At 45.6% G+C, this 72,089-nt stretch overlaps 1 protein-coding gene across 1 annotated transcript; it reads right to left on the reverse strand.

The window, feature by feature from the left end:
• Window positions 1–7,273: 7,273 nt before the first annotated feature.
• On the reverse strand, window positions 7,274–45,381 carry MARCO (macrophage receptor with collagenous structure). Its single transcript, XM_041739330.1, has 16 exons — window positions 45,239–45,381; window positions 32,494–32,595; window positions 31,410–31,631; window positions 30,288–30,323; window positions 25,433–25,477; window positions 25,116–25,160; window positions 24,715–24,822; window positions 21,291–21,389; window positions 21,158–21,193; window positions 20,366–20,464; window positions 20,211–20,273; window positions 12,038–12,082; window positions 10,970–11,068; window positions 10,009–10,053; window positions 9,286–9,462; window positions 7,274–7,544 (listed from the first exon to the last, which is right to left on the reverse strand). The coding sequence occupies exons 1-16, from the start codon at window positions 45,345–45,347 to the stop codon at window positions 7,414–7,416; spliced, it is 1,461 nt and encodes a 486-aa protein (XP_041595264.1). The 5' UTR covers window positions 45,348–45,381; the 3' UTR covers window positions 7,274–7,413.
• Window positions 45,382–72,089: the final 26,708 nt, after the last annotated feature.

Raw genomic sequence — 72,089 nt, forward strand, 5'->3', positions numbered from 1 at the left:
CAGGCACCTGGCAGGCTGAGCACGGCCTGCAGCGCCCCCGCGTGCCCGCAGTGAGAAGGCAACCCCCCAAACCACCACCAGGTCTACAGATACAAACCTCCAGGCCTTGTGCCCTGAAGGGAAAGCAGGGTGCAGCCAGCAGGCCTGGAGCTAGGGGCAGCCAGGTTCTGTTTGAGGCAAGTGAGAGGCCTGAAGCCCACCCCTTTCCAGACTGTTCCTCAACAGCAGTCCTGCCACCACCTGCAATGAGCAGTCACTGCCTGGTGTCTACCAGATTCTCACTGGGAGACTAACGGCCTGTACGCATCAAGCACCTACTCTACTCCTGCTCTAGTCTTCCCAGTCCCAACCAAAAGGACCAGAGAGCCAGAGGAGAGCTTTCAACAGCTTATCAAAGCACCGCAATAAGAAAATCCAGAGGAAAAAAAATGCCATTTTAATGTGTATCTTAACAAACTTGTAAATGTCTTGTGTTACCTTTTATATGATTTTGAGTGTAGTTAGTGGGGGGACACCATAGGGGTGTTTCATGTGTGTTCATTAAGGTTTTACTGTATAGATTTGGGGAGTGGGACCGAAGGAAGGAATCCCAACTGGACCCTGGGCCTGATGGAGGTTCAGAGCAAAGATCCCCACATTCACAGGCCAGCCCAGCCCATCACACTGTAAGGAGAATATATTCACTTGTGGTTTCCCCTGCGGACCCTGGCTGTAGGGAATAGGAACTAGGTCGTTAAGCTTTGTGTCGGTGACTCCCTCATAGAAGGCACAGGTGAATTTCTGGCAAACTGCAGGGGAAAATGCAAATGTGAGCTGGTGACGTTGGGATCAGGGTGGTGGCAAGTGGAAAGGCAAACAGAGGTACAGCTCAGTATTAAGTACAGAGGGGGCCTCGTCAAAAACACCTCTGAACTCTCCTGGTAGGACATTAAAGCTTTGGTAGTCATGGATATACAAGAGCCCCCAGATTTGCTGGTTTCTCAGGAAACAGGACTTGACTGGGAGGTGAGCGGTGGCATGAGGTGGTGCCCAGCTGGGCAGAATGGGAGGCAGGGCATGAGGCTCAGCAAAGCCATCTTCAGCAGGTACGTGGAGGACCACTTATCTCTGTCATCAGACATGCCTGGGGTCAAATCCACCCTCTGCCTCTACTGACTGTGTAACCTTGGACACATAGCTCCTTATCTGGATGACAGTTTCAGGAATCTTTATCTTGCATTTTTTTTTTTTTAATTGAAGTGTGGTTGACACACAATGTCCCATTAGTTTCAGGCATACAAACGTAATGATTCGACAAGTCTGTAACACTAAGCTATGTTCACAAGCACAGCTACCATCTGTCACCATACAACACCATCACAGTACGTGGACCACGTTCCCTATGCTGTGCCATTCATCTCCATGACTTCAGCATTCTCTAAGCGGAAGCCTGTACCTCCTACTCCCCTTCACCCATTTTGTCCGTCCCCTCCCACTCAGATAACCATCAATTTGTTTTGTGTATTTAGGGTCTGTCTCTTGCAGATTGTTTTGAAGATCAAATGAGAGAATGGGTGTGCCTGGCACAGGGTCAGCCCTCAGTGGATGGCTGCCTGACTACTCCCAGTATTTCCAGTAAAGGTACCAATGTGGCCCCTCCCTCCCCACTGTAGCATCAAAGTCTTCTCCCTTGGCCCTCCAGCATCCATTCCTCCCCCACCTACAGCTTAGTTGCTGATCTTGGCTCCTGCCCTTTTGAGCGCACAGGAGTAATCCAGTGAGAACTCCACCGGTCCTTCATCTTCCCACCACCAAATGCACTGGCTTTTACATATTCATATTTTTGTCTTTCTTCCTGCCACCATGGAAGAACTATCTTGGTTCTACCAATTGTTCAGAACCCCTCTGACCCCTAGCCCTTGTAAGGACTCAGCTGCTGAAATTATGCCCTCTCTCCTGATTGACTAATTTCTCCCTCACTACTGGGTCTTTCTCATGAACATACAAACAGAACTGACTATGTCTTGTTATAAAATATAAAGTCATCCCCTGCACCGCCCCCCACGCAGCATAGATGTTTTCTGGACGCCAGGCCTCTCATACTCCAAGGAGCCTGAGCTCCAGAACACATAGCAACACACGGCAGCACACAGTGGGGCCAGAATTGAAAGTCTGAGACCAGGACAGGGAAGATTCTGGATTCTTTGATGATGCATATTGTACTTGTATTGTTTACTTTAAATAGTGATCTATTTTCTGCCTTATAAATATATACTCATGGTAGACAACCCCTAACTTATGGAAAAGTATTTAAAAAAAAATAAAGGCCCATGAGAAAATAAAAATAATATGAAATCAATCATAATCCTGTAAAAGAGAGACATTTTGGTGTGTTTCTTTCCAATTTCTCCCCCAGGTATATACATTTTAAAAGTTATTTATTATATATATCTACATCTTACATACACATACATGATATATATACACTGTGTGCCATCCACGGTTTTAAATAATAGGAGTACACCAAGACAAACACCGTTCCTGCCCACAGAGCGAACAGAGGCAAGGAACTGTTCTAAATTTTGCTGAGCACCATCTTGCCAGGTGGATCCAGGCATGTAGGGCTCAGGGAAAATGTGGTGGGAGGAAAGGCAGAGGGGACAGAGGGGTGAATGGCCATAGCTGTTCTGACCAACAGCAAGGATTTTTTTTTTTTTTTAAATTGCCAATTTGACATGCAAATAAGTGATCTCACTTTCGGGACGCCTGGGTGGCTCAGCACTGGAACGCCTGCCTTCGGCTCAGAGCGTGATCCTGGGGTCCTGGGATCGAGTCCCACGTCGGGCTCCCTGCATGGAGCCTGCTTCTCCCTCTGCCTGTGTCTCTGCCTCTCTCTGTGCGCCTCTCATGAATAAATAAAACCTTTTAAAAAAAATGATCTCTCTCTCTCTCTTTTTTTTTTTTTTTTGCATTTCTTTCATTGAAGGTAAGGATGAACTTAAAAAAAAATGTTTATTGGCCTATGGTGTCTCTTTTGTGAATTGATGGTTTATATTCCTGGACTTGATCTCATTCGCCTCTGATTACTCTGCCACAGAGGGGAAGGGACGAGTGTTGAAATGAACAAACTCCTGCAGTTATGATCCCCTCCTGAGCCCCAAAGACTTAGAACATCCCCACCAAGGGACGTTGTTTGCATATGATTTAATGCAGGTTCCTGTGTTGCGACAATGTACGTTTTCTGAAAGCTTCTTGGGTCCAGGGTGGTGCAAAGGAAAATGTATTCGGAACCAGAAGACCTGGCGATGAGTCTTAATGACCAAAGAAAAGTCATTTTACTTCTCTCGGCCTAGTTTTCCACCTGTAAATTGGAAATCCTAAGGACCCATTCCATCCGGGGTTGCAGTGAAGAACGAGTAAGATCGTGGCTAACCAGCACAAAAACAGAATGTCTCCAGCACGGTGCGCAGCCCGGCCGGCCCTCAGATCTGGGGTTCTGACTTGTCCTTTCTTCCGTGGATGGGCTGCCGGGAGCGGCAGGGAGCGAGGACTCCTCCGCACTGAGCACCGCCAGGAAAGGCGTCCGGAAGGAAGCGGCACGTGAGCCGGGCCGTGAGGCGGGAAAGGCGTCCGGCGCAGCTGCGGGCGGGCACGCGGTAGGGAGGGGGGCCCGACCCCGACCCCGACGCCGACGCCGACCCCGACCCGCCGTTCTGGCCCGGCCGACGGCGCAGCAGTGAGTCCGCGCGAGCCGAGCCGTGTATTACCTCCGTTTGTGTCTCATCATGACTCCCCGCTCTACAGACCGGGAAGCGCGAGCTCTGAGGCTGTGCGACTTCCCCAAAGCCACACCCCTGGGCATCGGTGTCGGCATTCGAACCTGATCCCAAATCCCATAGTCCTTCCCCCAAACCGTCTCCAGCGGGCACAGAGGGCCTCGTGGGTCTCCGCCTTCAAGACAGAAGCCGCCCTCTGGTGGCCGCCGGGGCCCAGCTTCCGCTTCCGGGTCTTCCTCCGCTTCCGGCCAAGGCCGAGCACTTCCGGGGCAGCGGCCGCGAGCAGCCGGCAGCGGAGGCGCGGGCCAGGCCGTGGGCCTGCGGGCGGGGGAGGGCGACCCGCCCCATCCTGGCCCTCCTGCCTGCGTAGTCACAGGCCTGGCCCGCAGCACCGCAGCCACGGCCCGCTCCGTCTGCGCGGCCCCGAGGGCCTGGGTGGCTCAGCAGCTGAGCATCTGCCCTGGGCTCCGAGCATGACCCCGGGGCCCCGGGATCGAGTCCCGCATCGGGCTCCCCGCATGGAGCCTGCTTCTCCCGCTGCTTGAGTCTCTGCCTCTCTCTCTCCCTCTCTCTCTGTGTCTCTCATAAATAAATAAATAACATCTTTTTTAAAAAATAAAAATTTCTTAAAAAAAAAAAAAAAACAAAGAACCCAGGGCCAACAGAGTCAGCCCCTCGATGGCCCAGATAGAAGCCTGATCCGGGGCACATGGGATGCCCCCGCCCGCCGGCCCCAGGACCCGCGGTCCCCGCCCCCCCCCCCCCCCCCCCCCGCGTGTCCAGGGCTGCCCGGAAGCTCTGGGCTGGCCCCGCGCTGCAGAAGTGATGGGGGCTCTGCGCAGAGGGCTCCCCCAGGGCCTGCCGCCTCCGCCCTGCCGGCCTGCCCCGTGCAGGTGCCCGTCCCCAGGGCCTCGGCAGGGCCACCCCGGCTGCGGGAGGGGGAGCAGGAAGGAGGACAACCCTCTCAAGCCAGCAGCAGTGTCTGGCGGAGGTCGGGAGGTCATGCCCAGCGCTCAGCGCCCGCCCCAGTCTGCTCTCTGGCCTTGAGGGTGCTGTCCTGCTAATTTTACCCAGTTCCTCTTCAGCCCCACCATCGGCCACAAAACCAGCGTGCCCACACTGCAGCCACGAGCTGTGCCCACCCCCTTCCGCCTGTGGTTCTGGAGCTTTCTCTGCTTAGCTTGGCCTGAGAGCTTAGGACAGGAGCTGCAGGTGGAGGTATGGGCACGGGCAAGTCTCCTTTGTCTCTTAATCTTACTGGTGTCAGACAGACCTGGGTTCAAATCCCTCTCTGCCTCTTAATACCTGTGTGTCCTCTTTGTTTTATTTTATTTATTCATGAGAGACACACAGAGAGGCAGAGACATAGGGAGAGGGAGAAGCAATTCCCCGTGGGGAGCCGGATGCAGGACCCCATCCCAGGACTCCAGGATCACCACTCGGGCCCAAGGCGGACGCTCAACCACGGAGCCACCCAGGGGCCCCTAGCTGTGTGTCCCTAGTTAAGTTAATTTTATTAGGTGGTTACTGCTATATAACAAACCACACTGAAGTCTTGTTGGCTTTAAGCCACAACCAACAGTGATTGCTCATGAGTTTATGGGTGGGTTAGACAGTTAGTTCCTTCTATGTGGGCCAGGCTTGATGAGCCTTGGCTGAACTCCCAACTGTGACTGTGGCCAGCTATAGGCTGGGTGATGAAGGGTGGTCTCAGTTGGGGTGACTGGACCCTGCTCCACATGCCCACTTGTCCCCCTCTGGGCTAGCACGGGCTCATTTTCATCACGTGATAGGAATTCCCAGAGAGTGAAAGAGCAGCAGCCCTAGCTGCTGACGATGAGCTGCAAAATCATGCTGGAAAGGCCATGGACATGAGGGTGATGGATTAGAGCCACGTACCGCATCACTTAACCTCTACAACTCTGGTCATTTATAGGATGGGAATAACATCACGTATCCTGTGATGCTTTAGTGTTCCCTGTCCTTTTAGAGGATGGTCACTCAGGAGCTACCACAAGAGGGGGCACAGGAGAGGTGCAGGGAAACAAAGCTTATTAAACTCACAGGTCCTAGAGAGATCACTGTAGGCTGAGAGGGGGCTACATGGGAAGGGCACCAAGGGACCAGGCTCAGCTATGCAGGTAGGGAGCCAAGAGACAGCAAGGACCCATGGCTAAGGGCCTTTACTGGGGGCCGGGGTGCACAGGCAAAGGGCATGAGGGGATTTCACTGATGCCCTTTGGTGTTTGACTAGCACTGGGTCACAGTCACAGGAGCTAGGAAGGGGAACTGGTGGCAGAGGCCCACCTTACCGCACTGGGACACCTGGTTCCCTGGACTGGGTGCTTGCAGCGTGTTTGTGGGGATGCTGAGGCAGCAAGAAGATAGGAACTTTTAAACTTTACAATACACCTAGTAAACCAGGGGCTTCATGAATTTGTTTTGAAACCTAACTTTATAAAATATAAAAGACCAAGGATCAGATTCACCTTTGGAGAAAACCATATATTTGTATCCGGGAAACTGTTTGAGTGGGGTGTCCTCAGTCACAAAAATTAGAGTATGATACACCAGGACCTGCCCTCTAGCTGCAAGGAAACTTTGAAGCAATCCCAGTGCAGAAAAGCAGAGCACTCTTCTCAGCATTCTTTCCTTCCTTCCTTCATTTATTCAGAGAGTCCATCAGAAAACAGCAAGAATCTAGCATGCTGTGTAGGTAACACAGAGAGGAAACAAAAAGCATCAAGGGGGGACTTTGTAGGCTCCATTGTCAGGGGCACTTCCTGGTAAGTCCGGTGCTGAGTGTGGCCTACTGCCTGGGGGAACAAACCACTGAAGGCTTTAGTCAGGGCCTAAAGCGTGGTGGTTTCTTTGTCATTTCTAAAGATATCTCAGGCTGCCGCCTGGAGAATGAAAAGGTGGTTGGTGGAGTGCGGTGCAGGGAAGAGACTAATTAGAAGATGTTCAGAGAGGGAGAGAGAGAAAAAGAGAGAGAGAGCGAGAGCACAAGAGATTGTACTTGGAAAGTTTAGAGCCCTGGAAAAGCCTGAAAAGGGAGGTGGGAGCTGAGTTTCTCGGAACATCAGCTGCTCTACCTTCTTGGTTTAGTTCAGTCGCTCATTCAATATATGCTTACTGAGCCCCCACATGGGTGAATAAAACAGACAACAGTCCATTTATGGAGCTCACACCTTACGAAAACTAATTTTCATGCTTAAAGGCACAATTCCTATTTATCATGCAACCCAGTGTCAACTACACACCTACCTCCTCATTTGCTGGTGAACAGCTCCCTTGCTGGAGCTCAAAGGGAAGGGATGGTCCTGCCTCATTTTGACTACAGGTGCTCTGCACTTTCCACAGGGCATTTTGATGCCCCTCTCGCCCACCCTCCCCCTGGCTCTAAGCTGAGACTTCACTGTCTCCTGTGAGAGCTCAGTGAAATATGTGGGTCAGGTAGGGCTCATTAGTACAAGATGGGAGGCACGAACTAGTGATTTCAGCCACAGCCAATGACGTTACCAGGTCGGGCTTTGAGCTTTATTGCTGACCCTACCCCAGAGTGACCCCTCCGAGAGGGTTGGCCTCCTGCCAGGTGAGCTGAGCATCCATGTGTGCAGACGCTTCGGGTGCAGTGTGGTGGACGGGCTGCAGGGGTTCAGCTACACTCCACGCCAGCATCCTCACTGTGGTTACAGTTATGAGAGCCCCAGCTGTTCTTGTTGCAACTCCATAGGGACCCCTCTGTCCCCTGACATGCCACGTTATCCAGCCAGATCTCCCCAGTGCCTGGATATGGGGAAAGCAGGGAAAAAGAGGAGAGCAGGATTAGAGCCAAACTTCCATTTGGGATAGACTGTCCGTTCCCCTCACACCCACTCGGGCCCAAGATGCTGATGGCGGGTTTACTCTCTTATAATGACTCTGCCTCCCTCCTGCTTTCTACCCCTTGACAAAAGTCTCATCCAAAGGTTAGATGAAATAGATTAAGTTATTTAATCTATTACTGATTACTAATACTTAATCTCTGCACTGTTTGGTATTTCCTCCTGGGGTCTCCCAGTGTTTGTCTCTTCCTGTTTATTCCCTGCAACTGTACCCACTTTCCTCAAATGCCCTTTTAACCAGGCTGTTCTCTGGCTCAACAGCATTCACACATTCCTCCAAACCGCCTCCTTCTGATATAAGTGATTTCAGATCAAGAGCACAGAGGAAAACAGCAGGATGACAGATAGACCCGACTTAACGATGGTTTGATTTACGGGTTCCAACTTTATGGTGGTGTAAGAGGGATACACATCCAGTAGAAATCATACTTGGAATTTTGAATTGTGATCCTTTCCCAGGCTAGGGATATGCAGGACGATGCTCACTTGTGATGCTGGGCAGCAGAAGCTTCCAGTCAGCCAGACGATCAAGAGAGCAAACCACCGACACACTTACAACCATCCTGTCCCCAGGCCACCAATCTGCTTGTCACTTTCACTACAGTATTCAATCAATTACGTGGGCTAGTCGGCACTTTATAATAAGTAGGATTTGTGTTAGATGATTTTGCCTAACTGTGGACTAAATGTAGGTGTTCTGAGCACCCCTGAGGTAGACGAGGTTAAGCTATGACACTTGGTAGGTGAGGTGGATCAGATGCATTTTTGACACAATGTTTTCAAATTATGCTGGGTTTATTGAGATGTCACCCCATTTGTAAATTGAGGAAGATCTGCACCTGATTACAGGAGTATACACTTTTACACACGATATACAGCATGGCAAGCTACATAAGTGTAATCTATGTGAGGAAAACATATACTTTAAAGGAGTTTTACAATCCAACTGGAACTCAGATTAAAAAGCATGTAGGCCCTTCAGGGTGGTGCAATATGGGCAGAGAGCATCTGGGGATGAGGGCAGGAGAAGCCGGCCTAGTGCCCCTGCAAGGTCAACGCTTGTGTCCAAAGAAATGGTCTCAGTCTGGGGACTTAACTCTTTGGTTGAAATTTTGAACCTTTTGCTGAACGATACAGGCTGAGTCTCTAGCATCCCAGACGTCTTTCCAAAACTGATTTTAGGAAGTCCCTGCTCTGACTTGTTTTCTCTTTCCTTTGCCCCTTCTCCTTAAAGGTGATCACAGCATGGCCCATCCTGGCTTCTGGTTTCCAGATAGCTGAGATGAACACATGTGTTTGCCGACCCTGCCACTTCCCTGTTCTCCCGGAGCCAGCAGCTCAGCTGTCCTTCAGAGAGCCATTGGCTTGCAAACACCCCTGGCCATGGAGCAGTCGGCTTCTGGAGAGCCGCAGGCAGTGACCCAAGCTGGGTCAGCAAGAGCCCCAGCCAGCCAAGCCCTGGCTGTCCAGGTCTCCTTTGTCCTGGGGTGGCCAACCTGGAAGGATGGCAGACAGGGCCACTGGACAGCAGGACCTCTCAGCTGCTTCAACCAATCCTTTTCTTTTAACTCCGACTCACTGAGTCACTTGCAACCAAAGGGAAAGCCTTCAGGGAAGAGGCTCCTGGAGGACGACCCACTCACCAGGTGGCATTGAGAAAAGGGCTGTCCCCCGGGAGTAGCCCAGCATGCGGCAGAAGACGGTGGCATCTGAATTGTCCCAGTCATCATCGCAAATTGTCCCCCAGGCACCGTTGTAGTAAACTTCAGCCCGGCCCCGTGTCCTAGTGCCCACGATCCTCACGTCCACCAGGGATTCACCTGGATGAAAGACAGAAGGGGAAGAGGTGAGGAGAGCAGCCTGGGGCTTTGTGTGGGTGACGGCTCTGCCTTTTCATTGTTGACAATTCTGTCATGGGGCGGGGGGGAATCCCCAGGCTCGGCTGTCACCGGAGCCCAGAATGTTCCATTCACCGCACCAACGCAACCCGGCGAGCGGCCTCTGTGCACCTGCTGCTGGACTCACACATCCAGCCGGCCGCATCCTGCCTTGACTTGTGGTGACAAGGAAAGGAAAAGTGGAGGGGGAAATGGAAGGAGGGAAAGAAGGGGGGAGGGGATGGAGAGAGGGAAGAAGACAGAAAGAGAAGCAGGGGGAGGGAGGAGAGGGTGGGACATCTCTGGGCCCTTAGTCCAAGGCCAAGCCTGGTAGCTCTTTCCCCAAATGAGGAATCTCTCTGAGAGTCGGCGTCTCTCCCCTACCTCACCTATGGTTTTCTTTCTTTTTTTTTTTTTTTTCCATCTCCGGTTTTCAAGTGCAGAGTTCCCTCGAAGACACAAATTAAAGAGAATAGAAATACTAATTACCTTTTTGACCTTTCTGGCCCTGTGTTCCTTGCTGTCCAGGAGATCCTGTCACAAAGGAAAAAAACAAAACCCATGCAATTTATTTTTTTAAAAATATTTTATTTATTTATTTGAGAGTGAGCGAGCAAGAAGAAGCTGGGGGTGGGGAGGAGTGGGGAGGGCAAAGAGAGAGGGACTCGATGTGGGACTCTATCCCAGGACTCTGAGATCATGACCTCAGCCCAGCCGAAGTTAAGCAGACGCTTAACTGCCTGAGACACCCAGGCATCCCAACCCCACACAATTTAAAGGAAATCAAGCCAGGATCCTTTCACCCTTCTTTGCCAGCGATGGGGAGGAGGATGGGGTTTGGGGAGGTCTGATTCTCTCCTCCAGCTGTGCCAGTGACCTGGCATCCTGGGGACTGGATGTACCATGAGAACCAGTGGTAGAGCAAGATGAAACAGGCCTGAGGTACCGCAGGAAGAATTTAAGCCAGATCAGTGAGGAGCACTTAGCAGGTAAAAGACAGGGAGTGGGAAGCATCTCCTTTGTAGAAAGATCTGGTGGCCAGGGCAAGGCTGGGCATTGCATCTACCCCTCTGAATGCCCAGGCTGTGCCTTGCTCACTTCTGTGTGCTCAGGGCCGAGGTCAATCTCAGCACGGAACTCATCCAGGGAGCCAATAAACCTCTACACCTCTGGTTCTGAAGACCCCCAAACCCCTTACAACAGGGCCTCTCCTTAGAACCCACAAATCAGGGATCCCTGGGTGGCGCAGCAGTTTGGCGCCTGCCTTTGGCCCGGGGCGCGATCCTGGAGACCCGGGATCGAATCCCACGTCGGGCTCCCTGTATGGAGCCTGCTTCTCCCTCTGCCTGTGTCTCTGCCTCTCTCTCTCTCTGTGTGTGACTATCATGAAAAAAAAAAAAAAAAAAAAAAAAAAAAAAAAGAACCCACAAATCACAGACTGAGGCCTTACCTTTCATTCCTGGTTCTCCTTTTTGACCTTTCAGGCCAGATGCACCCCTGGGGCCTTCCAGGCCTGGGCTTCCCATTTCTCCCTTCATGCCTGCAGGGCCTGGTAAGGAGAGAGACCACTTCGGTCAGAGGCCCTGCTCTGCTTTCCAAGGGGGACCAAGGGCCTTGGTCTTTAATGACCGAACTTTCCCACCATCATGAAGGGGCTTTTTGGATGTTCAGCCTGTGTCTTTGGTCCACCTGGGAGGGGTGGTGAGGGCGGGTGGGTAGGAGGTGGGTATTGCTCTGATCTCTTTACTGACTCTCATGTGGATGCTGGTTGAGAGCACACAGGTAAAAACAGCTGACAGGATTCCCCAGACCTTGTTGGTCTTCCTCAGACCACCTAATTGGGTAGAAGTTCTAGCCATTCTGGGAGAACCTGCTAGAATGTTTCCGGACCTTGAGATCTCCTTTAGTATAAAGTTCAAATAGGAACTGAATACCCAGCTCATGAGGGAGAAAGACTGTTCGGGAAATGCATCTGAGATGTTTCGCGTTGGCATTCATGAGGGCAGGGCTGTGGAGAAGACTAGAAGTGCTAGGTGGGAAGTGTGCTCAGTGACTGACCACAGGCGAGGGCTTGGAAAACTGAGGCGATCCTAAGATGCCAGTGGCAAGCAGCAGGAGGAGGACAGAAGGAGCTTGAGGAGCCCAAGGCAAGACAGAGATGGACCAACCAGCTATGGGGTAGCAGATAGAGGCCTTGCAGCCAACCTGGCACCTGCAGCAGAAGATTGCCCAGCTCCGTGGAGGCTGCATGGCCTGAGGCCACCAGCTGACCACCGGCTTTTGTGGTCACCCTTTCTCTACCCTCAGCTCGGCCTCTCTCTCTACTGCCTCCAGTCACTGAGTTTTGTTGCTCTTTGGGTTTTCCAGGGGAAGAATCTGAGGCCTGAGGGACAGAGTGGGCCCAGGCCACTTGAGGGTAAGGTGACAGGAGCACGCTCAAAGTCAGCAAGACCTCTTCTCTGAGCACGAGCCTTTCCAGACATTGTTTGGAAAAATTAAAATGAAGCCGGTCCTTTACCTGGAACTCCTGATTCTCCTTTTGTTCCTTTTTGTCCTTGAAGTCCTAAGATGGAAATACAGGAAAGGGGGGGGGGGAGGAAGATAATAAAACTTAGATATTAGACACTTTTAATCTTAGACAACCTCTACCTTTTGTCTGATTAATGCAGATGGAAAGATACATCGGTTCTCCACAATTGTTTAAAGCCTCCTTAGCAGAGCATAAAAGGAGACAGACCGCAGATAAATGGGGACACGTGTTTAGGGTGAAGTAGAAATGTAGTGGATAAAAGTCGGAGGCAGACAGACATACGGACTCCAGATTTATGGGCTGGCCTTCTTTGTCCGATTATAGCTTGACTCGGCGTATCAATCCAATCCCATTCCTCCCTGCTGCGTGTTATTGGAAAAGAAGCAAGAGATGTTTTGCAAATAAAATCATCTTTATTTTCAGAAGACTGTGGAGGGGACTCCCTGGCCATCAGGAGTGTTGGCGGCCCCTTGGCCACAGCCGATGTTCCATAGCATTTGCTGGTTCATTTCACTGTGGCCCCAGTATGGCTAAAGATTTGTTTGGCCAAAGGGTCTCGTGTCCAGAAAGTAGAAAAATAATCACCACAATCATCGGCGATGATCCTATTTGTGGTTCTAATATGAAAACTCCTTCCCTCCTCTCTCCTTCTCTCCCTCCTACTCTTTCTTCCATCCTTCTACCCACTCATCCCCTTATTCACTGACCTACACGGAAGGCCCCATTCCCAGCACCGTGCTGGGTCACAGTGAGGTAATATACTTTGTTGGTTTGGCAACATCGTGGCTTCTTAATTTTAAGTGCCAAGACTGATTTTATTTCAGAGAAACAAGACTCTCCAAGACACACAAACTGGGGGAAAGGAAAGCTCGGTACTGACTGTGAAATACCAGTTAGGAGAGGGCAGCCAGGGGAGCCCTGTGCTCACTACCACACCCTTGACTGGTGTGCTTCCCATGGTGCCAGACCCCCTGAGGGGGTCCACCTTGCCCCCTGCCTGGGGGAAGTTCCTACCCGAGCAAATTCCTGCCTCCCAGTTCAATTCCTGACTTTCCTAAGCACCTACTGTGTGCTGGTCAATGGAGGGCAGGCGAGGGGCCTGGGGGGCCTCTTCGGGACCCCTTTCTGAAATAATAAGCAAGGGAATCTCTGGCTGCCAGCAGCCCTTCTGATGACTCTCCTTCCAGGCCAGGAGCTGCCTGGAAGTAGGCCAGAAGCCCCAGGAGCTCAGGGTTACTACTGTAGACCTTGGCACCAGAAAACCAGGAAGCACTGGAACAATCTGAGAGGATACCTAGTTCAGCCCCTCATGTGAGGAAGGGGACAGCATGAGGCTCAGCAAACTTCTTCTAAATGCTGGCGGAAACTCAGAGGTCAGACCCTAGCAGGCAGGCCCCAGCTTACACAGGCCATTTGCACACGCTCCAGTGCCTCTTTTTAGAATGCCTCCCGGCTTCTGTCCCCTGGAGACCTCAGATCAAGTCTATAAAACCTGCTAAGTTGGCTGATGTCATGTGACTGCGAAGCCCTCTCTGGGCTCACCTGTGGATGGTGTACTTTCTCCCAAGACAGCAAAGTGGCCAGAGTCAGGCAGCAAGGGCTGGCGTCTGCCTCTATGACCTTGAGCAAGGTGCTGCCCTCTGGGAGCCTCACTTTTCTGCTCTAGGTCCCCTGGCTGCCTCAGAAGTGGTCATGAGACTGAAATGAAGTCGTCTGTGCCACGTGCTAAGCCTCGTGTCTGGTTAAGTGCTCAGTAAATGCTGTCACGGGGACCCATGAACCCTGCATCTGTCTCTACTCTGCGGCAAGGGGGTTGGGGGGCCCGCCTCAGACCCTGGCCCACATGAGCTCTGGGCTTAATGCCCAACAAACCCCATCGTTGTTTGCTGTGACCTGAGGTGGCCCAGCAGAGGTAGCACCTGTTTCCTCCACTCATCAGCATCTGAATTGCACACGTCAAGATTAGAGAGGAGAAGCCACACTCAGAAATCTGTCTTCAGCTGTGAGTAAATAGTAAAAACAATCTATACCTTGACCCTTGGCCCTCTGTCTGCGTCCTAGAGATTTCGGGAAACTCTACCTTAAGAGTCTATCCCTGGAAGCATGGCTCAGGGACCCCAGGCCCTGTGACCTCCTTTTATTGTCCCCTCCCAAACAAGTGCCCATCTGCAGCTGTCCCCAAAGCACCAAATAACAAACATACTTTGTACAGAGGGAAATCATAGAGACTCACCTATTCACTAGGCCCGTGGTCCCCATGGACTGACACTCCCCCACCTCATTTCATAGCCTCCTTCCCAACTCCGCACCAACCTGGGACCCAGCACCTGCTGCTCCCTGCACTGTGCCAGGCACCCTGCCAGGGACTTTATATACACCCTCGTTCCACCTTTCACCTGCCCTGCAAGGTAGGGCCATTTTCCTTTATACAGAAGAGGAGGAAGTCCACAGTCACAGATGCTAGGTCATTTATTCAAGGTCACACAGGGAGGGAGCGGTGAGGTTGGGTTGTCACCCCGGTTTGGCCTCCCACTGGATGCTATAGCTCCCTGTGTCCCATTAGCATGGCTTCACACCTTCCTGGAGTTTCACTCGGGCTGTCCCAAGATACTCCCAGCCCACCCTAAGCCATCCATTTCCTCTAAATGAGGGGTGCGTCAGAATTATCTACACTGGGCTTGTGAAACAAATGGGCTTGTCAGGCTCCACCTGAGTTGCTGATTCGGTGGATAAGGGATAGAGATCTGAGACTCTGCATTTGTAACAAGTTCCCAGGTGATGTTGATGCAGCTGGCCCCGGGGACCGCATTTCGAGGGGTACCACCCTAAACAAACCTCACAGGCACTTTAAGGACCCACTCCCAGCCCACCTACTTGGAGCAGCCTTCCTGTCTTAGAAGCAAACAAATGCTGATTTCTCCTCTTAACCACAGCTAACTGGGTTTTCCTGGGTATCACACACGTATCAAGCTGAGAGGACCCAAACAATTATTTGTGAGGTGTTTATTTAGAGAAATGACTTTCTTCTGAGAAAATCATTTAGTTAGAAAGCACACATCTCCGAGGTTCCTGGGTGGCTCAATGGTTGAGCGTCTGCCTTCGGCTCAGGGCATGATTCCTGGGTCCTGAGATCAAGTCCTGCATCCGGGTTCCCTAGAGGAAGCCTTCTCCCTCTGCCTATGTCCCTGCCTCTCTTTGTGTGTGTCTTTCATGAATAAATAAATAAAAATCTTTAAAAAGAAAGAAAGCACAGTTTTCTTTTTTCTTTTTTTTTTTTTTAAGCACAGTTTTCCTTATTGGTTAGTGTTGAGCTGGTGTTTTGCCTAAAATCTTAGAACGTTCTTGCTCTGAGGGGAAATTGCCAATTTCAAACCCAGAGTGCTGTCAAGCTAGCAAGGACCTGGATATTATTCTAGACTATTCCTCATATCCTACAGGGGAGGAAACTCCAGCCCAGGGCAAGTTGAAGAGCTAGTCTTCCAACTCTGATTTAATGTAGAAATTTCCAGTACATTAGGAAACTCTTTAAATACCATCTTGACATACAGGCTAAGTGCAGACTCGCAAATTGAGGATGAGTTTAATAACTGCCAGATTAAGCTATGGGGCAAAAAGTAAGATGGTGAGCTAGAGACCAAAAATGGTATGCCTGTAGACTTTTGCAGGTATCTCTGAGAAATTTAGAGGAAAATGAGAACAGGTTTTATAAGTGACAACTTAGTAATGGAAATTGGTAGAATTTAATAAATTGTGGAAGTAACTCAGTACTTAGATACGGGGACTGGAACGAACTGAGAAATTATATTCACAATATAGGGCTCAATTGCTATTATGAATTATGCTTTGTTGCTTACCTTCAAAGTAAAATGTCTTAAAATACAGGTGAGAAAATGGACTTCAGGTTATTTTCATTTTGGCTTTGCCTCAAGAGGAAAATAAAAGGACATAGAAAATTCCGATTCCTGTTAGGTTTTAGATATGAAGGCTGTTGAAATGCAGAAATTCTGATCTGGTGTTTTGAAATGTAAGAGTTTGGCAGCTTCTAATGTCATTTCATGAGATGGGATGGTAGAAAGAGAAATGCCAAGATTACAAGAGGAAGTGAGACCTTCCTCATTTACAAACAAACTTTGAGATGGCTAAGGGATTCAGAGATAAAATTAATTTTTTGTGGTTTTTTTTGCAATCTTCCTCCCTCCCAAATCAAAGGATTTCATAATCCTTTGAAAAAACCAAAGGTTATAAAAAACTAAATTTGGGGGGGACAGGGTTGGTAAAATGTTGTTTTGTGAATGGTGAAGGAAATGACCATTGGAGAAAGCTCTACTGAGTGGTAATATCCTATGTAATAAACTGCGGTTTGTCTTCCCGACAGAATGAAAAAAAATTTCTTTTTCACCATCTTTAATCTGAGATGGCTCCTTTCCCTCAAGGGGTGTCAACACAGTGAAATATTGTACCAGAATGGATTGGGGTGCAGTAAGTGACCGTTCACAATAATAGGAGGGTGTGGTGGCTGAGCCAAGATTTACCCATCTGCTGTGGAATAAGAACTGGAGGCGATTCCAACTTCTCAGGAGTCCTACATTCTATGTTATTCACACAATCTGGAAAAGCACCACTTTGGAATCTGACTTTGGGGTTAACTCCTAGATTCAGAGTATATTAACTGTGAAACTCCCAAAGGGAGGGTTCACCCTCCGGGAGTGTTTGCTCCCTCAGCTGTAAGATCGTGATGATGAAACTCAGGGGTGTGAGCAGATGAATTCAGATCATGGGAATAAATTCCAAGCACAGTGCCTGGCCAAGGGGCATTGTTACTCTAAACAGATTGATCTTTTTTTTTTTTTTTTTTTAATAATGAATGCTCAATAATGGGATCTGGCTGTTACCCAGGTCAAGTGAAGGCACTGTAATTTCTCTGTTTTCATCCAGTGAGGCTGGATATTCTCTTGAGAGATTAATGACTTTATTTACAAAATGGGAAGTACATTGGATTGAAAAACTGATTTGATATAACCTAAATTGGACAAACATCATAGTACCTCTAGTTTGGGGAATACCAATGTCCTGACATTGAAAAGTATGTATTATCTTCCATGATGAGAAGGTCTGACTCTCACCACCCATCCTTCCTTTTCTCACTTGAGAAATCTAACCTTTCCAAATAAATAAATAAATAAATAAATAAATAAATAAATAAAAGGAGGGCGCCTGGGTGCCTCAGTGGTTGAGCATCTGCCTTCGGCTCAGGGCATGATCCTGGGATCCAGAACCAAGTCCCACATCGGGCTCCCTGCATGGAGCCTGCTTCTCCCTCTGCCTGTGTCTCTGCCTCTCTCTCTGTGTCTCTCATAAATAAATAAATAAATAAATAAATAAATAAATTTAAAAAACCAACAAAGCCTGTTGAGTGAATAAATAAATAAAATCTTTTTTAGAAAATTAAATAAATAAATAAGAAATCTAACCTCTCCAAGGGTTCATTAACCTCTGACTTTGGGATGATATATAGACCTGCCTATGTGCAGCCAGATTATGGACCTATGGGAATTCTTTCTTGAGATGTCCATGTGAGTCATTAGCTACTAGATCAAGACAAGCCTGTGAGCTTGTGTGGAAAACCTATGCAATTTTACATAAGTCGTAATCATCACATGCTCCAAATTGAAAATGTGATCACCATATTTACTTGGGTAGACAGTAAGGAATAACCCTTAGAATTTGCCTGGTTGGTATTCACTGCTAGGCCTGATTGATGGAGATCCCCCCCAAAACTCAACACATATACAGGAACTTGATAATGGATTTAAAATGATCCCCAGGCTGTGGGCCAAAGGTATCTGTGCTATAAGGGAGGTGGGTTTTGGGATAAATAACAAAGAGCCATAGCAGGGCCTGAGAACATCATGTTTCTGTCTCAGGATGAAGGATTAGAGCTGTAGCCTCAGCTCTAATTCTTCCTGGACTGGGATGGAGAGAAAAGGGGTCTCTCATCAGAGTGCCTGATGGGGGTAGGGTGCACTTTCAGGCTGCCTGGGAAGGAAGAGAGCATGACAGAGGGTAATGGATAAGGCCCCCAGCTTTGGGTCAGCCAGGCTTGGATTCCAACTCTGGCTGTACCACCTCCTGGTTCCTCAAGTCCCGGGCAAGTCACTGTGAAATAGCACTAACAAGAGTGCTTATCTCACTGGGTTGTCATGGAAATGCTCATTATCAGGAGCAGCGGGCTCTTGCTGTGCAAACCCTCCCAGGATGTGGAGTGGAGGGCAAAATCCCCTACCCTCACACAGTGGGAGACACAGGCTGAGGGCCTGGGGAGTGGACACAGTGTCCCTTGTGGGTAAAATCATGTTTTACTCCTAATGTCCTTTACTTAGTTAAGAACCATTAGTCTGGGAGTGGGGGGAGGCTGGGGAAAGGTGGAGAGAGAGACTCACTGTCTATAACTGAGGGACAAAAGCCATCATCACTATGAAGCCAAGCAGAAAACATGGGGGTAGGGCAGCCTCAGGCCCTAAGTCAGACCCCAGATTTTATCTGGGACCAAGGAAGGCAAAAACATTTAAGACCAGGAAGTGGCCAACAAGTCAGGGCCATGTGACCACCACACCCAGAATGTGAAACCTTGCTGGCTGCCTTCAGGTGGAGTCTACATGGCATCAGGTAGTAGATTCCTGGCTCACGCTGACACACAGTCCATGAGAAAGAAATCAGCTCTGAAGCTGGATGGACTGGAAGGACAGAGGGTACTAGAGCTGCCTGTGCCTTGGCGCCCGGTAATTTTGGGGGAAAACCACAATGGTTGAGCCCAGAGTCCAGGGTCATCCAGGAGGTGGCCCCACCCACCCCTCTGACCAGAGTTCTGACCCTCTCTCACATCCCAACCCCAGACGCCAGGGACAGCAGGCTGCAGAGCCCTCCCACATTCCTCTGTTGACTTTGCCTGCTCAGTTCCCTCTCTCTCTAGATTTCCCTTCCCCTCCTCCACATGGCCAGGCTCCACTCATTCTATAAGACTCAAGCATCACTCCGGAGCTGCTCTGCCTTTGCCCAGCCCTACCAGACAGGAGACACTGTGAAACTGAAGCATTTAGCTGAATTAAGTCACATTTGTTTAAGGAATCAATCCATCCATCAGTCAACTGCTTGATCAATGAGCACTGAGTGGACCTGCCCCTGGTGTGGGTCTGCACACAGCCCTGCGTGGGCCATCAGGTTGTCTAACACACACAACCTTCTGCTCTGGCAGAGGAGGGGCTGCAGCAGATGGTCCACAGCCATCCTAGGCAGCTGCACAGCCCTTGAGCTCGACCTTGCACTGCTAAGACACCTCCGGGCTGCACTTGACTTTCTAAAGGGCATTCTGCACTTCTCCACGCAAAAGCCCACAACAGAGTGTGCCAGACACAGTCTGGCAAGTCTGCCTGCCTGTCTCCTGCACCGACCTGTATGCATGAGGGCCGGCAGTGGGTCTAATGCATCATGGTGTCCCAACACCCACACAGTGGCTCAGACTTTCTAGACCACTGTAGGTGCTCAGACTAGACAAAATAGGCATAGAGGTTTATAAAGTCTAGACAAAATAGGCATAGAGGTTTATAAAGTCGACCACATTGGTCTGATGGTTTACAACCTAAACTAAGTTGGCACAATGGTTTGTAATGTAGATTAAGTTGGCATGAAGGTTTATACAGTAGTCACTGTGAGTTTGGTTACTGTGGGTCACTCCTCTCAGCCTGAGCCCCTTTGGGAGAATATGCAAGAAGGGGTTTCTTGACCTCCCTGCCCAAATCTCCAGAGCCCTGACCCTTGGGGCCCCATTGCAAGTCAGCTGGAGAGAATGGAAACTGTGAACACAGCTGGAAGGCAGGCCAGGAGACAATATGGGGCAGCTGCCCTTCTCTTCTCTTTAATGGTAGAAGTTTGATCATGGCATTGGGGCCTTTCAGGGACCTTGGCAAGGAGAGGACAGCCCTAGGGCTTTGAGCTCAAAGGGCCCTGGCAGAAGAAAGCATTCTCCTTAACCAGGGTACCTCAGGGGCCAGAGCACAAGCGACGCTCTGCCTCCTTCTGGTGGGCCCACTGGGAGGCAGCCCTCCTCCCTGTCCTTCCCTGACACCCAGCACCACACCCAGCGCCTACCCACACCCTCTGTTACCTGGCTCCCCCTTGCTTCCATTCATGCCGTTGGTTCCAGGACTCCCGGGTCTCCCTGGTGGTCCTGTACAACAGAAGCCCGGAGCAGATGAGGGCCAGGCTCCGTGGATCTTCAGACATCCCTCCCCACGCCCACCACAGGCCCGAGGACCTCACCTGCTAGGCCAGGGGAGCCAGCAGTGCCAGGCTCACCCTTGGCACCTGGGGATCCTGCCGTGCCGGGGGACCCGGGAAGACCCTTCTCTCCAGGTTGTCCTGCAAGTGACAGCTACAAGGTTGGTGTGGTCGCCAGAGAGCCTGGTGCCCACCCCTCAACACGTCCCTCTTCTCAGCAGTGGCACAGGTACCTCCCACCACCTGATATGTTCCCTGGGGCAGCTTTAACCAACTCCCTTAGAAGCCATGAAATAGTCCAGTCAGCAGGAGAAAAGTTACAGCCTAAGCAGTTTGTTCATCTCTGCCACCACTCCGCAGTGTCAGGACCCACCAGGCACCCCAGGTTGTGAATGTCCGCTCCACACCCCTGGGTGACAAAATGTGGCGAAGCTCTGAGACAGAACACCAATCAAGCCTGTTCCTCAGGGCACCTGGGTGGCTCAGTGGTTGAGCATCTGCCTTTGGCTCAGGTTGTGATCCCGGGGTCCTGGGATCAAGTCCCACATAGGGCTCCCCACAGGGAGCCTGCTTCTCCCTCTGCCTGTGTCTCTGCCTCCCTCTCTGGGTCTCTCATTAATAAACAAACAAACAAACAAACAAACAAACAAACAAATAATCTTAAGAAAAAAAAAAACAAAGCCTATTCCTCTCAGGCAGGGCCAGGTTTTAAGAGGCCCCAAGGACTCTGGGCTAACGGTGCAATGAAATAAAAGACAGTGGAGTCATGTCCTGGGTTTGATTGTGCCCAGCAGCAGCAGCAGCCCAAATGATCCCTGGATTCTGAGTTCTCACCTTGATCTCCTTTTGTTCCAGGAAAACCAGCCACACCTACAAGGAAGAAGGACTTTCAGGGATCTTGTTCCCCTGCAGCTCAGTCTGCCAGGGGACAAGAAAATGCCCAACAGGTCAATGGACAGCCTCTTACCTGGGGGGCCTGGCTTCCCTGAGTCACCTTTACTCCCCTGTGCTCCGGGGGGTCCCATGACCCCTGTGTCTCCTTTCATGCCCCTGTCTCCCTTGCTTCCTGAAAAATCAAGGAGTCGTGGTCAGGACAGGAAAAGGGCAAACTCCCCTCCCAGATCCTACTGACACTTGTCGTCCCACCCAAATTCCAAACTCAAACTCCTTGAGCTCCTCCTACCTGGGGCCCAGAAGTTGAAGATACAATAGCTGCCCTCAAGGAGCATACCACCTTGCCCCAGAGACAAGATGTGAACTCTTGGAGAAATGGCCAAGGTCCCCTGGCCTGGCTGATGAGCAGTGGCAGGTGGGAGAAGCCAGACTTTCAGCTCCTTCCTCAGCATGCTGCCCTGGGGAGGGACCACAGCCCAGGCTTAGCCAACGCTGCCCCCATCATTTTCATGTGTGCATTTGGGGGATTATTTTTCAAGCCCCCACCCTGAACCAGAATCCGAATATTCCAGAAAGTCGATTCCAAATGCTGAGAGTAGAGACTCAAAGGCACGGGTGGAAGAAGAACATTACAGCAGCTCGGATTCCTGCCAGTGCTTCAGTCACGGCCTCTCCTGGTGCTAGAGGTTTCAAATTTTCCACTTGTTATCAGCATTCGAGGCTCGTCCCAGCCTGTCCTCTCTTCGGTCCTCCATTGCTCCCTCTTCCTTTCTGCCACTGCTCCTCGCATATCAATCCAGGGAACCTCCTCACAGAGCAGCATCTGGCCACCCCTTCCCAATCCACAGGTTTGACTTCAGAGCCAGCTGCAAGCCCCTGCTGGGTCTGCTCATCAGCAACCCACTGGCTTGGCTGGTGTTCTGGGAGCTAGAGTCAAAGTCTCACCCCGAGCAGCTCCCTCTACCCTGGGACAGGCTTAGTGGGATGCAATTTGGTTAAAAGGCTCCATTCCATTATTTTCGTGATAACAGAGCTGGGAGGACTCAGAGGGATACCAGCCTTCTCTCCAGCGAATCAGGAAAGGAGACAAAATGGTCTGAAGCAGGGGATCCTGGGGTGGCTCAGCGATTTAGTGCCTGCCTTCAGCCCAGGCTGTGATCCTGGAGACCCAGGATCAAGTCCCACATCGGGCTCCTTGCGTGGAGCCTACTTCTCCCTCTGCCTGTGTCTCTGCCTCTGTGTGTGTGTGTGTGTGTGTGTGTGTGTGTGTGTCTTTCATGAATGAATAAATAAAATCTTTTTAAAAAATGATCTGAAGCAGAGGGAAAGATGCAAAGCTTTCTGGGTCTAAGCTTAGGGTGATGTTAAGGGCAAGGTTTGGGACATAGGTTCTTTCAGGTGGTTTAGATACTGGAAGGATGATTATTTCCTTGATAGGAAACAAAACAACCAGAGAGAACTTGGTCACAGATGAGATCTCTGAGAGCCAGCCTCAGAGGCAAGCACCAGTGAAGTCAGGTCTTGGTCATTCAGGGTGTCCGCTTTCGCCGAAGAGACAAATAGCATTTGTTAGGACCAGGAATGACTTTCCTAGAGGAATCTGTTGGTGCCAGATGGCTCTAGGCTGGCCAGAACCATCATATTATGGGAATTGCTTGGCTGCATGAAGATTCTGGAGCGTGGTCTGGGCCGGAGTCTGTGGGCTCACAGGGCCACCTTGAGAAAGTCTGGGCTTCCTTTTCCTGCTGCAGAGGAACTGCAGACTGGCGCCGTTGGAGGCCCCCTGGGAGGTCAACTGTCTCACCATCTGCCTGGTGCAAACGTGCCCCTCAATTCTGCCAAGGGGAATCCCGCAGCCCCGTCCCCTGCTGGCAAATGCCCCTGACACCTGCGCATGTGAGCCCTTTTCCTCGAAGGGCCACCCTAAGTCCCGATGCCCTTCTTCCTCTCTTATCTCCACACAGCTGGCTCTCTTGAAACTCTAGGTCATTGCTCCTTGTTCCATTGCTGGGCATCCCCGAGTCTGTTTTCTCTTCCACAAGTGCTTTTCTAATGTTGGAGCGTGGCTGACACATCCCCCTAAGGGCCCTCTTCTCGAAGCACCCTAGTCTCTTATAACATAAATATTCCTATTCGCAGGTACCTCACCATCCATCTCATGTCTTATATTCCTGTTTTAACTAATCCTTATTAGAGGTTACTCTTATTATGCCCCTTTTCTATGTGAGTAAATTGAGGGTCAGGGAGGTTGAATCATTTGCCCCAGGTCACACAGCTAGTGAGACATATCAGGATCCAGACTGATATGATCTTAGAACTGAAATCCTTCCCTTTCTGTGTTAAAGGATCACTAATATCACCAATACTAACGGTTATCCTTTATTTAGTGTTTAACCATGCGGCAGGTGGTTTGAAAACATGATCTCTAGCCCTCCTAAGTGTCCTACAAGGTATGCATGCTTTAATTATTGGTATTTTAATTGCCGTTCTTTTCTGAAATGAAGGCACCAAATCTCAGCTGGTTGAGAAATGTGCCTAGAGACACAAGGGGACAGGTGCACAGTAGGGATCACAAACAAGCCTACGGAACTGGGGTGCCTGAGGGGCGCAGTTGGTTGAGCATGAGACTCTTGGTTTCAGCTCAGGTTGTAATCTTAGGGTCCTGAAATTGAGCCCTGCGTTGAGCTTTGTGCCCAGTGGGGAGTCTGCTTGATGTTCTCTCTCCCTCTCTCTCTTTCTGCCTCTCCCCAACCCCACTCATGCTCTTTCTCTAAAATAAATAAATAAATAAATCTCAAAAAAAAAAAAAAAAACCAAACAAGCCCACTAACTGCACAGTCCTCATTCTCCCTACCACACCCCAGAGCCACCTGACGGGTCCTCAAGAGGCCAAGGGACAAGGGGCATGAAGGTGCTCAGTCATGACCAGAGCCCCTGGGGCTGTCCTCCTCAGAGCGCGCCCCCTGGACTGCCGGTGTTCAGAAGCATCCAGGCCTTTGAAACACAGACTCTTGGACTTTGAACAAGTGCCCCAAATGGTTCTAAGGTAGCATCTGCTTCAGGGATCAACCTTTACCCTCCCTTTACCCTCCCTGCCTGTCAGACTCCCCTCATCCCCGGTGCCCATGTCAGGTCCCACTGCTGTCCCTTGCCTTCTTCTCCTCTGAGCTCCTTGCATGGCCTTGTCATCACAGGTCATGCCTGGCTTGAGATTGTGGCTCCCCACCCCCACCCTGCACATACACACACACTCTCTCTCTCTCTCTCTCACACACACACACACACACACACACACACACACACACACTGTGCTCAGTTTTCACGTTCCTGGCCTCTGCTGGTCTGGATAGAAGGGACCTCATGTGTGCTCTCGGGAGGCTGGTAGGCAGAGCACAGCCTTGCCCTCAGTGGGACAGAACAGACACTCTTCCAAAGGGTTGGGGCCCAGCCCTCAGGCCCCCCCCCCACAAGCACCAATGCCCCCCCAGGGCGCTTACCTGGGAGGCCCAGGTCTCCTTTGTCTCCCTTAGCTCCAGGTTCCCCTTTCGGGCCAACGAGACCCCCATCACCTTTGCTGCCCTTCTCTCCCCGCTGTCCTGGTGTGCCTGGGCAGAGAATGGCCAGCGAGGTAGGCTCCCACTGTCCTCCTGGGATGGACTCCTGGGCAACGGGGCAGGGGGCATCCGGGGAGAAAGGGGCCCCCAGAGGAAGCCAGGGGGATGTTAGGTCATCTCTCAGGTGTCTTGATGAGGCACAGTAAGACTCCAGAGCAGAGGACTGTGGGACAGCACCGACCCTCTGGGTCTGCATGTGGGGCCACATGGAGGGGGGACTGAGCGACTGGCTCAGCACCTTAGTCGAGGCATAGCTGAGCCCAGGCAGAGGAAGAACGCATTACCAGGGGATCCTTGTTTCCCGGGAGCACCGTTGGGTCCTTGGAGGCCTGAGAAGGAAAGAAGAACCAGTCACAGTGCTCCTGGCTCCTGGGTCAGCTGATATTCTAGAGCCCTGTAGGAGGACAAGGCACCTGGCACGAGGAGAGGGGCCTCTCTCTTTCTCGTCTCACCCCCCCATACACACGCACTGACAGGGACATTTCACTCTTCATAACAACAAAAAAGAGAGAAAATAAAATGCTGAGTTTCTTAGGCTTAGAGCTGAGGCCCCTGCCTCCTGACCCTGTGCCCAGTGTGCATGCGTCCAGCCCCTACTCACCTGCCTCTCCCTTGATTCCAGGTGGGCCTTGGAGTCCTGGAGGGCCTGGAAAGGAAGAGAGATTCAGAACAAAGCCTGAACAAGAAGGAGAAAAAGGACTGCAGGGCCAGTAGACAAGTGCCAGTATCTGTGCCTCCGTGGCATGCCTCGGCCCCCTGGCCCCCTTCTCAGATGGTGGCCTTGGCAGACAGGGGATGCCAGGCATGCCCTGGGCCTCTTTTTTTAAGATTTTTAAAAAAGATTTTATTTATTCACTTGAGAGAGGGAGAACGAAATGGGAGAGAGGCAGAGAGAGAGGCAGAGGGAGAAGCAGACTCCCAGATGAGCAAGGAACAGGATGCGGAGCTCAATCCCAGGACCCAGAGATCATGACTTGGGCTGAAGGCAGACACTAACCATCCGCTTCTTTTTAAAATTTTTATTTATTTATTTATTTGAGAGAGAGAGAGAGATAGCACACATGAGAGAGCACAAGCAGGATGGAAGGGTGGAGGGAGAGAGAGAAGCAGGCTCCCCACTGAGCAGGGGGCTCAAGGACCTAGGCCTGGATCCCCAGAGATCCCAGGACGCTGAGATCATGACCTGAGCCGTAGGCACACACTTCACCGACTGAGCCACCCAGGGAGTCCCGACCTGGGTCCCTTTTGACCTGAAAGACCTGAAGAAGACGAGCTACCTATCACGCTTACCACACCATTATTTATTCAACAAACTGTCACTGAGCCCCAGAATGAGCCAAACTGTGTGGAAGGTGGGAAAGAAAGAAAAAGCAGAGCCCCTTCCTACAGAAGGCTCATGGCCTAACAGGTGAGCCACAGATGCATAGGTGATGTGTTCTGAGGGAGGCTGTGTCGGGCAGACCTGGGTTCAAGGAGCAGCCTTACCCCTTCAGCAGGGTGACCTGGGGCAAATTACTTCGTTTTGAGCCTCAGCTTCCTCGTCAGTAAAATGGGGCCATTTTACCTAGTGGCTGACTCTGGATACATGGCACCTGGTTTTGCTGTCACTTACATCTAGCTCTCTCCCTTCCCGAGGGCTGCTGTGCAGACTGAGACTCAACAACCCTGGAGGGCAGGACAGGGCTCCTCTGCCTTAGTCCATTGGGGCTGCTATAACAAACCACCACACAGCAGGTGGCTTAGAAACAACAGATTCATTTCTCACAGCTCTGGAGGCTGGAGTTCAAGATCCGGGTGCTAGTGTGGTCAAGTTCTTCTGGGTTGCAGACCTCTGACTCCTTGCTGTGTCCTCACGCGGAGAAGAGGTGGGGTGAGGGAGCTCATTGGAGTCCCTTTTCTAAGGGCACTAATCCCTTGCAAGAGGGCCCTAGTCTGGTGGCCGAATCACCTCCTAATATAGTCACCTTGGGGGTTAGATTTGCAGCATAGGAACTGGGGGAAGACCATAGTGTGTTCCCCCACATGGCCATGGAGGAGAGCGACTTTCCAAGGGGTATGGCTTTGCCTGAGGTCACTCATTTGGAGAGTCCAGGTCTCCCAGTGACAAAGCCTGTACCCATGTCAGGACACTATGATGACAAAGCCCGTGACAAGCTTTCTATTTCAGAGTAGAACCCCAGTCCAACCTGTGGAATTCATGATGTCATATGAATCCTGTGTGCACAGGACTGGGGTCCAGAGGGATGGAAGCAGGATGGGTAACTAGAGTCCCTCTCAGACAAGCCTCAGGAAAAGGCATTGCTGAGAATCAGTTCAGGGTTTGACAGCTAGGCCCCACTCACCAGCTGTGCGGCCTGTATGAGAGCCTTCCCTTGGCCCAGCCCATTTCCTGTGTAGCATGGGAACAGCAACACCTGCCACACAGGGACCTCGGACCACATGGGGTCATGGGACACAGTAGAAACCCAGGGAAAGTACGCTCTGGCTGCCTGCATTAGCCAGAGGGAAGAGGCAAGAACCCCAGAGACCCCCAGGTGCAGGGGTCAAGGTCAGAGACTCCTGCCCCTGGCCCTTCAGGAGTAGTGCCTCACTGTTGACAGAAGCAGTCCAGTCCCTCGGAGGGGTTTTCAGGGTGAGCCCCTAAGATCGCATGGCTCCCTCCCACCGAGGCTGCTGTGGTGGCCTGGCCCCGGGCCAAGGAGGGGACTCAGGCTGCCTCCAGAGTCTGACTCTGCTCCTCCAGCCTTGCTTGAGTTACCTTGAGCAAGTCAGCATCCCCCTGAGGCTGTTTCTTCATCTGTGAAATTATCTGGGGATAATAGCAGCCACTTGGGTGTAGGGTAAGGAGTCAACAAGGCATGGATAAAAGTGCCTTGCATGGAGATTGGGGCAGCGCCTTCATGTCCCCCGATCCAGGGCTGCCTCGTCCCTGCCGCTCCCAGCCTGTCTCCCAGCTCCGCTCCTCTCATGCTTGTACTCCAGCACGTGAGTTTTCCTTCTTTGCCTTCCTGGGTTCACCCTTCCTACCTCAGGGCCTTTGCATGTGTGGGTCTCTGCCTGGAATCCATATTCCCTAGCACCTTCCACTCACACTCACGTCAAGGCTGAAAGGTCTCTCCAGGAGCCTTCCCTGGCACATGAGGGGGTTAGGTCTCCCCCACGCTCTCCTTACCAAGGGAGCTGCCCCCATCTCTCAGAGCAGAAGCCAGGGCTGTCACCAAATCATGTCACCAAATCATGCTTCCCTGAGGGCAAGGGTTCTGTTTGCCTTCTTAAGTCTGCATTCCCAGTGTTTGAGGGGGGTGGGAGACGGGGCGGATTCTTGATCCTTGAGTGGCTTTCAGTAAATATTTGTTGAGAAGCCCAGAACCCACAGAGGAGGAACAGAGAGGTATGGCTGGATTCCACATTACCCTCTCCCAAAACCTGACTTAGGCACAAAGTCCCCCCTCCCCCTCCAATGTTCTGGAAGCCTAGGCCAGCACAGCAGGTTGCCTGGGGCCAAACCACTCACCTCGGGGACCCACCTACTGGTCTCCAGGGGCCTGTGCAGGAAAATGTGCCTCTGGGGAGCCCTGACCAGGGAAGGCAGGCCATGGTCCAGAGGGAGAGAGATTGAGACCTCCCCTGGGCAGGCCAGGGTGATGGGGGAAACTGGGACGGTGTTGGGGGGTTGCTGAGCCCCTGCTGCTAGAATCAGTTTCCTGCCTCTGGTTTCTAGGCTCTAAGAATGAGAGAGAGAAAGAGAGACAGAGAGACAGAGGGACAGAGAGAGAAGGACAAAGGCAGTCAGAGACAGAGAGAGATGGAGAGAGACACAGAGATGGAGCTAGAGATTATATATATACCCTCCACACAGATCTTCCTCGACTTACCACGGGGTTACATACTGTTAATTAAACACACAGAAATCAAAGATATTTTAAGTCGAAAATGTATTTAATGCATCTTACCTACCACACGTCATAGCTCAGGCTCACCTACCTTAAATATGCTCGGAACCCTGGCATCAGCCTACAGGTGAGCAAACTCATGTAACACAAACCCTGTTTTGTGATTCGGTGGTGACTGTCATGTAACTTACTGACCCCCGTACTGAAGGTGAGAGCAGAGTGGCTGTCGGGGGACAGAGTGCTTGTCAGTGTATCACAGTTCCCTGGTCTGGCGATTGCCTGGCTGACCCCGAGCTACCCTGCCCAGCATCACGAGAGCATCGTCCCCGGCAAGTCTCTAGCCTGGGAAAAGATCCAAATTCAAAACCTCAAGTACAGCATCTGCTAAACGGGTATCACTTCCACAGCATTTTAAGGTCGAAAAACCACAAATGGAGCTGCTGTAAGTCGGGGACCGTGTACCTTCACACACACACACACACACACACACACACACACACACATACACACACAGAAAAACAGACAGAGAGAGGGAGACCTCAGGGAGGTTGCTCCCCACCCAGGGCTGAGCTGGGCTCTGTGTCTGGTCCTGGAGCACTAGGCCCTGGGGCAGGCACTGGAGCAGACTTTAAATGTCACCTACAGGACGCCTGGGTGGCTCAGCAGTTTGGCACCTGCCTTCAGCCCAGGGCGTGATCCTGGGGTACCGGGACTGAGTCCCACATCAGGTTCCCTGCATTTAGCCTGCTTCCCCCTCTGCCTGTGTCTCTGCCTCTCTCTCTGTGTCTCTCATGAATAAATAAATAAAATCTTTAAAAAGAATAAAAAAATAAACGTCAGCTAGGTGGGTGATGGGTACTAAAGAGGGCACTTGTGGGATGCCTGGGTGGCTCAGTGGTTGAGTGTCTGCCTTCGGCTCAGGTCATGATCCTGGGGTCCTGGGATCGAGTCCCACATCGAGCTCCCTGCAGGGAGCCTGCTTCTCCCTCTACCTGTGTCTCTGCCTCTCTCTCTGTGTCTCTCATGAGTAAATAAATTAAAAAATTTAAAAGAAAAGAAAAAGAACTCAGGTCATAGAGGCTGCCCCTCCCATTACGTGCTCTAGGAGACATAAACAATGCACCCCTGGACATGATCACAGCCAGGTGGGGTGACCAGCTAGGTATTGGGTAAGAGGCATCTGGAAACAGTGCTTAGGGCAGACAGTCCTACACTTGGGATGCCAGGGGGAGAGAGCACCTGAGGGGGATGCCCTTGGGCTGGCCTTGGAAGGTGGTTTAGATTTGGCTGCTGGGGATGAGTGTGTGTGTGTGTGGCAGGGGAGGATGGGGAAGCTATTTCCCACTTCAGGTGAGGAGCAGGGTAAAGGCCCAGAAGCCAGGACTTCCAACATGGTCAGGGAACAGAGAGCAGGCCCAACTGAGGACCAGTGAGTTTGTGGGGAGTTGTGGGGTACCACGGAAGGTGAGCTGGGGTCGAGGCCCAGAAAGGCACAAGCCCAGGAGCCCATGGAGGAAGGCTGTAGGCAGTGGGCGGCATGGGTCAGAGTGGAAATGAACGTACCTGTACTGCCTTTCTCCCCCTTGATCCGGAACAGCTCTGCAAGGGGAGAAGAGAGGGTTGTAGGCTGGTGTGAGCACATGCATCTAGAGCACCCGGCTCTGAGTCCGAAGGCTGTGTCCTCCGGGCTGAAGAGCAAGAGCCTCAGGCAGTTGGGGGATTAATGGGAGACAGACACCTAGATGTTTTCCAGGAATGAGTTTTTAGAAAAAGCCAGATGTTTAGTTGCATCTCTGGTCTACACCGGAGGCTGCAGATCCCTGGGAGCCAAACCCATTAAGGAAGAGCCTCGGGTTAAGGGCAAGGCCCCTCCTGCGGATCACAGCCAGCTCCTTCACATCTCAAGGAAGGGAGGGATGGTCTCTGTGTCTGAGCCTGGACCCTGCCCCTCTGCCACAGCCATCACCTCTTTCACCCACATGGTGGCTCAGCCTTCATCTGTGGTCACTGGGAAGACCACAGCCTCTGGGGGATTTGCCCACCTGGACCTTGTTCTCATTCAGCACTTGGTCCCATGGGCAGAGAACCACGGTCATGGAATCACCCCTTAACTCCTAGCTCACCCCAGCGATTGGGGCTGGAGCTCCATGTGACAGTGTGAACTCTGCAACAATGAGGTCGCACCTCAGAGCTGCTTTGGACCAGTCAGCCCTTCCTGTTCAGACAGACCGAGAGAGTAGTGGGGGTAGTGGTAGGACAATCTCACGTGACCCAGCCTCAAGGCTCTGAGAAGACCCAGGGAAGGAGGGGCCCTGGCATATCCACCTTTGGCTCTGTTTTCTCCTGCCTGTGGCCGCATCTTCCAAGTTGCCGTGCTTCCCCAGCAGGAGCCCCCTCCCACCAGGGTCTCCCCGTGGCCTGCCATTTCTGTCTCCCCAGCCATGGGCCAGCATTAGTCGGCAGCATGGGAGTGGTCCTAGGACTCGACCCATCCTCCCAAACATTCTAGATCCATCTCATGCCTACTCCATATGGTTCTCACCCCTTTCCTTGCACCCCAGCGTTCTGGAATGTTCTCCTTGCCAGAGAAGGGGATTCAGGCCCAAGGATCCCCTTGCCCGTGAACCAGCAGCTTCTACTTCCTATCCCCTGAGAAATCCTGGTGCAGAGGGGAGGGGGCCAAACCTGGACTCCGAGTGAAGTTATCCACCTTCCGTAGCAGGTGCTCCTGCTTGGTGCGGACCTGGATGATCTGGGCCTGCAGGACTTGCAGCCCCAAGGTGCCCCCAGTGAGATGCGGGATGGGCATTGACTGGAGCAAAGAGAAAGACGGGCTGTCCTCGGCAGCCAGCGTTCCATTGGTGAAGTGAATCTCTATGGCCCAGAGCCGCTCCTGCAGATTCAGAACTGGACACCCCACCCCCACCCAAAGCATTGTTTTAGGAACCTCATTAGAGCCCCAGGCATTTGAGCATATCCCCAACACTCTTGTGTCATATGTGGATAACTTCTGTGGGTCCTGAATACTGGACGCAACATTTCATGTGCTGTGAGGACCTAGCATGAGCACAGAGCTCTTCCTGTATCTTGCACGTGTAAACCCTGCACTTAGGCATGACGTTATATGTTCATAGACTGTTCCTTCATGGCCTAGGGATGCACCCACAGCATCATGATCAATCTTCAACCTTCCTGCATGCTCTGGGAATGAGAGTATGATGACGAATATGCTGGTCTGATCTAATCACATGTGACCTTAATAGACATGTGACACATGTTTACGACAGCTGGGCACCACACGATGTTCTTGAGTGACTTCAGTGTCTGCAGATGGAATTGTTTCATGATCTTAACACTTCGGAAGTAAAATCATGTTAACATGAACACTGATCAATAAAGCCCCCTCCCACTCAGACATTGGGGATCCTTGATGAAAGATGCAGACGGCAAACTCATGTGAAATTATTGCATTGTTCACTGCTCTAACACACACAAGATGATGTACTTTCTCCCTCTGTCTCTCTGTTTGTCTCTATGTCTCTCTCTCTTTCTCATGCACATGAGTGGTCATGAGTGCACGCACACACACACATGCACATACTCCCCTGTCCACCTCCCCACACCGACCCCATCAATGTGGCTACCTGGCTATCCAGAAGTTAAGAACTCTCTACCAGCAGGCAGGGGCAGCAGTGACTCCAAGGCTCTCCACTCAACCTGAGCCCTGTGTCACCCCAGGAGGCACCAGACAGGTGCCTGACTTGTTTACCTTTTACCACCAGCAATCCAGCACCTGCAGTGAGCAGAATCAGGTAGATGGCCACTAGGACCATGAAGCAGTTCACCCCCTTTCTCTTCTTGGGCTTTGGATCTGAAACATAACCACAGCAGAGGGTGGCTTCTGTAGAAGGGAGAGACCAAGGGTGCCTCAACCTGTGTCAGAATCCCCTGCATGAGCAGACGGCTCCCTGTGAGGTGGAGGGTAAAGACACAAAGTCCCACTATCTTCGGATCCTCCTCTTCTCACAAGCCAAGAAATGCCATTCTTGGTCACTCATCTGTATGGCTGGGCAAACACCTGTGCCATGCATCGCTAGCTGGCAGAGTGTGGTTCTTAAACCAGGTGCACTGTCGAAGCCCTGGTGTAGTGCCCGTGATAGAGAGCTCTTGAGAGATGTTTATCAGGTGAATTAATGAATGTACATACTTAAATTTCAAAACTTTGGGAGGAGGATGATTGTCAGCACTTGATAAACTCTGAGTGATATTTAGAGACGTTGAAATACCTACTCAGTTATGAGACACAGATCTGGAATTCAGATTTGGGCATTTGTTTTCTTTTTTCTTTAGACTATTTACTTATAAAAATAAAACATGCTTAATATGATTTATCAAAAAATATAGAGAACATTACAAGGGTTAATAATCTTATAATCAGAGACTTCAAGGGACCTCAGTTCCCTGGTGTCTTAACCGGCTGACAGAAGCTCTGATGGCATTCTGGGGTGTGGCCCTCCTACCAGACTGTTTGCTTCTAGAAACTGATGAACCCTTCCACTACTAGATATATTTTTCTTTTGATTTTATGTAAATAATATCATATTACATATAATAGAGCACACTGCTTTCTGCAGTGGATGATTTCCCATGGACATTCCTCTAGTTTTTTGTTTGTTTGTTTTGTCTTTTTATTTTGTAGAGAAAGATTTAACTATTCTTTTAATAGCTGCCTAATGTCCCTTAAAGGCAAGAGTCACAATTCATGCTGACATTTCCCTGTTGGCAAGCTGTTTCCAGTTTGGGGCATTATAAAAGAGGCACCATGGTTCCCATTCCAGTCTTTCCTTCATGCCAGCTGTGTCCCCATTTTGGGGTGTCCAAAGGCAGGGAGCCAGCCTGCAGAAGGTCCTGTGGTTCCCACCACTCACACTGACAGAGTACCTACTCGGTGCCAGGCATTGTCTGATATTGTCTATAATGCTTCTGACAATTCTGCAAGGTAAGTGTGATCATCCTCTGAGACAGACTTGGGGTTCAGAGAAGTTAAGGCAACACAACAGGCATATGTCCCTGGGTCCATCTAACCCCAAGGCCTGAACTTGCCTCACTAGTGTATGTTGACATTAGCAGGTGGAAAAACACAGTTGAAATAAGCAGGTGTGAAAAGAAAAGCGATCATAGGTGGGCATCCCATGGGAGGGAATAGGGGCACGTGAACACATTTTTGGCTTTGTGGTAGTTGATGGTGGGTTTTCGGTTGACTCTTGTAATAGATGTGTGTGAACCTTGAGTCTGTTTTCTATCAGCTGTGAAAACTTCATTATTCTGCTGAAATTCCTTCCAGCCACCTGCAGAACAGAAAGCTCTGCTTTAGCATTGCCTAATGCATGGTGGTCTCAAGATGACTTTGGCAGGCAGCAGGAGGAATGGTTTCTTGGTTGGATGGTTTTTTATTTGGTGGCATTTGGTTATTCTCAGTCTAGTACAGTATCCCCTGCACTGCACCTCCCAAATTGGGATTCACACAGAAGCCCGAGTGAACTCTCTAACAGCCTGGCCAAGTCACTTCCCTGCCTTCAGCCCTTGGTGGCCATTCACTGTCCTTGAGACAAACAACTCGTCTGCTGGCACAGGAAGACGTGCTGCTTGCCAGTTCTCCTTTGGCTGTACTTCCACACCACACCCCCAACGTGAACCCCAACCAACAGACCAGACCACTTGTTGTTATAGCCTTCTCACTCTGGGGCATGTATCTTCTCTGAAACACAGCCCTACCTCCTCTCTTCTGCATGACTAATTCCTCCTCATCCTTTGGGAGCACAATGGTGCTTATCCTGCCCCAAGATACATTCTCTGAACCCCCTGGGTTAGGTGGGACCCTGCTTTGCTTCCCCATGTCGCTCTGTGTTTCCACCTGATATGGCACCCATCATCCTGAAGTATGTCTGTTTATGTCTCAGTTCCCCCCAATATCTTGGAAGCTTCCAGGGCTGCCTTCCAGCACTAGCATGGTGTCTACCTCACAATGTGCTGGAAAGATGATAAATGGAAGGGCGAATGAGTGGCTGCAGAGGTTTGGGTCCTGAACACGTGCAGAGTGGAACAGTGCCAGTTTAGAAGTGTTGGAAAAGCATCAGGAATGCAACCTCAGAACTCAGGCAAGCATACAGTCATGGTGAGGATGGGTAACACACAAGGGAAGCCTCATGTCAAACAGAAGATGGTGGACAATGAATATGATCTTTTAGACAGTACTAAACTTGAGGAAATGATGGAAAAAGAAAGATAATATGCTTCAGAGGCACAAGTTACATAGAGGTCAGAGATGGCAATGAGAGCCAGCATGGAAAATATAGATATTTTCAAACCAGATGGTAGGAAAAGTGGAAGGCATTTGAATGAAGATAGTAAGAGGAAAAGCCATCCTGGTAGTATGAATGGGAATAGTTTGAAGGTATCCACTCAGGCCCAGAATGCTTTTTTAAGCCAGAGCTATCATGTAACATAGAGAAAAGGTATTTTAGAAACTGGGAATTTTGAATCTGTAGCATTTATCTAACTCACTTACAAAGCAGAAAATCTGATAAACACTTTACCTTCTGTGTTGATGTCTAAGAGGGTAGAAGAACCTGCAAAGGAATGTTTACTCCAAAGTGGATTTCTCCAATGAGGAAGAGTAGTCTGAGATGAGAGAATGAAGGAAGCATCCAATAAACTAGAGCTGAGTAAACTAGAATGAGCATCCCTGGAGTAAACTATGGTGAGTCCACGTGAAGATTTTAGGAAAACAGTTTTCAGAAATATGACAGCTCTATTGTCTGACTCACAGTGAAAATGTGGCTCCAGAGGGAAATAAAATTTCAATTCCATAAAAGATTTCAATGAAGAAAACCAGTCTGCATACAAACTCTAGGGCCCCCAGACCTGCAATCTCCCGGCCCCTTGCCTAGTGGCAGCAGGTAGCTTGGTGGGTGCAGAAACCCCCTCTTCTTGCTCCTGGCACTGGGATGCTGGTGAGCAGGCCTAGAAAAGTGGTCTCTGCCCTATTGGCTTGATGTGTCCCACCCCTGACCCACGATCACTAGGCAGTCTGAAGAAACACCTTCTGTCCCTGCTGGCAGAACCAGCAGAGAGCAAGGAAGAAGACCAATTATATCAGCTGAACAAAGCCAACCAGAACAGGACAGTCAAGGCTCTGAAAAATAAATTGTTATTGAAAACACAGCCCACAAAAGTGGGCCAGAATTTTATGGGATAAACCTAAACAGTATGATTTAAAGCAGAAGATTTTAATAGAATCTAGAGTCTTCTAACATACTATACAAAATGTCCACAGTACAATGGAAAATCAGTCATCATATCAAGAGCATAGAAAATCACAACTTGCATGAAAAAAGACAACAGGGCACCTGGGTAGCTCAGTCAGTTCAGTGACCAGCTCTTGACTTTGGCTCAGGTCATGATCTCAGAGTCCTGGGATCAAACCCTGCATCACAGTCCACACTCAGAGAGGAGTCTGCTTGAGAATTCTCTTTCTCCTTCTCCCTCTGCCACTCCCCCTGCTCTCTCTCTCTCTCATAAATAAATCTTAAAAAAAATCAATAGGTGTCAGCATGGAAATGACACAAACATTGGAATTATTCAATAAGGATTTAGAAACAGGCATAACCAAAGTACTTTAATGATCAGTTAGAAATACTCTTAAAACAAAACAATTTTAATCTACAAAAAAAGTAGAGAATATAAAGAAGAACCAAATGGAAATTATAGGACTTACAAGCACCAATTAAGAAAATCTCACCGGGGTATCTGGGTGGCTCAGTCAGTTAAGTATCTGCCTTAGGCTCAGGTCATGATCTGAGCATCCTGGGATCAAGCTCCAGGTCAGACTTCCTGCTCAGAGGGGAGTCTGCTTCTCCCTCCCCTGCCTCTTGTGCTCTCACTCACTCATTCTCTCTCTGTCTCCCTCTCAAATAAATTAAATCTTTAAAAAAATCCTCACTAGATGGGCTCAATAGTGCAATAAAAGTGATAAGAGAAAGAATAAATGAACTAGAGGATAGAACAATAGAAATTACCCTTTCTGAAAAACAGAGAAAACCAACTAAAAAAAAAAAATGAACAAAGACTCAGAGATCTATGTATCAATAACAAAATACATAATATTCATATTGATAAAGTCCTAGAAAGAGTGTGAACTGAAAAATATATTTTAAGAAAAAATGGTGGCTGAAAACTTCTCAAATTTGGTGAAAGTCACAAACCTACAAACTCAAGAAGTTGAGCAAACCCCAAACATCATAAATTCAAGCAATTGATAAAAAGACACATCATGAGTAAAAAAAAAAAAATCTAAAAAAGACCCTACATACCCAGAAAATTAAAAATCTAAAAAAAAAGAAAAAATCTTGAAAATAGCCATTACCTATAGACATACCAATTTGAGTGACAACAGATTTCTTATCTGAAATTGGAAGTGACATGAAATTTTTCATGTGCTCAAAGAAATGAATTATCAACTATATCCAGTAAAAATATCCCTTAAGAATGAATGGGAAATAAAAAGATTCTCAGATGAAGGAAATCTAAGCGAAGTTCTTGCTAGTAGACCTGTCTTGAAAGAATGGCTAAAAAGGGAGCACTTGACTGACTCAGTCAATGGACATGTGACTTTTGATCTCAGGGTCATGATTCTGAGCCAAGATGGGATGTAGAGATTCTTTAAAAATAAAATTAAAAAAAAAAAAAAAAAGGAATGGCTGAAGGAAATTCTTCAAACAGAAGAGAAAAGATAATAGCAGAAGTCATGGCACTTCCAAAAGGAAGGAATAATAAGAAAAAAGAATGGGTAAACATAGAGATACATTTAGACCATCCTCTTCACAGTTTTTTAAAATCACATTTGATGGTTGAAACAAAAATTATAATGAAGTCATACCCAGTGCTTATAGAGGAAATATTTATAATTACATTTCAAAAATGGAAAGGCTCAAAAGACGTAAGCAGAAATAAGTTCTTAAAACTTAATAAAATAAAACTTTTGACTCAAAGTGGTAGAATGTTGTTGGTAGATTGCAATAAATTATACATGTATATTTTAATGCCCAGAAAAAAATATAAGAAAACTATTTCAAATGATGGACTAAAAAACAAACAAAAAACTATAGATAAATCAAAATGGAATTCTAAAACATGTTCAAGTAACCCATAGGAAAATAAGAAAAGAAAAGCTGGTAACAGGAAACAGAGGGACAAAGAGAAAATGCATAATAACATGATAGATTAAAGCCTTAACACATCAATAATCATTTTAATGTAAATGGTTTAATTATACCAATTAGAAGGCAGATAGTATGGCAAAGTGGATTGAAAAGCATGACTCAACTCTATGCTATCTCCAAGAAACTAAACAACAGAGCTTCTGTTTGCGTGAAGCAAAAACTGATATAACTGAAAGGAGAAATCAATATATCCACAATTATATTGAGGATTTTAACAATCTACTCTCAGAAATTGAGCGAAAATCAGCAAAAGTATAGAGGAAATGAACAACATCATAAACCAACAGAATCTAATGAACAATTAAAGAATACTCCAAGCAACAACAGCAGAATACACATTATTTCCATGTACAAGTGGGATATTCACTAAGATAAATCATATAAAAAAATCATATCAATGGGTCATAAAACAAACCCCCCAAAAATGAAAATGGAATGAAGTTGCATAGAGAATGTTTCCTGACAATGGAATCAAAATAGAAATCAATAACAAATAGACAAGGGGAAGGATGCCTGGCTGGCTCAGTGGTTGAGCATCTGCCTCTGGCTCAGGGCATGATTCTGGTGTCCTGGGACAGATTCCTGCATCAGGCTCCCTGTGAGGAATCTGCTTCTCCCTCTGCCTATGTCTCTGCCTCTGTCTCTGCCTCTCTGTGTGTCTCTCAGGAATAAATAAATAAAATCTTTTAAAAAACCAGATAGACAACAAGACAACCTCTAAACACTTGGAAATTTTTTAAAAAATTAAATAATGCATTGATTATAAAGTCTTAAAATTTTTTGAAAAAGAACTAATCAAAAATGAGAATACAGCATACCAAATTATTACATTCAGCTAAAGTAGTAGTAGGAGGGAAATGTATAGCAACACTGAAGGCTACATTACAAATGAGAAATGGTCTCAAGCTGATAAACTAGGTTTCCAGCTCAAGGAACTGGAAGAGAAGAACAAAATAAACCTTCATCAACCAGGGCAAAAAAACCCCACAAAATAATAGAGATGAGAGCTGAAATTAATGAGATTTAAAATAGGAAAACAAAAGAGAAGATCAGTAGAACAAAATGCTGATTTAATAAGATCAGTAAAATTGATAAAGCTCAACTGATGAAGAGAAAAAGAAAGACACAAATCCAGTATCAGGAATGAAACAGGTGCTATTACCACAGATCCTGCAGCCCTTACTAAGAGAGTAAGAAGATCCTGTCACTGACTTCATGTGCACAACTTACAAGAAATAAACTGATTTCTCCAAAATTACAAACTACCAAGACTCAACCAATAATAAATAGATAATATCTACATCTACAGCTATTAAATAAACTTATTTTGTACTAAAAAGCCCCTAAAAAAGAAATATACAGGCCTAGATGCTTTTAATGGAGTCCTCCATCAAAACTTTAGGAGAATCAACACCAGTTTTACACACTTTCTTGTAGATAATGGAAGAGTAGAGAACACTTCTAACTCATTTTAAGAGGTCAGGATTACCTTGAAATGAAAATCAAAAATAGCACAAAAGAAGAAAACTAAAGATCAGTATCTCTCATGAAGTTTGACACAAAAATCTTCAACAAAATATTAGTAAGCTGTACCAAGCAATGTATAAAAAGAATTTATATAATATAACTAAATGACATTTTCAGGTATACAATATACAAGGCTGGTTCAATACCCAGAAATTGATCAATACGATCCATCATATCAATGAACTAAAGAAGGAAAATCAGATAACCATATAACTGATGCAGAAACAGCACTTGACAAAATTAAATTCATAATAAAACTCTCATAATTAAAATTCATAGTTCTAACTCATATGTGCAATAATAAATTTATAATAAAAACTCTCAGCAAACTAGAAATGAAAGAGAATATCCTTAACTTGAAAAAAAAGAAGCATTAGAATGCTTGGGTGGCTCAGTCAGTTGAGCATCTAACTCTTGATTTTGGCTTGGGTGGTCCCCATGCCAGGTTCTGCACTCCTCAGGGAGTCTGCTTGTCCCTCTCCCTTTGCTCGTCCCCCTACTCTCTCTCTTTTTCTCAAATAAATAAACGAATAAAATCTTTAAAGAAAAAGGAGCATCTAAAAAATATCTAAAGCTAACACAATACTTAATGGTGACACAGAATCATTTCCTCTGAAGATTGAGAACGAGGCAAGGATGTCTGTTCTCACTCTCTTATTCCATATCATCTTGATATACTACTGGCAAATAAGTGGAAATTGCAACTAACACATAATGGCATTTACAGTCTCTCTAAAGGAAATGAAATATTTAGATATAAAGGTAACAAAATGTACATAGGCTCCGTATGCTGAAATTTATAAAACCCTGATTAAAAAACAAAGCCACACACACACACACACACACACACACACACACACACAAACGAGACCTAAATAAATGTGGAAGCACACTGAGTGTAGGTTGTAGGACTAAAGTAAGTAAGATGTCAGTTCTCTGAAACTGATTTGGAAACATAGCACAGCTCCAGCAAAATCCCAGCAAGGTTTTCTGTAGGTATTGATAAGCTTATGCTAAAATGTACATGGAAAGGTACAAGCCATAGAATGGCTAAAATGATCCTGAAAAAAGAATAGGGGCATCTGGATCGCTTGGTGGTAGAGCCTCTGTCTTCAGCTCAGGTCGTGATCCCAGGGTTCTGGGATCGAGTCCCATATCAGGCCTCCCCACATGGAACCTACTTCTCCCTCTACCTATCTTCTCTGCCTCTCTGTGTGTCTCTCAGGAATAAATAAATAAAATCTTAACAAAAAAAAAAAAAAGAAGAAAAAAATGTGAGGAATTACAGCTTGATGTTTAGGCTCACTTAAACCTACAGTAATCAAGACAGTGTGATATGGGTGGAGGGATAGACACATGGACTCATGGAGCAAAATAAAGAATACGGAAATAGTCCTTACACAGATATAACCAACTGTTTTTTTTTTTGACAAGTTACAAAATTAATTTAATGAAGGAAATATAGCCTTTCCGGTAAATGGTATTGGAGCAACTGGACACCCATAGGCTAAACAAATAAATAAATAAATAAAATAAATAAATAAACATGGTCAAGATTTGTCTATTTATATATATAAACATATATATACAGACATCTATCAACTCAAATGAAACATGGACTTAACTATAAAATATGAAACTATAAAACTTCTAGAATTAAACATAAGAGAAAAATTGGGGGACCTAGGGCCAGGTGACTTGACACCAAAAGCACAATCCATGAAAGGGAAAATTCCTAGGTAGGCCTCCAAAGGATTAAATGCTTTTGCTTTGTAAAAGGCTCTGTTAAGAGGATAAAAAGACATGTTACAGACCGAGAGAGAGTATTTGCAAATCATGTATCCAGCAAAGGACTTGTATTTTGAATAGATAATGTGCTCTCAAAACTAAATAGCTAGAAAAACAAATGATCCCATTAAAACATTGGCAAAAGACATGAAGTGGCATTTCATATACAAATGGGGGGAGAAAAGCACATGACAAGATAGTCAACAGTATTAGCCATTAGGAAAATGAAAATCAAAGTTACAATAAGATATCACAATCACACACTTCTCAGAATCAGCTAAAATAAAAATAGTGATAATACTAGTTGCTGACAAGGACTCAGAAAAACTGAATCTGTTGTATAGTGTTGGTGGGAATGTAAATGACACAACCACACTGGAAAAATAGATCAGCTGTTTCTTATAAAACCAAACATACACTTAGAACCCAGCAAGTGTACTTTTGGGCATTTATCCTAGAGAAATGAAAACTTAGGCTTATAGAAAAACTTTTACATAAATGATCACAGCAACTTTATTTGTAACAGCCCCAAACTGGCAACAACCCAAATGTCTTTCAGTGGATACATGGTTAAACAAACCGTGATGCATTCATATCATAGAACAATACTCATGAAAAATGCTCATTAATAAAAAGAACTATTGATGTATACAACAACTTGGTTGGATCTCAAGGGCATCATGCTATGTAAAAAAAGAGCCAATCTTTAAAAAGTTACATACTTTTTTCCATTCATATAACATTCTTCACATAACAAGATTATAGAAAAGCCACTGATTGGTGATTGTCAGGGGACAGTTATTGGTGGTGGGGGAATGATGGGCATGTGTAGCTATAAAGGTAGCATGAGAGAGAGTTTTGTGGTGATGAAAAAGTTTGGTATTTTGATATTGGTGATGGTTACACAAATATACACATATGATAAAGTTGTAGAGAATTGTATTCACGCACACAAATGAGTGCATGTAAAACTGATGTAATCTAAATAAGCTCTAAATTGTAGCTGTATCAATTTCCTGGTTGCAATAGGGCACTATAGCTACGCAAGATGTTCTCACTAGGAGAAACTGGGTGGGGGTCACAGAGACTTCCCCATACTTGTTTTTTTTTTTTTTTGCAAGTTTCTGTGAATCACTAATTATTTCATAATAAAAAGTGAGAAAAATAACTCTAGGGTAAAGCTGGATATCTTAAAATGCTGAGAAATAGTAATATCACAAAAAACAAAGAACAAGGACCTGAAGTGACAGTGGTCATGCCAACAAGGGTGATCGTGAATAAATTCCAGGGTTAGGGTCTATTAGGGGAATGTTTCAAATTATCTTTAGAGCAGGAAGAAGAGACAGCTAGATCCACAGCTGGGAGCCAGGGCTTAATGTTAAATTAAACAACAACTTCTCTATCTGTATTTTTGGGGTTTTTTACTGTCAAGAAGCAAGCCATGAAGACTGAAATAGTTGAAGGCTCAGGGGTGGGAGTGAGGGAGTCCAGACAGATTACATGCCACAGACCCGCAAAGGCTTCCTGATGTGCTAACAGAACCCATTCTTGAGAAACCAGACATGGAAAGAGACGGGAAGGCTCAAGACAGAAAAAATGTTCATAAATTTTAAACAGGTGGACAGGAGTGCTTCCCAGAAGGATAATGTCATCTGGGACAAATGTAGAGTCTCTTGTTCAAGTCCAAATGCTCCGCTGTTGAGGGGGAAGATGGAGCTGATACTGGTTGCTGAGGAAAGAGCTGGGTTTTGTTGAGCCTTCAGGGTGCAAAAGCAGTGGTATGTTGAGCCTCTTCAGAATATGAAAGTGATCTTCAGCAGACATAAGGGAAAGGAGGGAAGAAGGGAGGAAGAAAGAGAGCTACTTGGAGCCATTTAGTGCTGAAGCAAGTAGTTTTGTACATCTCAGTAAGTCCTGAGGTGGTCATTATGTTACAGAGCCTCACAGAGATTACTGTCTGTAATGGCATTCATCTAGAAAGTTCTATATGTTCCATGATCTTTGTATAAGAAGATAGGAAATTGTGAATGCATTTAGAAAAATGTTCCTTCCGGGGCACCTGGATGGCTCAGTCAGTGAAGCATCTGCCTTCGGCTCAGGTTATGATCCTGGGATCCTGGGATCTAGCCGTATCTGGGCCTTCCCGCTCAGTGGGGAGGCTACTCTCCTTTTCCCTCTCTCTCTCTGACCCCCTCCCTCATGTTTGCTCTCTCTCAGATAAATAAATAAAATCTCTAAGGAAAAAAAGAAAGATGTTCCTTCTAACCAAGCTGTTTTGTTTTTTGGTTAGATTTTTAGTTAGTGGCATCAATAACCCATGTCAGAAATCTGCAAATCCCCCTTGAGGCTGGCCTCCCAGCAAGTGAAGGCTTGCTTCATCCCGCCATTATAGTCCTACTGACTTGACTTCTAATATCTTTCCAGAGCATTCTCTTTTCCTTCCTTATACCCACTGCCTCTTACTGTCTCTTGCTACCACATTTCTCTGTCCCCAGAGTTGCTCTTTCTAGATCATCCCACATCTATGATAGTGTGTAATCTCAAATGCAAACCGATGCCTCTTAGCCCAATGCCAAACTTCCAAAGCTCCCCATTGCAATCAGGAAAAGTCTAAATTAATTGGTCCTAGTCTCAATCCCCACTGAACTTTCCCCACTCAATATTGGCCCCACTGCATGGAACTATTTGTATTTCTCTAAATATTCCTTATGGATATATCATAAACCCATGGTTTTCTATTCCTGCCCCAGCCAGCATCTTATTTTATTAATTCCCTTTATCATTTAAACTTTAGAAGAGGTCTCACCTCTGACCTCCAGGTCAGACCAGGTTAGATCTGTCCATACATCTGGCAATAAATTGTATAGAGATAGTTTACAGGTTGCCTGACCCTGACACCTCCTGCCATCCTCCTCCCACCACCAACATGACTGAGGACTCCCCGTTTATTCTTGTGTGTTTCCTTGGTGCCAAGAGCAGTGCCCAGCACTTGCTGAATATTTGATCAGTTGACTTGGCTTGTATATTTTCAGTATCTTAAAAAGTCATATATCCAGAATGCTGCATTTCCCAAGGTTCATAATAGCCAGCAATTATTAAAGTCATTTGCACACATATGTTCCCTGTGACCACACTGTAAATTCCTACAGACAGAGCACTCAACCCTTCATCTTCATATACCCTTCAGTTCCAGCCAGTGACCCACACAAATGCTGGGTGAGAGAGACAGGTCAGGCCGGGGGACAGGACTGCAATTCTTCTGAGCAAACAACTTCTAAAAAAGATTGGGAGTGGGAATGACTCATCAACTTGGAAGGCAATTCCTAGAGGATATTCTGTACAGGAAATCAGAGATCCCCTGTGGAAAGCACTCACGGGTGACTTTAAATTCTAGAAGATTTAAAAAATGCATTACCTGTATTACGGATGAGGGAGAAAATAAAGATGACAGAGTTGAGTTGCCTGAATTTTTAAGACCCGAATTGAATCTAAGACAAACTAATTATGAAGCCGTGAACATATCCTAGCCAGCATGAAATGGAGAAAGCACTCCCTGGTCGGCACATCAGTTATAACGGAAGTCACCTTAAAGAATTTTAAAGGAATTACATTAAATAAAAATGTGGCACGTGACTTTAGTAAAAAGGAGGGACGTATGATAAGTATTAGCATTAATCTAAGGGCAAATATTTTAATACAATTTATTGCGAAGCTAAGGAAAAAAGAAATCCAACTATTTGCTAAGGATACAGTGTCTATCACTAACATTACATGAATTCCAGATTGAAGCGTTCCAGAAATATATTAGTGAGAGTCTACGGAACAAATCTACGCTTTCTACAGCCTTGTCTATTCTTATGTTGCCAACAGAAAAAGTATATCACCAGGCAATGTCATTACGGAGAAGCAGTACTTTACCATTGATTTCAAAGGCCTCCATTGCAGGGAACATGGTTTGGTTGACGGCCCCTATTTCTCCGGTGCTAGCCAAGAACTCTTCCTCCTTGAGAATTTCCTTATTTTCCATTGTGAAGCTTTATAAATGGCCAAAAGTTCTGGGGCCAGCAGAAATGCTGTCCTTAAGAGGAACCACTTGGGGAAAGATTGTTCCCATTTAACCACGGCCACTAGTTGTAGACCACACAGCACTTCCCTTTGGCTCTGACTTCTGAATTTGCAAAATGTTTCCTGACATGATTAGAATTGAGCATGTCTCAAAAACAGACTACTCACATGTGGAGCTCCTGTTCAGCCCAGCTGTTTGTTAAGGGGGGGTCGAGGTGGTTTTGGAGCATAAGTCACAGGCCCTTGGAACCACTGCTTTCCCCCAGACCCCGAGAGCGGGGAGTTGGATAGCCCCAGGGAGAGTGTGAATGTCTCTCTCTCTCTGCCTTCTGCCCATCCAAGTGGGCATCATCCCAGGCCCGGGACGCTGTCCTAGGACCTCTGCAGTTCACACTGAAATTTCTCTCCTCTGACCTATTTTGGCTTTAGGGTTCATCTTTTCTCTTCAAAATGTGGACCTTGGACAGCAGCAGCAGCATCACCTGGGAATTTGTTATAAATACAGAATGGGGCACCTGGGTGGCTCAGTGGTTGAGCGTCTGCCTTTGGCTCAGGTTGTGATCCCGGGGTCCTGGGATTGAGTCCCACATCGGGCTCCCCGCAGGGAGCCTGCTTCTCCCTCTGCCTGTGTCTCTGCCTATCTCTGTGTGTCTCTCATGAATAAATAAAATCTTAAAAAAAGAAATGCAGAATCCCATCCCATGTGAATCCAAATCTACAGTTCCACTAGATTTCCAGGTGATGCATGCACACTATGGAGAAGCACTGCTCTATACCACCCAGTGTAGCATTTAATTATACTTCCCTTTGTATCTTCCCATGCTCTCCTTGTGTGGGTGCACACCTGTGTGCTTGCTCTGGCTCCAGTAAGACCTGAGCTCCTTGAGGGGAGAAACCTCTCCCCAGCTCCTTCTTGTCTAGCATTCCCTATACCAGAAAGGATGCATAGGGTGGTGGTGAACACACAGACCCTACAAGCTCAAACGCCTGCATTCAAATTCCACTTGCTCCACATAGCAGCTCCATGACCATGGAAACATCATGTAAGCTCTGAGTGCCTCGGTTTCCTCATTTGTAAAATAAGGAAGATGGTGTTATATGTGGTGGTGGCTGATGAATTAGATCATGTACTGTGGTTAGGATGGCGCCTGGTGGCGGGCAGCAGGCACTAGGGTCATGTGGCTACTGTCACTAAAGACCTTGTAAGCATCTTGGTTACCGGGGAGATGAAAGCAACAGCTTTTGCCTTAAAAAAGCTCGCAGTGTGGCATACAGGGTGGATGTGGATACAACTGAGCTCTAGAAACTTGCTGTTACATAAGGTAGTAACCTGAAGCATTGGAAGAGCTGGAAGTGGCCGGGAGGCAGCAGAGCCCTGGTGGGAACTCCCCAGGAAGCTTGCTGATGAGCTCTGGGTTCAAGGGATGAGCAGGGCTTCACCTGGAGAATGGAGATGGATCACAGGCAGGGTGGCTTCAGGGCTCAGGAGGCACGAGACTTTGGGCTGTTTGGAAGCTGAGAGGTGAGGAGAGGTGTCCTGAGAAGAGGCTAGGCCCCACTCACTCACTCTGTTTGGCCTGTGGCATGGCAGGAAGTAAAAAGGGAAAGAGACTCAGAAAAATGAGTTACTGGCAGCGTCGCCCGCCCCCCTCCCCTGCCCCCCGCTGGCAGAGGTCCCACTGTGGCGCCCAGGGTTTCAACATTCACGAAGTCCCTGCCTTGGGTTGAGAATACTGGGAGCAGGAGCCAGCACAGAAAAGGTTAAAGGAATTGGAAGTGAGAAAATGAAAGCTGCTGACAGCTCTAGTCTTAAGTGGGGGCCCTTCAAGGTAATAGAGGCTGTAGGGGGCTTCCTGATGGGAGGGGAATATCCCCCCTCCCCCTCCACACACAGAGGAACCTGCTCTTTAGGTCTCCACTCTGCCTGCTCAGCTCAGCTCTGGCCTAGGGCAATCCTCTTCCAGGAGCGTGGGGGATCCGGCTCATTGGAAATGCTGTGGGCCAGTTACCGAGTGCCACCAGCCTTGGAGGGAGTATTTAGTTGTCACAAATGTGATTGTTTTGGCTCTAGATAGCAGGCCAGACGGATCTGGGGCAGAAACCCAACTCTTTCAGGAATTTCCTGGGGAACCTAGGGTGTCTTACTTCGCTTCTCTGGGCCTCAGCACAAATAGCACATAGAGCCATTAACCGATATCCAGGATTTATTGTCAAGCAAGCACCGTGCTGGGCACTGACACACATTACTGGGCACTCACAACAACTTGTAACTAGCCTCAGATCTTGTGGTTAGAAAGTGATGCCATCAGAATTTGAATCCAGGGTACTCTGTGCCTACAGCCTGGTTTAAACCTAGTTTGATCTAGAGGCAGTAATCCAGAGTTCCCACTGGAGTTTTTTTGAAAACACACATAACATTTCTCCACCCTCAGCCTCAGATCCTCGTTTTAATAAGAGCCCCAAGGCTGGTTAAAATGTGCAACGAGGCTGAGGACCTCTGCACAAAAAAATGAAGCAGTCACATACAGCACAGAGGCCCATGTGAGCCCTCAGGACTCCCTCCTGAAAGGATCCATTAGGTTGAACCACACGAAATTACCGATTTTCATCCCTTCTTGACATGCAATAAATGGATTCTTCCTAGGATCCAAGGTAATCCATCCAGTTTGTAGGACTGGGACTAGAATAAGGCAATTAAGGCACTAGCTTGAGGTGCAAAAGATTCAAAAATCAAGGTAGGTAACATTTTAACACATTATTTTAAAAATCAAAGTTAATGCAAAAAAACCCATGCAGGACAAAATGTCAACATCTTAAAAAAAAGACAGGATCCCACGGTACACTTGCAATGACCCATCACTTGCTCCCCCTTGTCCTGGCCTTGTTTCAGCATCCCAATTTGCAAAACAGGACACCAGAAGTTGCCCCTGTTTGCCCATAGAGTGGGTGTGAGGGTCATACAAAATAATAAAGGTGTAAGTAAGCGTGTTTATAAATGAAAGGGCTCTCAGTAGAATAGCATCTTCTATCAAGCCAGCACATAATGTGAAACTCCTGCATTGTCAATGTGACCCTTAAAAATCCCTTAGATCTCCCAGAAAGTACAAAACACAGTTTGGGGAATATTGTACAGTCTCTTCCTTAGTGTCTTCCACTCAGACACTTTTATCTCCAGTAATAAGGATCTAGCTGTTTCTTCTCTCAAGCACCAGATGAAGTGGTCAACTTGCATTTGGGACCATGCTGTTCAAGAAATGAAGGGTTTGGCTTTATTTTTCTAGCAAAGTGCATATCATTGGATTGCAGAATTTAAATGTGTGTTCAGAGTGGCTCTGATGTAGTTATGTGAAGTTCTCCAGAGTGACAACCAAGTGGCTCGCAGTGCTCTTTTAGACAGGGTAAGGGGGCTGGAGTCCCAAGCAAATGTGACCCCAAGCCTGATGGTCTCTGCAGAGCTGGACGTTCTATGAATTCATGGACCTCAAACTGGTTTAAGTCAATGGGCCACCTGGCAGACCAAGAACTCCTGAGCAACCCCATTCCAGCTGAAATTGGGGCAATCATGTCTTGCATGATGTAAAAATCACCAGCACAAACCCAAGTGTTCAAAACAAACAAAACCCCATCAGCAAGGAGGCAAGTGGGAAAGCCAATGAAGCTTAGCAACTCCTGATTAATATTAAAAATTTAAAACCCTGGGGTGCCTGGGTGGCTCCATCGGTTGAGTGTAGACTCTTGGTTTTGGTTCAGGACATGATCTCAGGGTGATGATACGAGAGAGCTTGATTCTTGTCTCATGGAGTTGAAGAATGAATCTCGCAGACACAGGAGAGTGAGTATAGGAACAGAAGTTTATTAAGTAAAGACACAGAGAAAGCTCCCAGAAGTAAGAGGGATCCTGACAGGGTTGCCACTGAGGACCTGCAGGATTGGTCTTTTATTAGAAGCCTAATCAGGGAACCTAAATCCTTTTAACATCATCTATTGCTATCACCATTAAGTATCAAAGTTATCACTATTGATAACATCTTTAATGGCTTACTTCTTCTTTGGGTCTGGTTATTTATTCTTTGTTAGTCACAGATGACTGCAATAGAAAGACATCCTCCCCGCCCAGATCTAGGGCAGCGTGGTCTGGCTTGTTCCCTTATGTCTGGTTTCCTGACACCTCAGCATTTTTGGGATTTTTGTGAGCTTGCTTCCGTGGCCCCCTACCTAGCTCTGCCTAGCCTGGTTTGTCCCCTACTCAGTGGGACCAAGCCCAATGTCCAGCTCCCGGCTCAGCACATTGTCTGCTTATCTCTCACCCTAAGCTACTCCTCATTCCTGCACTCCCTTAACCGAGGCAGTGGGAATCCAGAATCGTGGGGTACACAGACTTGACAGGCAAGCAAAGAGGGTCAGAAGAAGGCCTGGAAGCCCTGTGTGCAGAGTTAGGGGAGCCTGGGTTCTTCAGCTCTCTGGTGCAGTAGAAACCACATCTAGCCAGCTTGGCTAGAGGACATTTAGAGGAAGAATGTAGAGGACTTCGAGATTTGACAGAAAGAATTGGGTTTAGAAAAGAGAGAAACTGAGGTAGTTGAGGTGGGGGAAGGAAACAGAGCAGGGCTAAGGTCAGGTAGCAGAAATGGCCTGCTCAGGACACCACCACTAGGAAGGAGTAAAGCCCCAACTCTTTGTAGGCTATTTTCTCTCTACCTATGATTTAAATACCAGTAAGGGATTATCCCTTTGGTTTAGCTCTGTTTGCTTGCCTTCCCCTTGGCCGAGTTACTGCACGTTCCTCATTCTAACTGCAGTGAACTGAATGACAATAAGGAAGAGGTTGTGTTGATAAAGGATGTTGGGGTGCTCTGGGAAATGTGCTTGTTTTTTCCTATTGCTGATTAGTACCCCATTGAATGGATGTACCGCCATTTATTTATCTATTCACCCATTGATGGTCATTTGTGTTGGTGATGGGGGGGCTTGGTTCTTGTCTCACAGAGTTGAAGAATGAATCTCACGGACACAGGAGAGTCAGTAAAGGGACAGAGGTTTAGTAAGTAAAGACACAGAGGAAGCTCTCAGAAGTGAGAGGGGTCCTGACAGGGTTGCCACTGAGGGCTTTTAGAGTTGGTCTTTTATTGGAAGCCAACCAGGGAACCTAAATCCTTTTAACATATCTATTGATATCACCACTGGGTTGATAGTTAGGACTAGTGATAACATTTTTTAATGGCTTACTTCCTTTTTAGGGTCCAGCAATTCTTTTTTGGTCACAAGTAGATGTCGTAACAAGTCCCCACCTCTGGCACCGGGAACAGGATTGTCTGGTTTATTTATCTCTGGTTTACTTTCATCTCCACATTTTGAGGATTTTTGTGAGCTTGATTCTTGGCCCCCTACCTAGCCCTGCCTAGCCCCATTTATCCCTACTTCCTTCATCAGCCAGAGCTTTGTGGGACCCAACTCGTTGGAACACAACCCAGGCAAGGGTAGCCTCACAACTATCAGAAATAACACTGTTGATTCACTCCCCACTAATTCACTCTCTGATTTTTTTTTTCTTGTTTCAAGCTTTTATTTAGATTCCAGTTAGTTAGCATACAGTTGTATATTAGTTTCAGATGTGCAATATAGTGATCCGATGCTTTCATATAACACCCGTTGCTCATCACAAGTTCCCTCCTTACCCCATCATCTATTTCACCCAACTGCCTGCCAACCTCCCCTCTGGTAACCATCAGTTTGTTCTCTAGGATTAAGAATCTGTTTTCTGGTTTGCCTCTTGTTTTCCCTCTCCTATGTTCAGATTTAAATTCAATAATTATTGATCCTTTTTTGCCAGTTCTCAATTTTACCTATTTCTGGAAGAAACAATATCTTCAACAACAAAATAGCAAACAGATTTAAAAAAAAAAAAAAACAACCCAGGAACAATCAACCGTCAGTGAGTAGAGCATCCCTCTCCAAAAGTCCCCAAGAAAAGGCCTAGAGGCAGCTCTTCTCCCTCTTACATAGCTCATGACTTGGTATGGAGTTGAGAATGCTCCAAAGGCCCTGGATGAGGCATTTACTGAGGCATTTTAGTTACAATTGACCTGCATTTGAGCCCCTTTCAATGTTTAAGGTCTTTCCCACCTTTGGTGATTTATTTTTATTTTTATTTTTTAAAGATTTTATTTATTTATTCATGAGAGACAGAGAGAGGCAGAGACACAGCAGAGGGAGAAGCAGGCTCCACGCAGGAAGCCCAAAGTGGGACTTGATCCTGGGACTCTGGGATCACACCCTGAGCCAAAGGCAGATGCTCAACCACTGAGTCACCAGGCATCCCCACCTTTGGTGATTTAATGGAAGAAACCATGCCAACTAGAGACAGCAGAGAGTCAAGTTGCATAAGTTCCCAGCCTTGCTTGCAGCCAGGCATAGGCATGTGGCCAACCATACCTTCCACATTCCTTCAAAGGAGAAGCAAGGAATCCCTGCATAGCAGGGAAGGGGCAGCAGCTCCAGCAATGCCAAGGAGCAGCAGAGAGGCAGCAGGAAGGTGGCAGCAGCAGGTGGGTCCTCACGGGATGGGTTCTGTGGGATGATCTAGGCTGCAGCCTCATATCCCTGTACTGACCTTTGCCCCGGTCTGATTCTGCAGTCTCATCGGCAATTCTGTGAGCTCCCAGCAGCCCTCCAGTGATTTCCTTCTCGGCTTAAATGAGTCAGATTTTCATCTCGGTTGCTTGCAATGGATACTGCAGACTGGTACAGACAGCAAAAGATGTGATCAGCAATCCAGACCTTCAGGAGGCTCAAGTCTAAGACTTTTGGAGAAAAATAAAGTCCAAGTGTCTTATTGCTTGGCAAAGAAGAGCCTCTGTGATTGTGCCAATGCCTCGTCTAGGCTGGTGCTGCCCTCTCTTCCACCCACTCACTCACCTTTCTCTGGTCATCTTAATTCCTACAGTTTATCAGTGCTGTTCCTTCAGTTGAAGACTTTCTCACTCCCAAATCCCTTCTGGTGAATGACTATCACTCATTCTAAGGGCACCTTTTCAATGAATCCTACTGCCAAGTAGAACTGACCCCTCACACTCCCAATCCACCTTTTCAGTGTATATTCTGCACAGAGATTCCTCAATAGTACAAATAACTCTACAAGTGGTTGTTTTTTCTTTCTTTTTTTTTAGAGATTTTATTTGAGAAAGAGAGAGAGAGCACAAGAGGGAGGGAGAGGCAGCAAGAGAGGAAAAAACAGACTCCCTGCTGAACAGGGACTCAACACGGGGCTCAGTCTTAGAACCCTGAGACCATGACCTGAACCGAAGGCAGATGGTTAACTGAATGAACCACCCAGGTGCCCCAGTGGTTGCTTTCATTGGTCTCTTCCCGACTGTGAGTTCCCCAAGAGCAGGAACCACACATTACATTGCTTAAACCTCAGTTCAAGCAGGAATAAAGAAGTGAAAGGATGAGTGGGAATTATCCAGACACTGAGGAGCAAACCCCACGCAGCATGCCAGCCACACCGGGAATTGTGCATTGCCCAGTGATATGTTGATAAAGGAGAGAAAAGTACAGGCCTGAACCCCCTTTCTTTTCTTATGGGCTCTGTTAGATCGAATCTCAAAGAATGGTGATGAAGAAATACTGTGGGAATCTATGGCTATTTTATTTATTTATTTATTTATTTATTTATTTATTTATTTATTTATAAATATATATTCATTTATTCATGAGAGACACAGAGAGAGAGGCAGAGATATTGGCAGAGGGAGAAGCAGGCTCCCTGCAGGAGCCTGATGTGGGATCTGATCTCAGAATCCTGGGATCATGACCTGAGCCGAAGGCAGACGCTCAACCACTGAGCCACCCAAGCATCCTTCTATGGCTATTTTAATCTGGCACAAAGCTTGTTTGCAAAAACTGTAAATTTTATGGCCAATCCATCTGAGATTTATTCTTCAGGGTCCTTAACCTCGGTGCCTAGATGTTAACTACTGACCCTTGGGTATTTATCTTGCCCAGCATGGGACAACTTAACAAGGAATCTACACTATCCACTGGTGAAATTTCTGCAGAAGGGAGACACTAGGGGCTTTTTTCTGCAGAGGAGAGACACTGAGGGCTTTTGTTGAAGCTATACCTCTTCTCTGCCCTGTCCTGACTGGGAAATAAAGTGTCCATATGAGGGCATTTTTAGCCAAACTCTACCCCTCCCTCCTTTTAATCATTTTTTAGTAGGAAGATGTGCAATATGCAACACAGTGCTGACTCCTTCATCATTTGGTCTGACTCTGCCCTTTCCCCTAAAAGAAGCTACCATCTGGGAACTCAAATCTAAGCACCATGCTGGGTGGGGTAAAACTATCTAAAAATACAAATGCAAGTAGTTCTACTATTAGTCTATAAAATTCCCAGGCTATTATTACTTCACTTGTGTCATTTCTGATTACAGATAAGAGTTAACTAGCGGTGATTGTACAAACTGGATACAAAGAGGAAGGGAAGCAAAGTCCTGATGCAGAGGTTTTAAGGGCTGGGTGGAGAGGAGCTGAATTGATTGCATTTCCGTAGACTGACTTCCAGAATGGTCGATTTCATAGAATCACTTCCCCAGGATGTACCCAGAATGTTTACATTTTAGTTCCCACTCTGGGCCTGGCACAGTTAGGCAATTACATAGGCTATTCTTCACAACGATCATCTTTAAGTATAAATGTCATTTTTCTTTTTCTGCAGATGAAGAAACTGAGACCCAAGACCAGTCAAAGTGTATACTGAAGGTCATACAATCAAGTCTGTCTGACTCTAGAGCCAAAAGTGACCACTACATGTCCCCTGAATCCTGGACTCCCGGGCACTGAAGAGGGCCAGAGTTGTTTAAACGATGCATTCATTAGAGAATTTTTGCTTGAAGCAGTGGAGCTGATGTCACTCACTGAAAAAAAAAAATATATATATATATACAAAAGCTGGTGAGCCTACAAGAAAATAACACAGGATGCCCTCTCCCCTACTTGAGGTCCTGGCTGTCCCTCTAAAAGAGATTGTGTCCTCAGCTGAAACTGACTCTAAGGACATGCTCGCAGAATGCACTGGATCCAAACACACTGCCACATCGTCTATCATAGCAAAGAACTGGACATCATCTGAATGGCCTTAAGGAGGGAACACTGAGAATATTATGCAGCCGTCAACAAGAACAAGATAGATCTGATTATGTTAATTAGGAGAGAATTACAAGAGTTATCATTAAGGAGGGGGAAAAAAAGGGCAGAATAAATGAATAGTTTGATTCCAGTGATACAAATTAAAAAGCATAAGCATAGGCACACTACATGATAAGTCATTTATAAAAGTTTTTAGAAGTAGAATAGTGCACAGAGATCTTTCACCAGTGGCTATCTTTGCAATAAGAGATCAGAAGTGGAAAGGCTATAATTTTTAAATCATTATTAATCATCATTTCATAATAAAAATTCTTTTTTTAAAAAGACTTTGTTTATTTATTCATGAAAGACAGAGAGATGCAAAGACATAGACAGAGGGAGAAGCAGGCTCCCCACAGGGAGCCTGACACAGGACTTGATCCCAGGACCCCAGGATCATGCCCTGAGCCAAAGGTAGATGCTTAACCACTGAGCCACTCAAGCATCCCTCATAATAAAAATTCTTAACATTTATGCTATGTTTATATCATCTTTGCACTGTCCCAAGCTTTTTGTATATTTTAATGTATTTAATCCACATGATACTATCACTATGAAATTGGTATTATTAGGTCTATTTTGTACATAGGGAAAACTAGTTCAGAGAAGTTAAATAACTTGCCCAATGAGAAAAAAAAAAAAAAAACTTCCCCAATGGTGATCCCTGGGTGGCTCAGCAGTTTAGCCCCTGCCTTCGGCCCAGGGTGTGATCCTGGAGTCCTGGGATCGAGTCCCAAATCAGGCTCCATGCAGGGAGCCTGCTTCCCCTTTTGCCTGTGTCTCTGCCTCTCTCTCTCTCTCTATGTCTCTCATGAACGAATAAATAAATAAATACATACATAAATAAAATCTTTAAAAAAAAACTTGCCTAAAGAAAGCCTCCTAGCTGTTAACTGACAGAGTAGGGGTTTGAGCTCAGGCACTGAGGCTCCTGAGTTGAGGCTTATAAGCACTACAATACACTGCCTTCCAGAATAATATAATACATGTTCAGAAATTACAAAGGAAATATTGATAAAAGGATAATGCCTAAGGAGGAGTAGTCCACTGACCCCCACATTACCTCTTGAGGGGCAAAATTTTCAAATTTTTCTAGCTATCTCTTCTGATTATTATCTCCCTATTTTTATATGTGTATGTTGCTATTTTTGATTTACCAATTCTAGAATAATCTATTGATGTCATATAAGGACTTAGCTCTCTTCTACTGCTATTCCTTACTTCCTCCAATGCGACCTTGCCCCAGATTTAACTGAATGCTTGAATTTCCATGACCAAGTACATATTTTCACAGTTTAGCCAAGCCATCAGCTATAATTGCCTTGCCTTTTTTTTTTTTTTGTCTTTCTTAAGTTAATAGTTGGCTTATTTTTTTCATTGGTTAAACTTCCTATGAATCCATCCTTAAATTTTTCTAAATGTTCAATCAGATCTGTTTAAAAACAGTAAATATTAGTTTTCAAGCAACCATATATATTCAATATTCTAAGAAGTCTATTTTTCTGAGAGAACTCTCTCGAAGTTTTTAATTAAATTAAATTAATTTTATATACTGTTTGAATTTTTTGTCATGTGCTAATACTGCATTAAGAATACTAAATAAGGGTTTAAAGCAATTTTATTGAGGTGTAATGGGCATGTGATTAACTGCACATATTTAAAGTGTGCAATGTGAGACATTTGACATATGTATATATCTGTGAAACAATTACCACAATCAAGATGTCTGTTACCCCAGAAAGTCTTCTTGGGCCCCTTTGACAGCCATCCTGCTTATCTTCATAGCCCACATCCCCAAGCAACCACTGATCACTATAGATTAGTTTGTATTTTCTAGAGTTTCTATAAATGGAATCATACAGCATGTCCTTCATTTGTTTGACTTCTTTCATTTGGCATAACTATTTTGAAAGTCATCCACATTATTGCATATATCAATAATTTCTTCTTGTTGTTCCTCTTCTTCTTCTTTACTTTGTACTTTTCCATTGCATAGATACACCACAATTTGTTTATCTATTCATCTTTAGACAGTCATTTGGGTTGTTTTCAGTTTGGGGCTATTACAAGTAAAACTGTTATAAACATTTGCATGTGAATCTTTGTATGAGCACATACTTCCTTTCCTATGGGTAAGTATCTAGGAGTGGAGTGCCTGGATCGTATGGTAGGTGCATGTTTAACATTTTTAAAAAAACAACAATTTTCCAAAATAATTATACCATTTTACGTTCCCATCAGCAATATATGAGAGTTTCAGTTCCTTCATGTTGATGTCCACTAGGATGGTTAATTTTATGTGTCAATTTGACAGAGCTAAGAGCTGCCCAGAGAGCTGGTAAAACAAATTCTGGGTGTGCCTGTGAAAGTGTTTCTGGAGGACATTAGTATTTGATTCAGTAGACTGAGTAAAGAAGATCTTCCCTAGCCTCACCAGAGTGGACAGGAATCATCCAATCCACTGATGGTGGGGATGAATAAAAAGGTAAAGGAAGGGCAAATTCCCTCTCTCTTTTCTTGAGCTGGGACATGCATCTTCTTGAGCCCTTAGATATTCCTGGTTCTCAGGCCTTTAGACTAGGACTGAATTAGACCACAGACTTTCCTCCTTCACCAGCTTGTAGATGGTGGATTGTGGAACTTTTCAGGTTTCAGAACTGCACAATCCAATTCCTATAAGAAATATCCTCCCATATGTCATATATACACCTGATTGGTCCTGTTTCCCTGGGGAACTCTAACTAATACACCAACATACTTTCTATGGTCACTCATTAATTTTAGCCATTCTAATAGTCATATAATAATATTTCATTGTAGTTTAAATTTGCATTTCCTTGGGGCGCCTTGGTGGCTCAGTCTAAGCATCTGCTTTTGGATCAGGTCATGATCCCAGGGTCCTGGGTTTGAGTCCTACGTTGGGCTCCCTGCTCAGTGAGGAATCTGCTTCTCCCTCTCCCTTTGCCCCTCCCTCCTGCTTATGCACTCTCTCTCTCTATGTGAAATAAAATCTTTAATAAAAAAATTTGCATTGCCCTAATGATTAATAATATTGAGTATCTTTTTTTTAAAAAAAAATATTTTGTTTACCTATTCATGAGAGATACAGAGAGGGGGGGGCAGAGAGAAAAGCAGGCTCCATGAAGGGAGCCTGATGTGGGGTTTGATCCTGGGACTCAAGGATCATGCCCTGGGCCAAAGGCAGGCACTCAACCCCTGAGCCACCCAGGTGTCCCAATACTGAGTATCTTTTAAGTGCTTATTTGCTATCCAGAGATCTTTGGTAAACGGTCTGCTCAAATTTCTGTATGGTTTTAATTTGAGTGGTTTGTTTTCTTATTGTTGAGTTTTGAGAGTTCTTTATATTTTCTTACCACAAGTTCTTTATCAGATACCTGGTTTGCAAGGATTTTCTCCCAGACTTGGCTTGTTTTTCACTCTTTTAAGAGTTAAAAAAAGGAAAACTATATATATAAAACCCAAAACAAAACATGGTTATCTCAGATACAAAAAAAAAAAAAAAAAAAAAAAGCATTTAAAATAATCCAACATCAATTACTATGAAACACCCCCACCACCAACAATTTGGAATATAAGGGAACTTCTTTAACCTAAGGAAAAGCACCTATAAAGTTCCTAAATTAAATACCATATTTAATGATAAAAGACTGAAAGTTTTCCTCGTAACATCGGGAATGAAGCAAGTGTATCTGTCCTCACTGCTTCTATCCAACACTGTACTTGAGGGGCTAGCCATTTATTAAGAAAAAAGTTTAAAAAAAAAATCTCAATTGAAAAGGAAAAAGTAACATTGTCTTTATTCACAAACAACATGATCACTTATACAGAAAATCCACTAGTATCTATGTAAATGTTATTAGAACTAAAAAATGAGGGGGCGGGGCAAGATGGCAGAGGAGTAGGGTCCCCAAGTCACCAGGCCCCACCAACTTACCTAGATAACTTTCAAATCATCCTGAAAAACCTACAAATTTGACCTGAGATTTAAAGAGAGAACAGCTGGAACGCTACAAAGAGAAGCGTTCCATCTTCTAACAAGGCTTCTAACAAGGTAGGAAGGCAGAAAAAATAAAAAAGAATCCAGTGGGGGAGGGGCCCGTGAGGAGCCGGGCTAAGGGGGGCGGCGGAGCCTTGGGACAGGAGAGCCCAGCCCCGGAGAGGCAGGACCTTGAAAAATCCGCACTGGACTCCTCCTGGACAGAAAGGCGCTGGCAGGGAACTCGGGCAGCACCGCGGGAGGGGCGGGGGAGCCCCCAGGTTCCCGGGGTCACTACCAGAGGAGGTTCCCCCCGGGGGAGGGCGCCCCGCACCCCGCGGGCCCAGTGGGTAAAGGGCTGGAGCGCTGGGCGGGGCCCCGGGAGCAGCTCGGGCGGCGGCTCCTCAGGGAGGGGGCTGCGCGGCCGCAAGCCCAGGGCGCAGGGGGACACAACCCCCGATCCTGAGCTCCCCCCGACAGGCGGAGGCAGGGAGGGCACAGGACCGCGAGGACCCTCCTGCCCCAAGCGCCCCTGAGCTGTGCAGATCGCGCACCCGCCCCTGGAGCATCCAGGCCCGAGTGAACTAGGAGCTGCGGGAGTTACTGCGGGAGCTGACTCCAGGGCTGGAGAGCTGGCCCCGCCAGTGGTGGTCCTCCTGGTGTCACCCTGTGCCTGGGACGGAGCAGGGCTGCCAGAGACAGGGGCCTCACTGGGTAAACAGCTCCCACTGAGCCCAGCCCCGGGCGGGGTGCAGGGCAGCTCCCCCAGGTGCACACACCTGAGAATCAGCACAGCAGGCCCCTCCCCCAGAAGACCAGCTAGAAGGACAAGGGAAGAGCAAGTTCTTGGCGGAGCAGCCCTGGAAAGCTCCAGCACTGGAAATCGAAGGATTTACAGTATATAGAACCAGAGGGTACCCTTCCTTTTTTTTTTTTTTTCTCCCTTTTTCCAGTACAACTCATTTTTATATTAGACTGTAAATTTCCATTTTTTAAAATCTTTTCCCACCTTAACTACAATATTTTACCACCTCTTCATTTTTAAGATTCTTCCTTTTTGACTTTCATATTTCTACAATTACAGGTCCTAGATATACTTTCCACCTCTAGATTCCCTTCAACGTACTCAACTTAATTTTGGAAGATATACAAGATATGGTTTTATTGTTTTGTTTTGTTTTCTGTTTTTTTTGTTTTCTCTGCCTCATTTTGTTCTACAATGGGGGAAGTTAATACCTACTAAAACATGACCTGTATGCACCCAGAACCATGCAGTATATCATGCTGGTTCATTCTGTGAGATTCCTCATTCCCATTCTGCCCTCCTCTTTTATCTCATTTATGTTTTGGTGGTCAATGTTGCGGCCCTCTACAAGTATTTCTGGTTTACATAAATTTGGGACGGAGCATCTTCTAACATACAGAATTTAATATACTTAGAAAGAAGAGGACCACCCTCTAGAACCCCTCAGGTAGACTACATTATGCCTCCACTACAACTTCTTCACCACCACTATCTCGTAGTACCCCCCTTTTTTCTTCTCCTTTTTTTCTTTTTCTTTTTCTTTTTCTCTTCTTCTTTAGGATTCCTAGCGTTTATTTTTTACTACTTTGCTTTAAAATTTGTTTTAAAAAAATAAAATAAATAAAATTTGTTTTTCACTTTAGTGCTCCTTTTGTTTTATTTCATTCTGATCTTTGTTTTCAATTTCTGGTATCTGACCTTGGCAGAATCATCTAGCGAGAAATTTACATAGGTCGTGGTTGATATTCTTGATGCAGCCCACTCATACAGCCACTTTGCACTGAGCAAAATGACTGGAAAGAAGAACTCACCACAAAAGAAAGAAGCAGAAACAGTACACTCTGCCACAGAGTTACATAATTTGAATTACAATTCAATGTCAGAAAGCCAATTCAGAAGCACAATTATAAAGCTACTGGTGGCTCTGGAAAAAAGTACAAAGGATTAAAGAGACTTCATGACTGCAGAATTTAGATCTAATCAGGCCGAAATTAAAAATCAATTAAAGGAGATGCAATCCAAACTGGAGGTTCTAACAACGAAGGTTAATGAGGTAGAAGAACGAGTGAGTGACATAGAAGACAAGTTGATGGCAAGGAAGAAAGCTGAGGAAAAAAGAGAAAAAACAAAAGACCACGAGGAAAGGTTAAGGGAAATAAATGACAGCCTCAGAAGGAAAAATCTACATATAATTGGGGTTGGAGAGGGCACCGAGAGGGACAGAGGACCAGAAAACATATTTGAGTAAATCATAGCTGAAAGTTTCCCGAATTTGGGTAGGGAACAGGCATTCAGATCTAGGAGATAGAGAGGTTCCCCCCCTAAAATCAATAAAAACTGTTCAACATCTCGACATTTAATAGTGAAACTTACAAATTCCAAAGATAAAGAGAAAATCCTTAAAGCAGCAATCCTTAAAACAAGAGATCTCTAACATATATGGGGAGAACTATTAGATTAACAGCAGAACTCTCCACAGAGACCTGGCTGGCAGGATATATTCAGGGTCCTAAGTGAGAAGAACCTGCAGCCAAGAATACTTTATCCAGCAAGGCTCTCATTCAGAATAGAAGGAGAGATAAAGAGCTTCCAAGATAGGCAGGAACTGAAAGAATATATGACCACCAAACCATCTCTGCAAGAAATATTAAGGGGGACTCTGTAAAAGAAAGAGGAAGTCCAAAGAAATAATCCACAAAAACAGGGACTGAATAGGTATTACGATGACACTAAATTCATATCTGTCAATAGTAACTCTGAACGTGAATGGGCTTAATGATCCCATCAAAAGATGCAGGGTTTCAGACTGGATAAAAAAGCAAGACCCATCTATTTGCTGTCTACAAGAGACTCATTTTAGGCCTAAGAGCACCTCCAGCCTGAAAATGAAAGCTTAGAGAACGATTTGCCATTCAAATGGTCCTCAAAAGAAAGCAGGGGTAGCAATCCTCATATCAGATATTAAAGATGATCCCAAAGACTGTAGTAAGAGATGAAGAGGGACACTATATCATACTTAAAGGATCTATCCAACAAGAGGACCTAATAATCATGAATATGTATGCCCCTAATGTGGGAGCTGCCAAATATATCAATCAATTAATAACCAAAGTAAAGACATACTTAGATAATAATACACTAATCCTGGGAGACTGCAACACAACACTTTCTGCAAATGACAGATCTTCTAAGCACAACATCTCCAAAGAAAAAAGAGCCTTAAATGATACATTGGACCAGATGGGTTTCACAGATATATACAGAACTTTGCATCTGAACGCAACTAAATACACATTCTTTTCAAGTGCTCATGGAACTTTCTCCAGAATAGACCACATACTGGGTCACAAATCAGGTCTCAACTGATACCAAAAGATTGGGATTGTCCAATATGGTCTGCATATTTTCAGACCATAATGCTTTAAAACTTGAACTCAATCACAAGAAGAAATTTGGAAGAAACTCAAACATGTGGAGGTTAAAGAGCATTCTGCTAAAAGATGAAAGGGTCAACCAGGAATTTAGAAAAGATTTTAAAATATTCATGGAAACTAATGAAAATGAAGATACAACCGTTAAATATCTTTGGGATACAGCAAAAGCAGTCCTAAGAGGGAAATACATTGCATACATTGCAATACAAGCATCCCTCAAAAAATTGGAAAAAAACTCAAATACACAAGCTAACCTTGCACCTAAAGGAACTAGAGAAAGAACAGCAAATAAAACCTACACCAAGCAGAAGAAGAGAGTTAATAAAGATTCGAGCAGAACTCAATGAAATAGAGACCAGAAGAAGTTTAGAACAGATCAATAAAATCAGGAGTTGGTTCTTAGAAAGAATTAATTAGATAGATAAACCATTAGCCAGTCTTATTAAAAACAAAAGAGAAAAGACTCAAATTAATAAAATCACAAATGAAAAAGGAGAGATCACAACTAATACCAAGGAAATACAAACAATTTTAAAAACATATTATGAGCAGCTATACACCAATAAATTAGGCAATCTAGAAGAAATGGACGCATCTCTGGAAAACCACAAACTACCAAAACTGAAACAGGAAGAAATAGAAAACCCGAACAGGCCAATAACCAGGGAGGATATTGAAGCAGTCATCAAATACCTCCCAAGGCACAAAAGTCCAGGGCTGGATGGCTTCCCTGAGGAATTCTATCAAATGTTTAAAGAAGAAACAATACCTATTCTACTAAAGCTGTTCCAAAAGATAGAAAGGGATGGAATACTTCCAAACTCATTTTATAAGGCTAGCATCACCTTAATTCCAAAAACAGACAAAGACCCCATCAAAAAGAATTATAGATCAATATCCCTGATGAACGCAGATGCAAAAATTCTCAACAAGATACTAGCCAATAGGATCCAACAGTACATTAAGAAGATTATTCACCACGACCAAATGGGATTTATACCCAGGATGCAAGGCTGGTTCAACACTCGAAAAGCAGCCAACGTGATAGATCATATCAACAAGAGAAAAAATAAGAACCTATGATCCTCTCAATAGATGCAGAGAAAGCATTTGACAAAACACAGCATCCATTCCTGATTAAAATTCTTCAGAGTGTAGGGATAGAGGGAACATTCCTCAGCATCTTAAAAGCCGTATCTGGAAAGCCCACAGCAAATATCATTCTCAATGGGGAAACATGGGAGCCTTTCGCCTAAGATCAGGAACACGACAGGGGTGTCCACTCTCACCACTACTATTCAGCATAGTACTAGAAGTCCTAGTCTCAGCAATCAGGCAACAAAAAGAAATAAAAGGCATTCAGATTGGTGAAGAAGAAGTCAAACTCTCCCTCTTTGCAGATGACATGATACTATACATAGAAAACCCAAAAGACTCCACCCCAAGATTGCTAGAACTCATACAGAGATTCAGGAGCATGGCAGGATACAAAATCAATGCCCAGAAATCAATGGCATTTCTATACACTAACAATGAAATTGAAGAAAGAGAAATTAAGGACTCAATCCCATTTACAATTGCACCCAAAAGCATAAGATAGCTAGAAATAAACCTAACCAAAGAAGTAAAGGATCTATACCCTAAAGACTACAGAACACTTCTGAAAGAAATTGAGAAAGACACAAAGAGATGGAAAAATATTCCATGCTCATGGATTGGAAGAATTAATATTGTGAAAATGTCAATGTTACCCAGGGCAATTTACACATTCAATGCAATCCCTATCAAAATACCATGGACTTTCTTCAGAGAGTTGGAACAAATCATCTTAAGATTTGTGTGGAATCAGAAAAGACCCCAAATTTAAAAAGAAAACCAGAGCCGGGGGCATCACAATGCTGGATTTCAAGTTGTACTACAAAGCTGTCATCATCAAGACAGTATGGTACTGGCACAAAAACAGACACATAGATCAATGGAACAGAATAGAGAACCCAGAAATGGGCCCTCAACTCTATGGTCATATAATATTTTACAAAGCAGGAAAGACTATCCACTGGGAAAAGGACAGTCTCTTCAATAAATGGTGCTGAGAAAATTGGACAGCCACGTGCAGAAGAATGAAACTAGACCATTCTCTTACATCATACACAAAGATAAACTCAAAGTGGATGAAAGATCTAAATGTGAGACATGAATTCATCAGAATCCTAGAGGAGAACACAGGCAACACCCTTTTTTGAACTTTGCCTCAGCAACTTCTTGAAAGATACATCTATGAAGCCAAGGGAAACAAAAGCAAAAATGAATTATTGGGACTTCATCAAGATAAAAAACTTCTGCACAGCAAAATAAACAGTCAACAAAACTAAATGACAACCTACAGAATGGGAGAGGATATTTGCAAATGACCTATCAGATAAAGAGCAAGTATTCAAGATCTATAAAGAACTTATTAAACTCAACACCCAAGAAACAAACAATCCAATCATGAAATGGGCAAAAGACATGAACAGAAATTTCACCAAAGAAGACATAGACATGGCCAACAAGCACGTGAGAAAATGCTCTGCATCACTGGCCATCAGGGAAATACAAATCAAAACCACAATGAGATACCACCTCACACCAGTGAGAAGGGGGAAAATTAACAAGACAGGAAACAACAAATGTTGGAGAGGATGTGAAGAAAGGGGAACCCTCTCACACTTTGGTGGGAATGTGAACTGGTACAGCCACTCTGGAAAACTGTGTGGAGGATCCTCAAAGAGTTAAAAAATAGAGCTACCCTATGACCCAGCAATTGCACTGCTGGGGATTTACCCCAAAGATACAGATGCAGTGAAATGCTGGGTCACCTGCACCCAAATGTTTATAGCAGCAAAGTCCAAAATAGCCAAACTGTGGAAGGAGCCTTCCATCAACAGATGAATGGATAAAGAAGCTGTGGCCTATATATACAATGGAATATTACTCAGCATTAGAAACAAATACTCACCATTTGCTTCAATGTGGATAGAACTGGAGGGTAATATGCTGAGTGAAGTAAGTCAATCGGAGAATGACATACATTATATGGTCTCATTCATTTGGGGAATATAAAAAATGGTGAAAGGAAATAAAGGGGAAAGGAGAGAAAATGAGTGGGAAAAATCAGAGAGGGTGACAGAACGTGAAAGACACCTAACTCTGGGAAACGAACTCTGGTAGTGGAAAAGGTGGTGGGTGGGGGGGATGGGGTGACTGGGTGATGGGTACTGAGGGGGGCACTTGACAGGATGAGCACTGTGTGTTATGCTATATGTTGGCAAATCGAACGCCAATAAAAAATATACAAAAAAAGAACTTAAAAATGTATTTAGCAAGGGTGCAGATTATAAGATAAAGATGAAATCACATTTTTGTATGCTGGAAACTAACAATCAGGAACTAAAATTTTAAATTATACGATGAGAAGGGATACCTGGGTGAAAAAATATATAAAACCTTTAAAAAAATAAATTATACAAAGGGTAACAGCATTATCTGACAGTTGTGTAAGACCTATAGAGTAAAACCTATACTTTTTAAAAAAATTTATTCATGAGAGACACACACACAGAGAGGCAGACACAGGCAGAGGGAGAAGCAGGCTCCATGCAGGAAGCCTGATGTGGGACTCGAACCTGGGTCCCCAGGATCATGCCCTGGGCCAAAGGTGTGCTAAACCACTGAGCCATCCGGGCTGCCCTATATCTTCTTAAGTTTAAAGAAATTTCTTCTTAAATTCTTTTGGTCTATTGATTCAGTGCAATCTCAGTCAAAATTGATAAGCTGATTCTAAAATGTATATGGAAATGTAAAAGACCTAAATTAGGTAAAAATGCTTGAAGAAAGAAACAGAGTTGGAAGATTTACACTATCTGACTTTGACTCATCTTAATCTTAAAGTTACAGCAATCAAGACAGTGCTAGGTTTGCAATTTAGCAAAATGCTTGTTCAAATCTTTTGCTTATTTTATTATTGAGTTTTGAGAGTTCTTTTAAACTCTGGATACAAGTTCATTATCAGATACTTGATGTCCAATTTTTTTCTTTTTCTAGCCTACGACTATTCAGTTTCTTGAGAGTGTCTTTTGATGAGCACAAATTTTAGTTTTGACCAAGACCAATCTATATATATATATTTTTTTCTCTTATAGATAGTGCTAGTGCATCATGTCTAAGAAATTTTTGCCAAACCTAGGGTCACAAAGATTTTCTCCTGTTTTCTTCCAGAAGTTTTATAGCTTTAAGATCTTGAATTAGTCTATAATACATTTGGAGAAACTGAGAAGTCTATGGCCCTTTCAAGTGATCTTGATCTCACAGCCAAGACAACTTACTTTTTAGCTCAATGAGCTTGAGTGATTGTTGTTGGTTGTGTGTAGACTACAATGTGTTCAGTTGGGAGTATCAGAATAACATCTTTAACTGACTTAATCAATAAGAGTAACTGTTAGTTTATCAACTGCAAGCTTAAAGTTAGGTAGGTTACCAGTTTGGTTTAGTTCAGCAGCTCAGTGATGCCACCAAGGTCAGATTCTCTGCTGTCAGATGTTTCCTGATTTGCATGCTTCTCGGCTCACATGAAGATTTCCTACACCTCTTCAGAGCTCAGTGAGAAAGGGGGATTGCTGGCTAGAAGCCCCTATCAAATCCCAAATTGGACCACATGTCTAACTCTGAAGTGTACAGCAGTAGACAGCAGTTAGGAAGCAATTATGATTATTTTAAGTATGAGCCACAAGCTTTACCACCAGAGGCAAGGGACAACCACTTCCCTAAATGCACATGGACTGTGCACACCAGCTAGGGAAGGTGAAGTATAAATTGAGGTAACTTTTAGAAAAAAAGGGCATGTTGAGGCAACATCAGTGTCCATTACAGATAGATTTAGGGATGGGGACAGACAGTTTGGGTAATGTCCTATATCTGAAAAAAATTAAAATTTTCCATAGAAATTACTATTATTTGCAGATTTGTGATTATATATCGGGAAAACTCAAAACAAACAAAATAATAAAGACACTAAGGTGGCTGATGGCAAAATTAACATGCAATCATAGTTTTCCTTATATAAACTACTATCAGTTAGAAAATATAATAAACATAGGAAAATATCTCATACATATGGCAAACAAAAGGATGAAATGCTTAGGAATAAATATTTTAAAAAATATTAAGGCTTTATGTGAAAAATACTTTCAAATTCTACTGAAGTATATTTTTAGGAGACTTGAATAAATGCCTTGGATAAGAAATTCAATGTTATGACAATGTTTAATTGTCCCTAAATGAATCTATAAATCTGGTGCAAGCTCAATAAAAATACGAACAGGATTTTTCTTAAGCATGGGAAATTAAGACAAGTTGTTCCTAAAGTTTATGTGCAAAATAAAGAGGCAAGAGTTGCCAGAAAAATGAAAATTAAGAGTTACAAGGGAGGACTCATCTTTATCACAAAGTATCATGAAAGTGTAATAATTGAGTTTGTCCTTGTCTCCCTATGACTAAGCAATAGCCGTGGAAGAGAAAAGAGTCCACAAATACTGAAAATGTACCTTGAAATTCAGGGTACAAAAAGGGGTATACTTAGGAGATCCCTGGGTGGCTCAGCGGTTTGGTGCCTGCCTTTGGCCCGGGGTGTGATCCTGGAGATCTGGGATCAAGTCCCACATCAGGCTCCCAGCATGGGGCCTGCTTCTCCCTCTGCCTGTGTCTCTGCCTCTCTTTCTCTCTCTCTGTGTGTCTTTCATGAATAAATAAATAAAATCTTTTTAAAAAGGGGGGGGTATATTTCTTTTCTTTCTTTCTTTCTTTTTTTTTAAAGATTTTATTTATTTGTTTATTAATGAGAGACACACAGAGAGAGGCAGAGAGACAGGTAGAGGGAGAAGCAGGTTCCTCGCAGGCAGCCTGATGCAGCACTTGATCCCAAGATGGGGATCATGCCCTGAACCAAAAGCAGATGCCCAGCCACTGAACCAACCAGGCGTCCCAAAAAGGAGTATATTTCATATAAGAAAAAAAAAATAGGTTTGGACACCTGGGTGGCTCAGCAGTTGAGCATCTGCCTTTGGCTCAGGGCCTGATTCCAGATACCTGGGATCGAGTCCCACATCAAGCTCCCTGCATGGAGCCTGCTTCTCCCTCTGCCTGTGTTGTGTCTCTGCCTCTCTCTCTCTGTGCCTCAATAAATAAAATCTTAAAAAGTAAATAAATAAATAAAATAAAAAACTAAATGCTGATAAATCAAAGATGTAAGTGTAAAAACTATTTTAAAAACTGACAGTCCCAGAAGGAAGACTGATCTGTTATATACTTTCAACATTCTTTAAATAGTGAAAAACTTTCCAAGCAAAACCAAAGCACAGGGGCAGTTTCACCATATCAAAGTTATAATTAGCTATAGGGGGAGACATACTATAAAAAATTTTTTTTCATCGTAAAAGGATAGAGGCAAGGGCAGCTGGGGTGGCTCAGTGGTTTAGCACCGCCTTCAGTCTAGGGAGTGATCCTGGAGACCAGGGATCGAGTCCCATGTCAGGTTCCCAGCATGGAGTCTGCTTCTCCCTCTGCCTGTGTCTCTGCCTCTCTTTCTCTCTCTCTCTCTCTCTCTGTCTCTCATGTATGGATAAATAAAATCTTTTTAAAAAATAAAAATAAAATAAAAGGATAAAGCCAAGAAAAAAATATTTAAAACACATTTCACAAAGAGCTAATTTCCTGAATATGTAAAGAGTCTACAAATAAATTTAAAAATCCTAAGAGACAAATGGAAGAAGCACATGAACAAGCATTTTAAAGGGTGCAAAATGAGTCATAAATGACAATGCAAGTCAGATTTCCATTTTTTAAGTGGCAGATTGGAAAACATCAATAAATCTGACAAAACATTATTGTCAAAAGTACTGTCATTATTGTCACTCTCACGCAAAATTGACTGGAGTGTAAATCGTTGTACTTTCTCTGAGGAGCAAATTGGCACTGTCCATCAAGATAGCTCTGTTTTGACTCAGTAATTCCACTTCTAATATTTATTTTACAGATATTCTTGCACATATGTACAAGGATAGTCACAGAAAGTATTTGTAAGCAAAAGCCTGAAAAGAACCTGAACGTCCCTCATTAGGGAACCAGTTAAATAAATTATGATCCATTTCTACAGTGGAGCCTACTGTAGCATAATAATGATTTTGAAATATCACCCAGTGTATTTATTTTCCTGCTTGCTATTTTTTTTTTAATTTCCTTTTTTCCTTCTCTGTGCCTGGGCCATTAAGGTGAGGCCTGGAGACCCAGGCTTGTGAGAGGTGCTCATACTGCCTTGGGGTAGGGAAGGCTGATGCAGCCTAGAGCACAGAAGTCATTTTTCAGCTTTGATTTCTGGACCTTAATAAGGTTCAGAGAGAAGCCATGATCTTGAAAGTTTGCCATCTCCTAAAATAGAAAAGGGATTTCTCACAATTCTCAAAGCTGGATTTTCCTATTTCCGGAACCAGGGTTGGGGAGATAGGCCACAAAATGAAAGACAATAAAATGACATATAATGAATGACTGCGGGGTGACACTTGCCTAGTGCAAGAAGCAGTCAGCAAGGAGGCACTGGAGAAGAGAGGGAAGTAGCTGGGTAGAGTGAGTATTCAGAGGAGCTAGTCTGGCTCCCCATCCAGAGAGCATGAAGATAAGATGGGGGAGTCTGATCATCTTGCTCTTGATCTGCTTTTCCGGGATAGGGCTATGAAGATGACAAGGCTTTAGCATATGTCACGTCCTCCTTGACTTGGGAGTGACCAGGGGCCCCATCTGAAAAGTAGGTAAACCTGAGAGCAGTCCTCAGATCCCACAGATCCCAGTGTGCTGTGGAGAAAGCACCCACAGGACCACAAGGAGCTATGGAGGCACCAGTAGACCAGACTTGGACACTGAAAAATGCTTGGGTTTAAGACAAAAAGCCAGGGGGTAGAATCTTGATTCTGAAGGCATTGATGGTCTTTGAGCACAGTGACAAGGGTGGCAGGACTTTGTGGGGCTGGCCAATCTCAATGGACACCAGCAGGAGTGCTCAGGGCCAGCAGCCGACCACACTGCAGGAGATTCTACCAAAAAAAAAAAAAAAGTATAGAACTGGGTCATCTTGTATTTGCAATGCCTACTTAGAAAAAGACGCATAAGAAACAGATTCCAGTGGTTATACCTGGGGAAGGGGCTTACAGGATAGAAGGTCTTTCAGGGTCTGTGCAGACTCAGGACAGATGTAAACTCCCCAAAGCAAAGGTCAGTGTTGCCCCCATTAGACTAGGGACTCATTAAGCTCAAGGTCATCATCTCCCCTATCAGACTGAGGCTCCATGAAGGCAAGAAATGTGCCTCCCTCAGCAGGTGCTGGGTCTGGGAGCTTCTTGATTGTGTCTATCAAGACCTTGGTGATGACCTTGCTGAGTCCTCCTACCCCTGTGGTGACTAACCACCCCCTCCCAGACCTTAGCAAACTTAGTCTGAGGAGGTGACAAGTGTACTTCACAAGGCTTGTAGAGAGGAGAGTCTGGTTTATGCCCGTTGTTCCAGTGTGATTATTAGTAGCATCCCCCTTTACTATTAAAAGTGCCCTGGTTTTGATGATTAATCATATGGTCACTATTTCTAAATAATTTGCATAGCATCCCCTGGAACTTCTGGGAGACTTCTCCCTTTGGTCTCCCCAGTGCATCAGCTCTCATTCAACAAACACCCATCATCTCCAGTGAGAGAGGTGGGGAACATCCCACTTGGTCCTTGGCCTCAGGGGGCTTCTAGTCTAGCCAGGGAGGAGGCAGTAAGGCAGGCAGGCAGGCAGGCAGAGAAGTAACAAGGGCTGTCTGACAGGAAATGCACAGCTTCAATTTTTTGTAGTTTCCAAATTGATGAGAGAAATTAGCCAGGCACATCACCAAGAGATTGATATAAATTCTTTACAAAACTCTGTAAGATAACTGTCCTTATCCCCATTTTACAGGCCAAAAAACTGAGGTTCAGAGAGGTGGTATAACTTAACAAGGCCATATAGGAATTGAGTGTCATGGCTGGCATTTGAACTCCAAATCCCATCATGATGTGGTTGGCAATGCAATTCGGGGAACAACTGCACCTTTTAAATCTGTTTCCATCAAGAAAAAGACGCCAATTCTTTCACACCTCAAGAACTGCAGCCATTTCCATGCTCCAGGTTGCAGCACACCTGGCACATGTCCCACCCACCCCGGCTGCTATTTCCACAGAGGCACAAGAACCAACTCCCAAACATCCTCATCTGGAATCCAGAGCAGAGGCAAGACTGTCAGCAGCCACAGGAATGAAGCTCCCTTCCAGTGGCTCTGCCGGCCAGGGTTCCTTCTAGAATGATGGTCAGATTTCCTCATCTTGTTAATTTTTAAATCTTGTTAAATTATCTGAGTATTTCTGTGAAGACTCAAATATTTTTTGGAACAAGTTGAGAGAGAAAGCCACTGAAAGAGAAATAGTGAGCCAGGTATTTGAGGAAGGGCTAATCTGGGGTCTGCAAGTCCCCCTCCTCACATCTCTGACCAATATCCAGGATGTAAGAGCCCTGGTTGCTAATCAATATCCTATAGTGTTCTGGTCAAACATACATGAGTCAACAAACAACACCATCCTCAAGCATTTGCTCAGTCTGGAGTGTTAGGCACAGAAAAACTTAAAACGTCATTCCCCGACCCAAGGAACTTGTAATTTTGTTGGACAAGTATCTAAGCTCTGAAAAAGTCACGGGTTATGTATAAGATGATGTGTTTTTTGGAGTAGTTGTTGATGGTGGTGCAGTCCGGAGCCAACGGCCAAGAAAGAATTCTTAGACATCTTCTGTGCAAAAAGGTAGTTTTATTAAAGCAAGGAGAGAGGACTGGTGGGCAGAAAGAGCTGCTACTGCTTCTTGCTGCCTGCTGCCTGCTGCCCAGGAATTGTAAGGAGCCACAGATTCTGTACTTTGGGGGTGTTGGGGGAAGTAAAGATAAGAGAAGTTCCAAAAGGACTTTCATATGTT

This window comes from Vulpes lagopus, chromosome 24, assembly GCF_018345385.1.
Source record: "Vulpes lagopus strain Blue_001 chromosome 24, ASM1834538v1, whole genome shotgun sequence".
Lineage (NCBI taxonomy): Eukaryota > Metazoa > Chordata > Mammalia > Carnivora > Canidae > Vulpes > Vulpes lagopus.

Excerpts from the sequence above, each read along its gene's own strand:
- MARCO (XM_041739330.1), bottom strand. The coding sequence starts at position 45,347 with ATGGAAAATAAGGAAATTCTCAAGGAGGAAGAGTTCTTGGCTAGCACC. Across the intron at positions 25,478-30,287 it reads GGGGGAGAAAGGCAGTACAG|GCCCTCCAGGACTCCAAGGC; the intron begins GTACGTTCATTT and ends CTTCCTTTCCAG. Across the intron at positions 7,545-9,285 it reads CCTTTTCTCAATGCCACCTG|GCACTGGGGAGATCTGGCTG; the intron begins GTGAGTGGGTCG and ends CCCCATATCCAG.